The sequence below is a fragment of the Nicotiana sylvestris genome, chromosome 4 (genome assembly GCF_000393655.2).
Source record: "Nicotiana sylvestris chromosome 4, ASM39365v2, whole genome shotgun sequence".
NCBI classification, from domain to species: Eukaryota; Viridiplantae; Streptophyta; class Magnoliopsida; order Solanales; family Solanaceae; genus Nicotiana; species Nicotiana sylvestris.
Window position 1 is genome coordinate 5883891 of NC_091060.1, and position 72089 is coordinate 5955979.

Consider the following 72089-nt stretch of genomic DNA (forward strand, 5'->3'; position numbering starts at 1 on the left):
TTCCTAGGCCTTCAAAACCTCATTTTATCCCTCCTCGATTTGCATGCACAGTCCGGGCGTGTTTCCGAAAAGCTTTTATGTTGAAAGTTGATGAAAATAATAATTATTGCCCAAAAAGTTTATTTTAGTTGACTTCAATCAACATTTTTGGTAAACGGACACGGACTCATGTTTTGACAGTCCCGGTGGGTCCGTATCAAAATATGGAACTTGGGCGTATACCCGAAATCGAATTCTGAGGTCCCTAGCTCAAGATATGAATTTTTATTGAAAATTAAAAGACTAAAAAATCTAATGGTATTAAGAATTTGGTTAATATTTTATCTTGATGGTATCGGGTCCGTATTCTAGTTCCGGAGCCCGGTACAGGTTCATTATGATACTTAAGACTTGTATGTGAAATTTGGTGAGAAACAGAGTTGGTTTGACGTGATTCGGATGTCCAGTTGTGAAGTTAGAAGCTTTAAAACTTTCTTGAAAATTTCATTTAATTTGGTGCTAAATTCATAGTTCTAGGTGTTATTTTGGTAATTTGATCGCGCGAGCAAGTTCGTATGATGTTTTAAGACTTGTGTGCATGTTTAGTTTGGAGACCCTAGGGCTGGGGTGAGTTTCGGATAGGCTTCGGGATCTTTTAGACTTAGGATAATCTGGTTTTCCTTCAGCTTCAGTCCTTCTGATTTCCTTCTTCGCGTTCGTGAAGCTACTCTTGCGAATGTGAAGAGTGAACTAGAGCTGGGTGATTTTTTTTCCACGCGAACGCGAAGGGCTATTTGCGAACGCGGAGCATTGGGACCTGGGAGAGGGAAGATATACTCTTCGCGAACGCGACACATGGCTCTCAAACGCGAAGGCTAGTAGGACTAAGCTTTCACGAACGTGAAGAGTATCTCGTGAACGCGATAACTATTAGAGTCGCTGTTCTGCGATCGCGTTAGACCCTTCGCGAACGCGAAGAAGGTCTGGCGCATGTGTATTAAAACAGACCTGAAATGGGATTGTTCAAAAATTTCACAACTCTTTCATTAGAACTTGACCTAGGACGCTTTTTGAAGGGGAGATTCAACACCAAATCATAGGTTTGCATTCTTTAACTCATTTTCTTCCATTTCTAACATCACCCATTGAATTCTTAGCACTAATCTTTGTTCTTCCATGGTAGAAAACTAGAGATTTAGAAAGAATTGGCGATTTTTGCAAATTGGGGATTTAGACCTCGATTTGAGGTCGGATTTCAAAATCAATTGTATATCCGGGCACGGGGGTGTTTGGGTAAATAAATTTTGGTCCGAACCTCGAGTTTTGACCAAGCGGGTCTTGGGTCAATTTTTGACTTTTTGGGGGAGTCTTTGGGAAAATCTAAATTTATGCATTGTAGTTAATTCCTTTGGATATAATTGATTTTATTGAGTTAATTGTGGCTAGATACGAGTGGTTCGGAGGTGAATACTAGAGGGAAAACGGTAATTAGGCATTGAGTGGCCCGCGGAGCGAGGTATGTATTATGTCAAACCTTGGCTTCAGGGATTAGGTATTTATTGCCTATTTGTTATGTGTTTGGATGTTGAGTATAACGTATAGGTGAGGTGATGAGTACCTATGCGTTATTGTCGAATCATAGCATGCGAGTGAGTCTTATTCTTGTAATCGTTGTATTCTTTGATTATATTGTTCATGCTTAGACTAATTATTCTTTATGTTGAGCAACTATTATCATGTTTTACGGAATTTGATATTGACTCAAAGATGAGGTTTATATTGTGAAACTAAATATTGAAGTGAGACTTGTTATTGATAATTCTATTTCCTTGTTGTTATTGTTCTTTGTTTTGGTGAGGGAGAGTGTTAATGCACGAAGGGTGATGTCGTGCCATATTATATTCATTATCATGTGAGGAAGAGCCGACGGTCTATCGGAAACAGCCTCTCTGCCCTATTGGGGCAGGAGTAAGGTCTGCGTACACATTACCCTCCCCAGACCCCACTATGTGGGATTTTACTGGGTTGTTGTTGTTGTTGTATCATGTGAGGAAGAGTGTAAAGCACGAATGGTGATGCCATGCCATTTCATATTCATTATCACTGTTTCTTTTATTTATTATGGTAAGGATGAGAGTAAAAGCATGAAGGATGATGTCGTGCACTTGTCTTTATTATGTTTAATACTTCCATTGGTGCAGAGCATATTTTTTGATGTGTTTCTTTACTGTTACTATTTTCATGATCTTGTACTTCCCTCAGTATGTTTCCCCTCCCGTATTATCTGTTTAGCTTCTATTAGTTGTTATTATTCGTATATCGTTTAACCGCACAGGTTTATGTTGTTGTCTTGTCCTTGCCTCGTCACTACTTCGCCGAGGTTAGGCTCGGCACTTACTAGTACATGGGATCGGTTGTATTGATACTATATTGCACATTGTAAAGATTTTGGTACTGGATCGTGTTGATTCTGAGTTAGCTGCTTGCTTCGTCTGATCGGAGACCCAAGGTAGTCCTTTTGGCGTCCGTAAGCTCTGGCGTCTCCTTCCATAACTCATACTTTACTATTTTCTTTATTTCGCAAACAGTTTTATTTTCTTTCGGGCCAATACTTGTAGTAAAAATCTTAGATTGTTCGTGAATTGTGACTTCGGATTCTGGCTAGTGATAGTATATAATAAAAGTTGTTATTTATTTACTTCTGTGTTTATTTAACTTGTATAGCTTTCTTATGGTTAATCACTGAAATGTAAAAGGTTTGGCTAATAAATCTCTAACGTTGGCTTACCTAACAAGTGTGATGTTAGGTGTCATCACGATCCCGACGCTGGGAATTTCGGATCGTGGCATGAATGAAGATATTCGGGTGAAGGTGGACGTGGCTCTATGGAAAATAAAATATGGGAAGCGAGGCTTAGATGGTTCGGGCACGTGCAACGAAGAAGCTTGGATACCCCGGTAAGTAAGTGTGAGCGGTTGGCTTTGGAGGGTATGGGAAGAGGTAGAGGGCGTCCTAAGAAGTATATGGGAGAGGTGATCAGGCAGGACATGATGCGGCTTGAGCTTACCGAGGACATGACCCTAGGAAGGTATGGAGGTCGAGCATTAGGGTTGAAGGTTAATAGCCAATTGAGCATTTTTTTACTCCGTACTAGGTGTAAGGATCATCTGATGGTGTCCTGTCTTAGAATGCTAGAGGTACATATTTTGTTACTATTTTTTTGGCTCTGATTTCCTAGTACATTGCTATTTTTACCGATTATTGATATTATTTTTCTATTTATTTTTCTAATTCTTAGGTTGCTGATATTATCTTTCTGGCCTCTGTTGTTGTAACTGTTCTATTGTCTTCTTGAGTTTCATCTTCGGAAACAACCTCTCTACCCCCAGGATAGAGGTAAGGTCTATGTATACACTACCTATCTAGACCCTACTTATGGAATTATACTGTGTTGTTATTATTGCTGCTCCTTTTCACAAATGCTTTTTTTTTTTTCTTCGATTACTTATCCACAATTTAGTTGTTATGGGCCTGTCGGGTTATGAGTAGACAAAATGGATTCAGAAATATATGTGTATTATATATAAGTTTTATAGAAGTCTCAAATGGATTCAGAAATATATGTCTATTCTTTTTCAATCATGATAGGTCTTCTTTTTCGTTCAGACAATATGAAATGAAATAGAATCTCTAACAAGATTTAAACTACAAATTACAGAAAGAGAAGGCCTGAAAATATACTTCCATTGAGAAATGTGACAAGAAATAAATTTGTTTGCTTTTCATAGAGCTGTATAGAAGGAAGTTAAGCTTGGGGCAAACTCTTTTTGTTCAAATAAGCCTAGAGTTACTTTCTTTGAACTATAAATAAATATATAAAATATGTCACACTAAATAGTTATTTTACACATAATTTTATAAAGATTCATCTATGGTGTTAAACTTCCCATTTATGAAAATCTTAAATATAAAATTATACTACTAGTCTATATTTAAACTTGACATAAGAGACTGTCCAACTATTTCTTTTATAAAGCAAAAGAGAAAAATAAAACCGATGTGATTCATTGTCCCAACTGACAAGTAAAGAAGAAAATAATCAAAAATATTGAAATTTGAAGCAAGAAATTATAGAAATAATAAAAAAATTACTTATTTTGTAGCTGGCATTGTTAGCACCTAATTTTTGACCATACTCAAAATTTTCACCACTTTTAACATTAAAATAATTTTTAAGTTTAATTTTGATATTTTTAGCTTTGTTTCACTTTTTATAAGTTTGTATTTAGAATATTAATTTTGTTTCCATTTCTGTAAGAAAGAGAAAATATACAAAAAAATATTTATTATTAAGCTGATGATTTTATAATTCTTTTAGTATTTGTATCTTGGTATTTTTAATATAGGTAGAGTAGTATTTTATTATCCTTTTAAAAGAAAGTCAAAAACAAGAATGATCACATGTTAAAGATTCCAATTTATCCAAAAAATAACTAACTTTGAACTCACATGCACTAATCTTACTTCACTCACCAATACTAATTTATTTTTTATTATTTGTATTTCTTCCAATCACAACACAATCTACACACAATAGCATAATTCTAGAATATTCCCAACAATGCACTTTCCTGGAAGCTTACCCATAACACCTGTCCTTATCACTCTGGTCGCAATTCTTCTTTGCCAAGAAAATTTCTTTACTATATTTATATATTTGGATCCCTTCCCTTTTAAAAAAAAAATCCTAGTGCTAAAAGAAGAAAAAGTTGCGCAGCAGCGTGAAAAAGGAAAAAACAGAAAAAAACACACACGATAACAGAAAGGGCAACATTTTTCCAATAACAAGCATAGCTCCTCCCTTTCCTCCATGGAAACAAACCAGCTTCACCTCTGTAAAAGACCATTTTCGTCACCTTAAAAGCTTCCAAAATCGTTCTTCCCCAAAGTACCTTGTTCCAGATCTGAAAACACTCTCAATCACCATAAACACACCTGAAAATGCTACCCTAAGCTGCCCAAATCCCAGCTGAAAAACCTCTCAAATATCAGCTGAAAAACCTCTCAAATATCAGCTTCTTTCTCCTCCAAAAACACGACGAAATTAATGCCTAAATTCCAGCAGTTTTCTCCATTTAAACCCAGCTATAAAACAACACAAAAACAGTCCAAAAGAGCTCCAAAAGTCATGAAAACCAGTTGAGATCATCTTAAAAATGCAGCCAAAAATTCAGTCCAAAAAAGCTGCGAAACTGGTGAAAAACAGCCACCTTTTCGCCATGAAAATGCAGCCATGAACTCTCCAAACTACCCTGAAAGTGCTGCCTTGCAAACTTGAACAAAACCAACTGCGAAATAGCTCGAAATCTAGCCACAAACCTCCAGTGAAACGACCTCTTTTACACCTGAAACGGTCGTCCAAATCTGGTCGACTTGGTACCCTCTCCTACCTACCACGAGAAAAGAGGTTGAAGCAACGAATTCTTTTTTTTTATTTTAACCGCCATGTCCGTTTTGCCTGGATTTTGATTCGTGGTCGCAGTCGAGGTCATGGTCAATTAGTTCTGTTCTATTCCGTTCGGGGTCCGCATTTTGGTTCGTTGTTGAGTTTCAAAGCTACAAAGCCACGCTCTTGTATTGAAGGTCGGCTTTTCTATTTTTCGCTTTGTTATGGTGTTTTGTTTATGAATACATGATTCTTGGGTTTTGAGTTATGGAATTCGAGTATTTTTAATGCCTTATTCATTTCGCCTCATTTGTTTGTTCATGAGAGAAACCTTTTCTGTTTGTGTTTTTTGTTAGCTTATATTATTCCATAATCGTTTCATTTCTGGTGAGACACTTTAGTGCTCTTTTATTAACTCATTTTCTAATAATGGGGCATTTGAAGATTTTAGAATTTGCAATGCGTTCATCTTTTTCTTACTCTTGTGCACAGGGTTCTGCCAAAAACTCAACCAAGAGTGTAAATAGAGAGACAACTTTTTAGGTATTGTTCATGTTTGTTATCTCCTAAGCATTTGGTTTTTCAAATTGCTATATTGGCTAATTATGATTTATAACCATATATATACGTGTAATTCGTTTTATATGAGGTTTTATAATTGTTGATTTTGACTTGTTGAAATTGGTTATTGGTGGATTCCTTCTGAGAATAGTGAGATCGCGTTTTAAATCGTCGTGATTGTGTACACGTTCGCGTGACATAATTACGATTTTCAAAAAAAATCGAAGTACGCATTCACGCGACTTTGGCCAAGATTTTCTTAATAATAATAAAGTGTTATTAATTGTGTAGACGTATGCGTGACATGATTCTTGATGCGCCAAACGAAATGAGTACACGTACGCGTGACTCGTTTCGAGATAATTCCATAATAACGAGTAATCAAGTTTTTTTTTAAAACGGTAAAAGAAAAAATACACATAGGTTCTAAAATACGTAATTAAATAATTTAATTAAGCCAGGTATGATTAAAAGTCACCATACTAAAATCACGAAACTCGAAAATACCTAATACCTTCTCCCAGGTTAACAGAATTTCTTACATGGTCTTCTATGTTCGCGGACTTTAAAATAGAGTCAAATTTCCTCGATTTGGGATTTAAAATAAACCAATGACTTGGGACACCATAATTATCACAAGTGGCGACTCTGAAATTAATTAAATAATCTCATTTCGAATAATGTCACTTTAATTAAAAAAACTTCCTATCCCCTCGGGAAAAAGGAAGTATGACAGCTAGGGGTGTTCGTCGGTCGGTATGGTACGATATTTAGACATTTCGGTTCAGTATTTTTTGTATTCGATTTCTCAAAATCCTATACCAATATCGTACCTAATTAAATTCAGTATGGTTCGGTTTTTCTCCTTTCGGTTTTGGTTTATTTGGTTCGGTAACTTCGGTTTATTCTGTTTGAATACTAACTAATACATAGAGTCATACACTCTAATATTCTTAATTAAAGTAGTCAAAAATATAAAACTAAAAATGTTTGTTGACAAAAAATTTGTCCAAAATTAGCAAATATCGACCCAAATAGAGAAAAATGTACATAAAAGAATATTTTATCATTAGAAATGTCTTGTTACTTGTTTAGAGTTAATTGATGAACTTTGAGAATAAAGAAAAGTAAAATTTTAGATTTTTTTTATTTATGTTATAATTGATAATATGTGTTTTGTATAATATAATATATATTTTGGTACGGTATCAGTATTTCGGTATTTTATCTTAAAATACCAAATACCATACCTAATACCAATTTTTTTTAAAACTTAAACTAAATACCATACCAACAACAACAACAACATCCTAGTATAATCCCACAAGTAGGATCTGGGGAGGGCAATATGTACGCAGACCTTACCCCTACCCTGAGGGGCAGAGAGGCTGTTTCCAAGAGACCCTCGGCTCAAGAAAGAAATACCATACCAAATACCAAAATACCGTATACCAAATACCAAAATTTTCGGTTTCGGTATGGTAATTCGGTATTTACCAAATTATGCCCAACCCTAGTGACAGCTTTGGCGACTCTGTTGGGGACAAGAATTCAGAATCTCTGGTTTAGGGTTCAGAATTCGAGCTTGTAATGTATTATGTACTTGGCTTTATTGTTTGTTGATATTATTGTGTTTATCGGCTGAATGTGCTAATTGCCGCTTATTTACCGCTTTGATATTATTTGAAGTGTATTAAACTGTCTTCTTACGCTTCCCTTCTGTGTCTTCTAAAAAATGGTGCACCCATATGCATGGCCCACTTTTCTGTTAGAGTTCGTTTCAAATAGAACTAGGATAGATCAGCCACTAGGCTGGGTAGACTTCCGTGCTCTCGATACGTCGCTCCCATCTCGATTCAAGTTGTTCGCTTGGGTAAGCCATGTCTAATACACACACCCAGGTTTAAACCTAGAATAACATAGCCTCATGTCGGATCCCTAGTAGGAACGTTTGTTTGGATCATGTGCATTTGACTTTGGGGACTCAACACATGATTTGGGTCTGTCTAGGACAGGTGTACCCGAAATAAAAGACCATCCTGATGCATCTTACATGCTATTTGTACCTTTATTTGCTTCGGCTTGCATGTTGTTCGGCTAGGAAAAGAAAATCAAGAGAAAAACCAAGAGTGAGGTAGGAGAGAAATTAAGCCTGGTTCGAAAATCCCGGTATTTGAGAATATCCTGAAACTCTGCCGAAATTTTTCAAAAAAAGAAGAAGAGAAAAATGTTAAAAATTGAAAATGAAAAGAGTCATTTCAAAATGAGTCAATACCACATTTTTCGAGTTATGTCAAAATTGGCCGAATTATGCGGGTCCGATTCACACCGGATGTGAGATACGTAGGCAAACCTCATCGGTTCTGGCCCCCAATTTTCAAAAATCCAAAAAGAAAATCATTTAATTCCTTCTTTAGAAAATCCCGAATAAAAAAATTTTAAAACCAAAAATATTTTCTTTCATTTTAGAAGTCTTTCATTTGAAAAGAAAATCAAATCAAAATCCAAAAAATATTTTCTACCTTTTTAGAAGTCTTTTTCCCAAAAATTTAAAAAAATCAAAAATCCAAAAAAATATTTTCTTTCTTCTTTAGAAGTATTTATTTCAAATATTTTGAAAAAAAAACTAAAATAAAAAATCCAAAAATATTTTCTTTCTTCTTTATAAGTCTTTCTTTCAAAAATTAGAAAAGACAAAGAAAACGCAAAATTAAAAAAAGGTTATTTACTTATTTCTGATCTTTCCGAGCTACGCAAGATCTGATTCATATTCCCACATGATACGTAGGAAACCTACATCAGATTCGATCGTATCATTTAAAAGAGAGAGAGAGAGAGAGAGAAGGAAGAGAAGTGCTTAAAAAAATAAGAGAGTGACCATTCTAAAATGTTGTTTGTTTTGAATTATGAAGAAAGTTTGAGGTGGTCGGTTTGTGGTAAGCTGCAACACATCCATAATTCACAAGGTCTAAGAGAAAAATGTCAATGACAACTGACATTGAAGCTGTTACGAGCGGTCAAGAGATTCGGGGTCAGAGGGTTCAACAAGAGTCAACTGTGGTTGAGGAAAATAGAGTACTGAAGCAGCAAATGACTGAAATGTGTCAAGCATGGGCCAATGGTCAAAGACTACCCCTTTCTATTCATGATTTTCCAGAGTTCACACCTATTTCAACTACTACTGCTCCGGTTTCCTTGTCTGATCAATCCTATCCATCTGGGTTCAGTCTTTATCCAAACTATGCGACTATAGTTGGAACTTCTATTGCGCGCTCCCAAAGTATGCCATTGACAACCAGTCAGACAACCACTGTTGTTATGCCCGTCTTCACCATCCCACAGCCGATAGTTGTGTAGAGGAAAGCACATGAGTCACAATTTGCTACCCAGCAAGAATAGTGCCACTCTCCTGAGTACCACTCCTGCCTATTTGATCTTCCTGCAAAGATTGAGAAGTCTGCCGAAATATGGTATAGGAAGAAATGACCCAAAGAGTAAAAAGCTTAGAACAATAGTTGAAAAACATGCAAGGGTTAGCAGGTCAGAAGAGTATTGCCTTCAAGGATCTATGTATGTTCCCCGATGTTCGTTCGCCATTTGATTTCAAGAATCCCAAATTTGAAAAGTATGATGGACATGGAGACCCCATAGCCTATTTGAAAAGTATTGCAATCAACTAAGAGGTGCGGGAGGAAATGAAGAATTACTAATGGCTTATTTTGAGGAAAGCCTTACGGGGTTAGTCTCTGAATGGTTTATTGATCAAGACACCTCACTGGCATGTCTGGGATGACATGGCCCGGGCCTTTGCCAAGCAATTCCAATATAACATCGACATTGACCTAGATCGCAATTCCCTTTCAAACCTTAAGAAGAAACCAACTGAAAGTTTTAGGGAATATGTCATTAGATGGAGAGAGTAAGCAGCTAGAGTTAAGCCACCCATGGATGAACACGAGCTAATCATTGTCTTCCTTCAGGCTCAAAAGCCAGATTATTTTTAAAATATGATGCCCACAGTGGGCAAATCCTTCTCGGAAGCTATCAAAATTAGGGAAATGGTTGAGATGGCCTTAAGACAGGCAGAATTATAAGTCAAATAGTTCTCAAAGTCGCAACTCAAACTGTCCAAATTGAATCTGATAATTTTAGTGACACGAATGAGAAGGATGAAGAAAGCATGATGATATCAGGGTCGAGAAGAGGTCCCAGGAGAACATCTCGAAGGTATGAGCAGCCTCATTAGGTTTCCGATGATTCCCCTGAGCACTACTATCCACCTCAAAAAGTACAATACTCTGTTGCTCCACCTTAGTATATTGTCCAACCACCAAAACACCCTAGAAGGCGAGCACGAGCATCACAAAATCTCCACCAGCCTCCACAAAATTTTTAAGTGCCCTATAACTTACATCCAAGCCAGGGGTATAAAGGGGAACAAAGGTTGAAAGATAATTTTATACCAATAGGAGAGTCCTATGCAAGCTTGTTTGAGAAATTAAAGCATTATGACATGATTGCACCTATTCCTCCAAATTATATGGACCCAGTGCAAGAAGCTTTATGTTACGCTCCGCAATATTATGTCGATATTACGTCCCACGGTATTAAATTACGATGATGTTGCACCTTGTAATATTGTACGTTGAATTTGTCGTAAGGTAATTAACATCAGTCCAAGGAAAAGATTATTTGAAAATTATAAGGATTATGCTATTTCAAATAAGTGGTGAGTAAATTTGTGAATATGAAAGGGGAAGCAAGTCAAAGAAAATAAATTTTTGTCCAAGTTTGGCATATTGGGATAAAATTTGGGCCAAGCGCTAATACCCAATATTTATGGATTAGTACCATACAAGGTACCATATGACCATGATAGTAGGATATATAAAGTGTATTAAAAATAAGTAGAATTTTAAGTAATTTGAGCCAATTCTTAATTATGCGGGTAATTGGTTAATTATCAGGTAGCGGGATATTATCTAGTAAATTAATTAATTGTTGGATAAAGATCAAAATCCTCCTACCCCCAAAACGTGGCAGCTAACCACCTTATAAAGTAATGACTAAGAGTCATTCCTTGATTAGGTGGCATAATGATTTAATGTGTTAGTTACACATTCCCTTCATTCCCTATATCTTGTAAATAATCACTACAATCTGAATACTATCTATTCTTACAATTAGAATGTCCGCCATGAATTGATAAGTAAAAGGCACTATAAATCAGAAGTTAGCCATTCTTCAAGCTTTCAATAAAACGTCTTTCAACCAAAATCCAACAATTCAAATCAAAGTGGGATTTTGTAATTATAACAGAGTATGGTGCAATCTTTTTCAAGGATATCATACGGATTTTTTCCTACTCCGATCTTGTTGTTACGTGTTGTCGCAATTGACGTGTGTTAGAGGGATTGTCAAGAGAATCAACTCGGGTATGTTAAGGCTATCCCTTCTTTCTTTTGGCATGATCCATACGATGCAAACGAAAAGTGCAAATGCACAACTTCTATAAATGACTCTATTCATAGAAATGTTAGAGATGCTTATGTTCTTGATTCTCCATATGTCTTGCTATTCTATCATATGTTCATGTGTCTCAGAAAAATATGTAAGTTGAAAAAGTTTACTTCATGATATTATTCAAAGGCATAATGGTCTTATGACACTCCAAGAGATTTTATTGACGTACTTCTCATGCATTGCATTCATGTACATTTACCCATGACCAGATGGCGTTATATACATGTGTGTGTGTATATATATTATATGTATATGGAATATAGGAAAAGGTTACGGCGTTATATACGCACCACCACCTGATCAGCTGGTATACGTTGATGATTTGCCCACAGTGGCCGAGATGATATGATGGGATGCCCTCAGAGGCTTGATGATGTTATGAACACATATACCCATGCACGGTACGACATTCATATGCATATTCATGACATTATAAAAATGAAATGATTTACAAAGCTATGCAAACGTACATGTCGAGTCTTTTACTTCATGTCTATTATTTACTGATTTCATTCCTTACATACTCGGAACATTATTTGTACTGACGTCCTTTTTTCCTGGGGACACTGCGTTTCATGCCTGCAGGTCCCGATTGACAGGTCGAGAGCCCTCCAAGTAGGCTATCAGCTCAGTGGAAGATGTTGGTGCGCTACATTTGCTTCAGAGTTGCTTGTTTGGTTAGTATGATTTAGATGTGTTTTCTTAGAGGCTTGTAGACAAATGGTATGTACGCAAAATTTTGTATGGCCTTGTCGGTCTATGTTCAGTGTACGAGTGGTTATGTTAGCCTTATAGGCCCGTATCTTATGTATAAGTTGGTTTCATATGTTGTATTCTACTTATCTCATGGCAGCCTTCCGGCTCAATTATTTATAATAGTATGAAATGAAAATATATGTTATGTTGGTACTCGGTTGAGTAAGGTATCGGGTGCCCGTAATGGCCTATCGGTTTGGGTCGTGACACTTTGACTCTTCTAAAAGTTGCGAATACCATTCCAATGCCCAGGGGCACAATGTTGAAAGTTGTCGGGATTTGAAAAGAGAAATAGAACGGATGATCCAGGAAAAACTGATTGAAATTGGAGAAGGCCCTAGTGATTCTGATGAGCAAATTGGTGGCTAAATGTCAAGCTTTAGCAATTGAAAAGTTATTCCATCCTCTCTAGTAAAGAATCTTGGTATCTTGTTTTGATGTTTTTTTTGTTATCTGGTTGATTTCAGGGTTGTGATCCAGATTTTATCTGTTTTATTAAGTCAAACTCTTCTATCCCTTTATTTTGTTTGTGTGAGTTTTGTCTGTTTGTTCTGTTTCTATTTTCAGTTTCTGGGTTATTTCAAGGTTGTAATTCGGATTTTTAGGTTGTTTTTCTTATTGCCAAACCCTTCCATCCTTTACTCAATGAAATACAATTTGTTCTTTGGTGTCATTCCATACTTAGTTCTTTCGCCGCTATTTCTAGTTACATGACATGCATGCGGAATTTTTGACCAGCTCCTAGAAAACTGATTTAGTTTTGAACTGGATAACTGAGAACAAGACACTTTTGAGGATGAATAAAGAATCGAAACACTTTGGAATTAAGCTCAAGTAAAATTTAAGTGGAACTAGAATAGTCATACCCGTGGAGGTTAAGGATCTTTACCTTTAAAATCATTGTGAAAATCAGATTTGAGAATGTTGAATCATTTGAAGTTCGGTGGAAAGTTCGACATTAAAATATGAAAAGTGTCTTTCGACCACGACACACCAAGAAGATAGACATGTTCATCAATGTTGTGATCGCGAAAGGATACTATGTTTGGCGTTCTCGAGGCTGGGAGGCCCTTTTTCTGCTACCCAAATACTTTATATCCTTTGTTATCCCTTTTGAGCCTGTGTTATTTTCTTTGACCACCCTCTTTTGGAATCAAGTTTAGAATTAAAAGTCCAAAAAAATAAAAAAAATAAAAACAAAAAGAAAAGTCCATACCCCAAGGGTACAAACTAGGGCAACTCTTAGAAAGTTCAAGTGAAAAAAAATAGTCAAAGGTTCATGCCCACAGAAAATAAAGCCTAGGGCAACTTGTTTTGAAAACAAAAGAAAAAAAAAAGAGAAAGAAAAAGAATAAACAAAAAAGAAGAAAGAAAGATGGAAAAAAATAGTTAGGTCAGATGTTTGAACTACGTTTGACCTGATTCCTTAAAAAATGGATATGTAGTCAGCCTTACACGGTTTGGTCCAACCAAATAAGAGACAAAAAACAAAAGAGAAAAAATCCCCAGTATCTGAAACTGGGGCAAAGATTTTATTTCACTTTTGAAAGAGTCGATTCCAAGAGTTGTAAGTCTACAACCCCTCATTTTGAGTCTACTTTGAGCCTTCATGCCGACCCTTCTTTCCAACCCTGTCAAAAAAACCTTCCAAATAAAGACCTCCCGTTATGCCTTCAAAAATGCCAAGAGACGCATGCAATGAGCAGCAGTTGTCATGCATCATAGAACATTGTCAGGTTGCTCACAAAAGAAAAAAGAAGGGCAAAGAAAAAGAAAAAAAAAAGAAAAATGAGAAATAGTGAAAACCCTCACGGGCACTGTAAGGTAACGGTAAGTAGAGATAAATAAATGAGAGAGACTTTTTGGTGAAAATCTCTCGGGGCACCACTAGTCGAAAGTGAGCCGTGAAGCTGATACAAAGAATTGGCATAAACAAGCCTGACTTCAAAGTCATAAGAATGGTAAAAGGGAAGATTCGGTCAGTTTGATAGATCAGGCCGTTAAGTCCAAAATGCATGTCATGATCATTAAGGCTAGTTACCGCAAAGAAAATATCTTCCTTTTTTCCTTCCCGACAAAGGCATTCCTTTTTGTATTGTTTCTTTGCATCATTGTGTCCTTCACTCTAAGTCTGTCCTTATCAAAACAAGCAAGAAAAGATTTCAAAATATGCTACCAGCTTTTCAGTTGCATAAAGTAAACTTGGCTGATACACTCAGTTATTACAGTCAACATGCTTTGAGGATTCATGAAAATGGTTTCCCCTCAAAAGACTCTTGTCAGCCTACTTGGCGCAAGCAAAGATAACTTGTGATTCTCTCTGACAGACAAATTGCTCAAAAAACAAGAAGCCATTCAAGATATCAGAAAAGGTCACCTAAGCAAATATCTCCAGTTGGGATAAGGCTGATTGAGCCACAAATACAAATGGTACTAGGTGTGAAACAATCAGGATTGATGCAGAGCAAAAATCTCTTGAAACCGACTCAAGTTGATTGAGCAAAAGCCAAGTTGCCCAAGACTAAAGACCACAAACCGACCACCACTTTCAAAACTGACAAAATTTCCTTAGTTTGAAACAGGAACAAAGCAGTGTAAGGAAAGTGGTTAAAAAAACAAAAAAAAAAGAAAAAAAAAGAAGATAAGAGAAGAGTCGACAAAGGGAAGTTTTTGAAATCTTTACCTTTATCTGTCTTGCTAGTGTGCATAAATTTTTCCATTGCTCTTCACATTTTTTCCTCCTAGGATAAAAGTCTCAGTCTGATGGATTTTTCTCCCAATAAAAATCTTAGTCTGATGAATCTTTCTCCTAAGATAAAAAACCTAGTCTAATGAACTTTCTCCTAGGATAGACATCTTAGTCTGATGAATCTTTCTCCTAAGATAGAAAACCTAGTATGATGAATTTTCTCCTAGGATAAACGTCTTACTCTGATGAATCTTTCTCCTAAGATAAAATACCCTAGTCTGATAAATTTTCTCCTAGGATAAATAATCTTAGTCTGATGAATCTTTCTCCTAAGATAAGAAACCTAGTCTGATAAATCTTTCTCCTAGGATAAACGTCTTAGTCTGATGAATTTTTCTTCTAAGATAACCAAAAAAACTAGTCTGATGAATTTTTCTCCTAGGATAAACAATCTTAGTCTGATGAATCCTTCTCCTAAGATAAGGAATCTAGTCTAATGAATCTTTCTCCTAGGATAAACATCTTAGTCTGATGAATCTTTCTCCTAAGATAACAAAAAAAAAAGAAAAAAAAACCTAGTCTGATGAGTTTTTCTCCTAGGATAAAAAATCTTAGTCTGATGAATCTTTCTCCTAAGATAACCAAAAAAAAACCTAGTCTGATGAATCTTTCTCCTAGTATAAACGTCTTAGTCTGATGAATCTTTCTCCTAAGATAATAAAATAAGAAGCCCTAGTCTGATGAATTTTTCTCCTAGGATAGAAATCTTAGTCTGATGAATCTTTCTCCTAAGATAAAAAATCTAGTCTGATGAATTTTCTCCTAGGATAGAAGTCTTAGTCTGATGAATCTTTCTCCTAAGATAACAACAAAAAAAATCTAGTCTGATGAATCTTTCTCCTAGGATAAACATCTTAATCTGATGAATCTTTCTCCTAAGATAAGAAAACCTAGTTTGATGAATTGAAAAAAGAAGTCTGGTTTGAAAAAAAAGAATCGTTTGTTCATGTATTCAAAAAATAAGCGTTGGGAAATTTATTTTTATTTTTTTAAAAACAATCAGTCACATGTTAGCGTATGATACATCTTTCCCTAGCTGCTCTCCTAGGATAATTGAAAAAAAAAAAAGAAGTCTGGTTTGAAAAAAAAGAATCGTTTGTTCATGTATTCAAAAAATAAGCGTTGGGAAATTTATTTTTATTTTTTTAAAAACAATCAGTCACATGTTAGCGTATGATACATCTTTCCCTAGCTGCATTTTCCCAACATAAGGTACACCAATCCTTAGTTAAGACATCTTTTTGACAATAAAGGAACACCATAAAAAAGCATCACGATCTTTTTGGGGTACACCACTCCCGGCTTTTATTGCTTTCGATAATGAAGTAGTTTAGAGTTTTTTGTTACAAATAACTCACAAAATTTTTCTAGTGAAAACTAGGGTAGAAAAATTTCGTTCGTTTGTTTGTTTTGGTATCTAAGCAGGTTTTATCTCGAGACACAAGGTTCGAGATGACCAGAAAGAAGTATCAATCCGAAATAATGAGAAGAAAAAGAAAAGAAGTGAATCCAAAATGCAGAAGCAGATGAAAGATGTGAACTGCTCAAGTCATGACTGAAGTCACGAGCACTGCATTCCCCGTTCTTATCAGAAGAAGTCGTAGAAGAATGAACTAGCACCTACAGCTTGCAAGCATCAAGGTTCAAATTAAAAGTCTGCATGAAGAACTATTCAAGACTCAAGATCAAGCTTGAGAAGACTTATAGATAGGAATCTTGTAATTCATAGCTAATAGACTTGTTTAGTTCTTTTAGATTTTGATTTTTGATGTAATAACAGGGTCACGGACCGGAGCCTTGACGAAACCTCACTCGACTCCCCAATTCATCATTCCATCATTCTTCTCGAACTACAGGTGACCTGATACCCTTATAACCAGAGATATATAGGTTGTCTAAAACCAGGACTCGGTTGCAACTTCTTCTTTTATTTTCTTCCTCCTTTGAATAACGATATGGTAAAAAGTTAGTCACACGACTCACTTTGTCTTTTCTTCAAAACTCTTCATGTTTTCAAGCAAAGAGAGGCATACTGTGAGCACCTAATTTTTTACCATACTCAAAAATTTACCACTTTTAACATTTAAATAGTTTTTAAGTTTAATTTTGATATTTTTAGCTTTGCTTCACTTTTTATAAGTTTATATTTTAGAATATTAATTTTGTTTCCATTTGCATAAGAAAGAGAAAATATACAAAAAATATTTATTATTAAGCTGATGATTTTATAATTCTTTTATATTTTTATCTTGGTATTTTTAATATAGGTAGAGTAGTATTTTATTATCCTTTTAAAAGAAAAGTCAAAAACAAGAATGACCACATGTCAAAGATTCCAATTTATCCAAAACAATAGTTAACTTTGGACTCACATGCACTAGTCTTACGTCATTCACCAATACTAATTTATTTTTTATTATTTGCATTTCTTCCAATCACAATATAATCTACACACAATAGCATAATTCTAGAATATTCTGTAACGACCCGACTGGTCGTTTCATGAGTACCGCGTTGTTTCCCCCATTTCTGCTTCTTATTACCCTGTTCAGCGGTATTATTTGTTATCGGGTTGGTTGACTCGGGTTCGGAGAGGTTTTGGTAAGGTTTGAGAGACTTAGTCTCTTTTGAGTAAGCTTAAGTTAGAAAAGTCAACCGAATGTTGACTTATGTCATAAAGGGATCGGATGTGAGTTCAGATGATTCGGATAGCTTCGGGAGGTGTTTTGGGATTTATGAGAATGATCGGAATGTGTTTTGGAGGTCCAGAGTAGATTTAGGCTTTAATTGATGAAATTAGAATTTTGGCGTTTTCCGGTTGGTAGGTGAGATTTTGATATAGGGGTCGGAATGGAATTTCGGGAGTTGTAAGAGGTCCGTTGTGTCATTTGGGATGTGTGTGCAAAATTTCAGGTCATTCGGGTGTTGTTTGGTAGACTTTTTGATCGAAAGCGGAATTTGGGAGTTTTTGAAATTCTTAAGCTTGAATCCGATGCAAATTTGGTGTTTTGATGTTGTTTTGAGCGTTCCCAAGGTTGGAAAAAGTTTGAATGATGTTATGGGATAGGTTGGCATGTTTGGTTGAGGTCCCGAGGGCCTCGGGTGATTTCGGGTGGTTGAACGGATCATTTCAAGATGAAAAAGATTGCATAAAATCTGTTGTGAGTGTTGCACACTTTTGGCCTTCGCGTTCGCGAGTGGGCCCTCGTGTTCGCGAACGGTTAGGATGAGAGGCAGGAGGTTTGGCCTTCTCATTCACGAAGGGTTGAGGTCAGTGAGCTTCGCGTTCGCGGGGTGTGGGGTCACGTTCGCGATGAGTGGGAAGGCCGAGGTTTCGCGTTCGCGTACGGGGTGTCGCATTCGCGATGAAGGAAAAGTGGTCAATGCCAGGTTGTGCTTCGCGAACGCAAGGCGTTGACCGCGTTCGCGAAGAAGAGGTTTTAAGTGTTGGGCAGAATGTTTTAAAAGACCAATTCCGCGATTTTTAGCCTAGGTTCTACCATTTTTGGGCTATTTTAGAGCTTTTTGAAGAGGATTGAAGAGAGAATCAAAGGGGAACACTTGGAGACAAGATTTATGGAATTAATACTCAATCCTAATGTATTTTATACCTAATTAATCATGGAATTTGTAGAATTTAAGCCAAAATATTGAAAAACTAGGGCTTGTAATTGGGGATCAAAAATTAGGGATTTGAGGGGTTATTTGTGATTGGATTTTGGTACTTTTGATACGAATAAACTCGGGGAGTGATAAGGAGTTTATTGATATAATTTTTATTGGATTTCGAGATGTGGGTTCAGGGGCCGGGTTTGGCCAATTTTGGGATTTGTGTTGTAATTTGATTAATTTCAAGTGGGCTTTGTTCCCTTAGTATATTTTGATGGTTGTGTACTGATTTTGGTTAGATTTGGAGCATTCGGAGGCTGATTCGAGAGGCAAAGGCATCGCGGGCTAGAGTTTGGACCGGATAAAAGTGAGTAATGATTGTAAATGTTGTTCTGAGGGTATGAAACCCCGAATTTCACATCGTTGTGTTATTTTGAGGTGACGCACACGCTAGAAGACGGGCGTGGGGTCGTGCACCGTTGGAGATTGTGACTTAGTCCATCCCATATGATTGTTTAACTGCGTATTTGATTGAAAATTATTTGCTATCATCATGTTTTGGGATGAATGCCATATTTGGGCCTCGTGTCAACCGTTTGAACCCTTAGGGGATTTTTACTAATATTCCTCATTGTTTTGACTTCGTAGTTATACTCGGTCATGCTATATTCTACTATTTTCACAATCAGCCATCTTTACTTGTTTTTGTATTTTAAATGATATTTGGGGCTGAGCATCATGTTTTACTGTTGCCCGAGTGGCTTGTGAGATTCTGACTGAGTAAGGCCGAGGGCCTCTGTTGTGAGGATACTTTTGGATTGGGCTGTACGCCGCAACACTGATATACTGATTCATGATTATGAGGTCGAGGGCCTGATTTGTTACACCAAGTGGTGGCTTGTTATAAGACTGAGTGCATGTTTGATTATACCACGAGATGACTTGATATTGCGGTTGGGCCATAAAAGGACCCCTCCCGGAGTCTGTACACCCCCGGTGAGCATGGGTACCCAGTGTGAGATGTGATATAGCCCTAGGGGCTGATGTTGTTCCATGTTATTGCCCGAGGGGCTGGTTCTGTTGGTATTTTGCCCGATGGGCTGATTCATATGTCTATCTTTTCTCCCTGTTTTCATTTACTCGTTTGAACTATTAAAAGACCTTTTTAAGAGGTTTTTGCTGAACTAAGGTGTTTTTATAAGTTTTCACTATTTTATTGCATTGTATTGGCTTTATACCGCCTCTTTGTAGCATGTTGCTGTATTTTATGTGTTTTCTTATCGCTCAGCTTCCTTTACTTTTATTACTCACTGAGTTGGCGTACTAACATTACTCCCTGCACCCTGTGTGCAGATTCAGGAACCTTGGGTCTTGCTAGCAAGGGTTGATTGCTTCCGACAGCCTGTTCAGAGTCCACTAGGTAGCTGCTCAGCGTGCACAGCCCACTGCTTCTCATTCCTTTCTTTATTTTCATTTGTACTGGATTTGTAATAGACTATGTAGACTTTTTCTACTCTTACAAGGATATTTAAATGTTCATGACTGATGATACCCCGATGTCGAGCTGTGTTTATTTCCTCATTTGTTTTGCTTCACTCTATTTTTGGTATTTATCACTTATTAATGACTTAAATTGAATTATTATAACTGTTTAAATGGATTGGGAATTTGTCTCAGCTGGCCTTGTTTCACGATAGGTGCCATCACGACCGGGTCCAGGTTTAGGGTCGTGACAAGTTGGTATCAGAGCCTAGGTTACATAGCTCTCACGAGTCATGAGCGGGTTTAGTAGAGTCTCACGGATCGATACAGAGATGTCTGTATTTATCCTCGGGAGGCTGCAGGACCTTTAGGAAAAACTTCATATTCTTGAAATTCTTGTCGTGCGAATCTGTTGATCTTAGTACTGAACTTCTGTTATTCTATTCTCTCACAGATGGTGAGGACACGAGAGATCGGTCAGGATGGACAACCATCAGTACCACCAGCTGTGGCCACCAGAGGTCGAGGACGCGGTCGAAGCTGTGGTAGGGGCAGGGATTTAGCTCGCACAGCAGCTAGGGCAGTACCTGCAGATCCACCAGCCGCCCCAGTTCAGGATCAGGTCCCAGTTATAGACACTCCAGCAGCACCCGCTCAGGCACCAGTTGTGCCCATTGTGATTCCGGGTCTTTAGGAAGCCTTGGTTCAGATTCTATCAATATGCATTGGCCTAACTCAGGCGGTCTCAGTTATTACAGCCGCAGCTACTTCTCAGGTCGGAGGAGGCACTCAGACTCCCGCCGCTCGCACACCTGAGCAAGTCATGCAGGGACTTCAGACACTGGGGGCACCTCCAGCCTAGCCGGTTGCAGCTGTTCAGGACTATGTAGCTCCTGCTATGCCAAAGGACGAGCAGTGCAAGTTGGAGAGGTTTGGTAGACTTCAGCCTCCGACTTTCAGTGGTGCAAAGTGGTCGGAGCCAACCCTACACCACTACAAAGTGGCAAGAGCGGTCGAAGCAGCTTTTACCCGAGATGGTCGGGATCGAATCTACAGGGAGCTAGAATTGGGAATTGGATTCCTATCTGAACTAGAAATGCGTAGTGCTCTTAATTACACTTCCAATCATAATTGTTGTTTGTTACTTCTACTTTTATACTAAAGAGATACTAAATTAAACTAGGAGTAAATGCTTGTAAGGTTTTCTAAATAGTTAAATAGGCACTAGGGAAGTGACTTTCTCCTGGGTGATACTTGACGGGATCTAAAGCCTAAGGCAAAGCTATTATGTTGGGGATTGTGGTATAGCCAATGCACGGAACTACTCACTGTATACCTCTCGGTAGCTTGAGTGACTTTGCCCTAATTGACTTTCTCAAGACCAATTGGGTGTCGAAATTGTGCAAGCAATATAGGCTCAAGTCAGGTATACTATCTCTAGGTTTAGCCCTTTAATTGGGGCTATCAATCTCTTGAGTACACCCCAATTCCTTGTTGGACTATTTTCCTAGACTCAATCTCTCTTTCTCAAGAAGAACCCAAGTCAAATAGGCACAAATTAGTTTTTGCAACCACCAATTCAACATGGAAAACATAAATTAGTACAAATATCAACTACCCATAAACATCTAAGCCTTAGAACAAAAGACACATTAAATACCCACACTACAGATGAACCTGGTTCATTTATTGAGGAAACCTTAGCAGATTTTCTAATGAAGGTGGGTGCAAGATATAACCCTAAGAAAAGGAGAACTCCGACACCAAAAGTTCCTAGCACTGCAAGAACCTCCAAGAAAAGGAAGGCTGCTTCTCCAACAACTACTGATATTCCTCTACCAAAAGGAAGGGCCACAAGAAGTAAGTTGAAGCAAAGTGAGGATGAGTTGCAAAAAGCTATGGAAGAAAGTAAGAAGAAAAGAATGGACAAAGGGAAAGCTAAGGTGGCAGAGCCTGTTGATGCTATTGATGTGAATGAGATGGACCCGGTCCATCAAGGTGAACATATGATTGTGGATGTGGAGGTTCAGACCCCTAAGCCCAAGAAGACCAAGACTTCCTCAAAGAAGTCTTCATCTGTATCCAAGTCTGTTGAACCCTCCTCTTTGGCTAAACAAACAAGGTCTGCTGTGAAAGCCAAGCAAGTCAAGATCACTGAGGAAGAAGATTGGAGTGGTGAAGAAGAGGGTGAATCTGACAATGAACAAGATAAGCTGGCCAAGTTGGGTAAATAAAGAATCGTGAAGGGTAGACTTTTGAAGGATTTGGAGGAACCAGGGATGGTTCGACTAGTTGATGCTCTAGCTGTTCAGGGCTGGAAAGACATGGTCCTTTAGTTGGATGGCAGGCCGGTGAGAAATGAGATTATTGAGTTCATGGCGAATGCAGAATTCAAGGATGGCAGAGTTACCAGCGAGGTGAAAGGGGTTAAAGTGTCTTTTGATGCAAAAAGACTGGGTGAAATCCTTGGCATTCCTTCTGAAGGATATGGTGACTACGCAAGGCAAGAATGGTCGAGTCTGGACTCCCTTCCTACTGCCTTTGCCATTACTATGAAGTTTTGTGATGTCACAGAAGTGAATGAGGCCAAGGTTGTGTATAAGAGTGAAATAAAGCCATGCCACAAAGTCCTGTTTGAATTTGTCAACAGGTGTTTGTTGCCTAGGCAGGAAAGAAGACACATCGCTAACTGCATGGATCTGGTTTTGATGGAGTGTCTTGAAAGTGGGCGGCAGATCAACTGGCCTGGATTTATGATCAAGACACTTGATAGGGTTATCAATGGTTCCAAGGCCCATGCCACTCCTTATGGTTTTATTATCACTACTGTTCTTGCTTGTTGTAAGGTGCCACTGAAGAAGTGGGAGATGACCACAAACAAAGACCATTTTGGAATCAATACTCTGATTGCTTGTGATTATGAGGTCAATGTCATTCCCAATGAACCTGGTTTATCTAAAAAGACATCTGTCAACAGCAAGGTCAGAGCCTTAGTGAAGCAGAGTGGGGTAAAGGACGCTGAGATAGGTAGGCTGAAGGCTCGCTTGGCAGAGGTGGAATCTGAGAGAGATGCCCTCAGAACTGAGCTCGCTAATGAAAGGGAGAAGAATGATGGAATCCCTAAAGATATGTTGCACCTTATCCAAGCCAATAACCAAGCCCCTAGCTCTTCTAAGCCTTAGTTTTCTAGCCTTTGCCCAGACCTTTCAGTGACCTAGATAAGGGATTTCTTTTGTTTTGATCATGTTTTAACTGTTTTGGTTTCTTTTTGAGGATTGTGGTAGAATCATATTCTCTATCAATGAAGTTTGCTGCTTTTGCTCTTGTTGATATTTTTCCTTAATATTGAATATGTGTAGTTGATTACTGATGATTAATCCATGAATGCATTTGCAGTTGCCCCAGTGGCCATGAGTAATTTTTAATATCTAGGAATCATACTTTGTTTATGCAACTTTTTGATGATTCCAAAAGGGGAAAGAGATATTGTGCCTTATATTCTGAATAGTGATGTTTATAACCTAATGCACCCGGTCCTTGATGATAAGTGAAAAAATTTTAACTTTGCATTGATGTTAAGCTGAGTTCTGACAGGGCCTAAGTGGATGAAAAGCACAGAGTTTGTCATCATCAAAAAGGGGGAATTTGTTGTCTCAAGTAAAGGTTAAGTTTTGAAGATTGACAAAGGAACTCAGACATGAACCAGGTTCATCCTAGTGCACAGATATGGACAGACATAAGCATGTGAGATGCACGTGAAAGAGATAGACTTATCTTGAATGAAGTAATATCTCTTGATCCTGATCGAAATAATTTCATATGGGATAAGGAGAAGGACTCCTTACTCAAAGAGAACACAGTTTAAGAGAAGGATGGAGTTAGAGGTTGAGATCAACTAGAACTCTTCCACCAAGGAAGAGTAGCATCAGAATTCTAGTCAATCTCTATTTTCTAACTCTATAAATATCAGTGTTGTTCTCTTTTACAGGTAACGCACATAAGCAAAAGTTAAACGTGAATTGAGAGCAAAATAGCAAGGCAATTTTGTAAGCAATTTGTGTGTGATTCAAGCGTGCAAACCTGAAGCTACTTGAACCAGATAGAAGAACCAGTTCTAAGTGTCGGTCTTTTATTCTAGTTCAATTGTAGTAGGTGTTTTCATATTGTATCTTTCAGCTTTATCTAGAAGCAATTGTATTAGGTACTCAATGTTTTCAAGTTAGAGTTAACTTGAAGTTGTCACCAGTTGAGGCTGCATGCTACAACGCGATTAGAGTTAGTCCTAGGTTTACAAAAGAGTTTTTGTAAATGCAGTTTTTGGCTCAGTGATTTTAGTGGAGAGTTTGGGAAAATCCTACAGGAAAGTAGGTCGTGATATTTTCACCTTTTGAGCCAGGTATTTTTCACGTAAAATTTCTGTGTTCTTTAATTTCTGTACTTATTATTCCGCAACAGTAGTAGTTGGAACACATAGAAGAACCAGGTCCTTCTATAATCAGGTTAAGTGAAAAATTGGACACCACATAAATCACCCCTCCCCCCACCCCTTGTGTGGTATTGAAGTATAAAACATCATTTTTAAAATAAGATTTAGAGCTCGATTCATTATCGGAGCTTGATAAAATTGGTATGGTTTAACCCGTATCGGAATGAGTGTTCGAATTTCGTGAAAATTTTGCTGTGTTCCGAAAGGCCGGCCCCACGTTGACTTTTGGTTGGTTTTTTAATCTAAAATTTTAAGTCGACATTTTATTATCCGACATTATTTCCGATGAATTTTAGTGAAGTTATACAATTAATTTGGATAGATTTGAGCTGTCCGAAGGTCAATTCAAACAAGGAAACTATTTTGGAATATCGACCTAACTTCAAAAAGATAAATATCTTGGCTAACCTTGTGTGGGGGAATTTTCCCTTAGTCATCGAGTCTTATGTGGAAATTATGTGAATGAAAATCATGTACGCGAGGTGACGAGTACGTACTTGGTTTATATGTGCAAATTATATCTGTTAAAATTTGTATACATCCTTAAGTATTAAATTAAAAAATTGTTGGAACTTATTAAATCCCTTATTTGTCATGCCTCTTTCCTTGTTTGCCAAGGTTGTTTTTATATGATAATTTGGTGTGATTGCCACTTGACGTTTATGTGAATTCTGTGTTTGTTGAGTTGTCATTTAGTGAAAATAATTTTATTATGGATTTTTTATCTGCAAATAATTTATTAAATAATTTTAAAAGGAGGCATTAATCTATTTGCCAAAAAATTAGATTAAAGAAGGCGTTATTTCTTAATGAATTACTTTTCAGTTCTTATTGTTGAAATTGGTATTGAGTTATAAAGGCCGTAAATTATATTGAGGCAAAGTGTTAAATTGTGAATATTATTTTGTTGAGTTTTTCACTCCCGGATATTTTATTAAGATTTTTGTGTGCATTATGGTCGAGCCGTGAGCTTCTTATTGTGGAAAAATAATGTATTGTTGATTTCTGTGGCAAGTTGTAATAATTGAGCACCTGATGTGCAATTTGTGATATGTTGTAATACTTGAGCACTTGATGTGCAATTTGTGATATGTTTTAATATTTGAGCACTTGATGTGCAATTTGTGATATGTTGTGATATGTGAGCACTTGAGGTACAAATTGTATTATGCTATAATATTTGGGCATTTGAGGTGCAATTTGTGAAATATTGTGATATTAATACGCATGTGGTGATATAAGGTCAGGGTGTTGAAACGCATGAGGGTGGCTTGAAACGCGTGGCTAGTGGGGGAACTACTAGAAGTCATGCGCGTGATAAGGGTGGCTAAAATGCGGGATGTTATTTTGGAAAAAATGATTTCTTTAAAATTAAATGTGAAGGCTCCCGCGGTGATATAAAGAAATGAGATATTGTGAACTTATTTATGATTTGGGACTACGAGGCAGTATCTCAGGAGTGCCCCATTAAGATTTCTTTATTTATGTTCTTGTCTTTGGTGATTTGGTTTTATTTAATATGTAAATTCTTGTCTTCTTCCGTGATGTACTAGTTGACTTTATTATTATGTGTTTTGTGCTCCTTGTTACATTGTGTTGGCTTTGACTTTTTAGTACGAGGCTTTGAAGATTATATTTTTGGTTTTTACTGATTTCGATGATTGAGTTGTTTTAAATAAAAGAAATTACTATTATATTTTAAATTAAAAAAGTTTTACATCCAAATCAGCAGCTATCAGGTGCTTCATTTTAATTGAAATGTTATTTTCTTCACCCAAACGATTTCTAAAATAAATTCACTTCTTTGTTAATTTCTTGCTTGATTTAAAAACTGTAAACTTACTTTGTTGGAAATAAATTGATCATGTGGATCTTAGATACATTGATATTATTGGCACGCAAGTTATCCGTATAGTTGTGATAGAAATATGGGCACGAGGTACCGTGAAAATATGAAAGTGGGTTGAGGCCCGTATTTTTATGATTATGAAATGAGGTGTCCCAAGGTGACTTTAATTTGAAGGAATTATATTCCAAAAACTTATATTTGAAAGATTTATACTTGAAGTACTTACATTTGAAAGATGTATATTTGAGGGACTTGATTGATTGGTTGTAATTGTGATCCTTATTCGCTTGAGCAATATATATGGTGTTCTTGTTGCCTTGTTGTTTATATCATTGAATAATTTTTGTTTCCATCATTGCTATTTTTTTCTAATATTATATACTACTACACCGTACAGGTTAATTAATTAGTGAGTGTCTTGGTTGTACCTCGTCACTACTCCACTGAGGTTAGTCTTGATATTTACTGGGTAACGACTGTGATGTACTCATACTACACTTCTGTACATTTTTGTACAGAGCCAGGTATTGGAGATATCGGACTCGAACAGAGTTACAGTGGGATCGCAAAGATTCAAGATAGAGCTGCTTGGTCGTCGCAGTCCCTTGGAGTCTTTACATTTTATCGTACTGTCAATTATTATTCGAGCAGTATTGTATATTTGATTTCCTTGAGATCATTTGATGTATTCAGTTAGAGTTCGTGACTCAGTATTACCAGTTTTGGGAGGTTGTATCATTATTTCCGATTATTTTAAAAAAAATGGCTTGAATTGTTATTATGACCGGCTTACTTAGTCTTAGAGACTAAGTGTCATCACGACGGCTGAGGTGGGATTTTGGTTCGTGACATATAAGGAGAAAACATAGTACTATGAGATTATACTTGACAAGTGATACTATTAATGTTGATTATGTTAAATCTTGTGATAATCTTGCAGATCCACTGACTAAGGCCTTGGCAAGAGAAATGGTCTGGAACATATCGAGGCGGATGGGATTGAAACTCATAAACTCATAAGTCATATATGAGGAAACTCAACCTGGGGACTAGAGATCCTATAACCCGGTTCAATGAGAAGAACGAATCATATGATGGCCTGGTTTGAAATGTACTATTATATTTGTTATTGTTCCATCCCTATAATGTGAATGCATTTATCCTGTAATGATATGCGAGGTTGAGTTTTGTTAACTCTTAATGAAAATTTGTAGTTCATATGAGTGGGGTGTTAGAGTTACATGAGCACCCTTGACAAATTTTACATATGTGAGTGTGGAAGTAAGTCGCTTCCTATGAGAATTGGGCTTATTCTCAAAAACACTCATGAAAATCGGGATAGCACAAGGACATAATGTGCTCGCTAATAAAGCTCATGTTAATATCTTGATTATTATGTGTAAGCAGTGATACTTTATTTCCCTAAAGCAGTCATAGTTCAAATGTGAGACCACTACTGACTCTGGAATAGAGGTTGTTGTTTTACTAAGTGGAGGTTCAATGGAGAGCACACCTTCATTATGCATAATAGTCTCCCTTCATCTGATAAACTCTCTTATTTTAATATTAAAATAAGTGGAGGAATGTTGGTGTTAGTGTATTTTAATATTAAAATTATAATATTAAAGTGCATTATTTTACTACTAAAAAAATCAGGTTTTAGCGATTCACAAAATCTGTAGCTAAACAAAAAAATCCGTCGCTAATCTCATTTAGCGACGGATTAGCGATGGATTATCAAAAGATTCTGCTAGCTACGAGCATTTTAGCGACAGATTAGCGACGACGTTCGTAGCTTATTCCAACTTTTTTTTGTAGTGCTTCTTGTGAGATAATGGTTATAAATTGGCAAGAAAGTGATCATTAATTTGGTGTAACTCATGAAATCACTAATGCCATGATCTACCACTAATTACCCACTAAAGATTAAATTTGGTAACCACCAACCATGTTCTACAATTTTATTATCCAACTACTTTGTTATTTATTCTATGGAAGAAATTTTACACCTATAAATGGTGGTGTTTCTTCCTTGTGTTGAAGGTGTGAAAATATTGTAACGTGCATGAAAAAAGTGAAATTGGTATAGTGAAAAAGAGAATTAAGAGAAAGAGAAAAATCTAAGTCTCCAACTTATTCTCTACAAAAGAGAATATTATTTTAATATTATTTTTGTTGAAGGAAGGTGTTCATCTTGGTGAAACTTTAGACTCAACAACTTGTCCAGAGTTTGTTCGAGTCATACGACATTGCCGGATTGTTGTATCCTGGAGGGGACAAGTCAAGAGTATTACTGCTGGAGCGGTGAAAAATGCTACCACATGAAGAATCTACAGAAACCGAAGGGTTGTAACAAAGATGCAGCGTATTGTCTATTTCACTGCCTCTATTCTCCAACTTTGTCTCTATTTATACACATAGCTAATCTGTTGAATTATACTTAATTACTAACTCTATAACTATACAACTTCTACCTTCTACACAGATTAGGACTTTAACTCCGCGTTTCCAAACTCCTTCATGGACATGGATTGGGATTCCTTTCTCAACTCACTTTCATCCCCCTCAAGCTGGAGGTTGGTAGCGAGACAACTCCAAGCTTGCTCCTCAGAAACTGATATTGTTGCTTCGTCAAAGCTTTTGTAAAGATGTCAGCGACTTGATTTAGTGAAGGCACATATTTTGTAACCATGGCACCTGATGTAACCTTTTCCCTTATAAAGTGGTAGTCTAATTCGACATGTTTTGTTCGAGCGTAGAGAATTGGATTACTTGACAAATGCAACGCACTGATGTTATCCGAGTAAAGAACTGGTGGAGAAGCAAGTAAAACACCAACATGATGCAAAAGATGAACTATCCAAGTGACGTCAGCAGCAAGAGCGGCTAGCGCGCGATACTCAGCTTCGGCACTCGATTTTGCTACTGTGTGTTGCTTCTTCGATGACCAGGAAATGCAATTTGCGCCTAATTAAGAAGACACAAAGACCAGTTGTGGACCTGCGAGTGATGGCACAACCTGCCCAGTCGACATCTGAGAAGCCGACAACTTGTAGGGATGATCTGGACGTAATGCGAAGGCCAAAATTTACAGTCCCAGCTTGATAACGAAGGATGCGCTTTACTCCCTGCCAGTGTACAGTAGTAGGAGCTTGCATAAATTGACAAACTTGATTTACTGCGTGGGTGAGTTCAGGTCATGTTAACGTCAGGTATTGAAGAGCTCCCACAGTACTTTGATAGGGAAACGGATCAACTGTTGTACCTATTGTTGTGTGGAGATCATTCTTTTGGGATAGTGGAGTATGAAGCGCTCGAGAACAATGCATCATTGTTTAACGAAGAACATCCTGAGCATACTTGGTTTGGCTAAGATAAAGACCTTCTCTATATGGGATGACTTCAATGCCTAAGAAGAAATGACGGTTACCCATGTTTTTTAAAGCAAACTGACTACTCAATTGAGAGATCAATGAATGTAGAAGTACTGGATTATTTCCAGTTATTACGATATCATCAACGTACAACAACAATATAATGATGGTAGTGTTGTTGCGAAGAACAAATAGAGACGAGTCAGCATGACTTCCTTTAAAACCCAGCTGAAGTAGAGCTTCACTGAACCACTGAAACCATGCTTTTGGAGCTTGTTTTAATCCGTAGATGGCTCGTTGAAGCAAACAAACATGGTTGGGAGAGGTTGGATCTTGGAATCCAGGGGTTGTTCCATATAGACCGTTTCTTTAAGTCATCCATGAAGAAAAGCATTTTTCACATCTAGTTGTCGAAGAGGCCACTTCCGAACTGTTGCTAAGGTTAGAACAACGTGAATAGTGGTGGCTTTAACGACGGGACTAAATGTATCTTCAAAGTCGAGTCCTTCAATTTGGTTGTATCCTTTTGCAATTAGACGAGCTTTGAACCTGTCTATTGTACCATCTGCCTTCAACTTAGTCTTGAAAACCTATTTTGAGCCAACTACATTCATACAAGAATCACGAGGTACAAGTTGCCAAGTTCTATTACGAGATAAAGCCTCCATTTCCTCTTCCATAGCACGAAGGACCCCATAGATCACAATGAACTTTGATAAGAGGTTCAATCTCAATTTTATTTGAATTCTCAAAAGGTTGCTTACAACTTTTTCCCATTTGACATGCAGTGCAAATAGAAAAGTTCTTGTTCCAACTACTAAATCTAACTAATCTGTTGGAATGTAAAAATTTCATTGTCCTAGAATTAGGATGCTCTAGTCTTTGATGCCAGACTTCATGTGATGCTTTATTTGAACGTATAGCAGCTAAAGTGCGATGCACCTCTCCATCTGCTTTATTTGAATCCAAGGCATATAGGTCTCCTTTCCTACTCCCCTTTGGTAGTAGGTTCCTTGTTTTCTTGTCCTTAAGAACAAAATCACAGTCAGTAAATTCCAAAAGACATGCATTGTCACTTGCAAGCTTGCTTACAGACAATAAGTTTTTCTTTAACTTAGGTACAACTAGGACATCTTTTAGTTTTAGATTTGTACCTATCTCCTTATTTCCAACATGGGTAATTTTGAGTAGTTTTCCATCACCTACCATAACTAAATCTGAACCTTTGAACAAAGTTGAGTTGTTTAGATTACCTGTTGTATGTACCATATGGTGAGTTGCTCCAGAATCCATATAGAGATTGTTGTCTGATGGTTCATTGATTGTTAAGGCTGAAAGTCCTTGTGGTGTTTCTTGTTGGGATTGATAGGAATAATCCCACCTATAAAAACAAGAGACCGCTGTGTGATTGTTTCTTCCACAGATTTGGCATGGATTTGTTTGTGACGAAAAGCTTTTCTGATTATTTGTCGGAAAACTAGATTGTCTTCCAGGTCTGTAGTTATTGAACTTAGGCCCGTACTGACCTCTTCCTCTTGATTGTCCTCTTCCTCTAAAGGAGTTTCCTCTGCCTTGACCAAATGATCCTTGTGTCTTTTGAGCTTGAAAAGCCATGGCATGATCGACATGATCTTTCTCGCTATCTTCTTCTCTCATATCATATCCTCTTAGTGCATTGACAAACTGTGGAAAGGTTGGATATGGAGGCTTCCCCAACATAACTGTCCTCAAAGTTTTGCATTTGTTTCCAAGACCCTTAGCAAAGTTTATAACTTTACTATCTTCATCCAAAGGTTTGTGTATAGCAGTGAGGCTATCACAAATTCCCTTGAATTCTTTTATATACTCATCCACAGTTTTTGACCCCATTTTAATACTCTGAATTTGTTGCTTCAATTGAAATTCCTTATCTTTGCTAGCTTGTAGGTAATTATCCTCAAAACTTTGCCAAATTTGCTTGGCCGAAGTGCATCCAATAATGAGGAACATTGATTCTTCCGTCATAGTTCCAGTTAGCCAACTTCTAATCAAGACATCTCTTTCTTCCCGTTCTAGAAACTTTGAGTTGGGGTTTTCTTCCTCCCTTTCGTTCATCACAACTGCGGGTGGTGGATCTTTCACTCTAATGTCGCCAACTTTCAGCGTCTGCATCAATTGTATTATTTGGATTTTCCAAACTAGGTAGTTTGGGGATTTCAATTTTATGGGACATATGGCAATGAGTTGATGAAGAGAGGCTGCTGAGAGAGAGAGAGTGTGTGGAGGTTGATGTACTAGCCATTGAAGCGTGGATTAGGGTTCAGGATTTATTTTGGTTAACCAAAGTTCTGCTACCATGAAGAATTTACAGAAATTGAAGGGCTATAACAAAGATGCAACGTATTGTCTATTTCACTGTCCTATTCTCCAACTTTGTCTCTATTTATACACATAGCTAATCTGTTGAATTATACTTAATTACTAACTCTATAACTATACAACTTCTACCTTCTACACAGATTAGGACTTTAACTCCACGTTTCCAAACTCCTTCATAGACATGGATTGGGACTCCTTGCTCAACTCACTTTTATCGTAGTGGGCTTGAATCTCCTTAAAGAGAGCGAGATATCAAAGAAAAAGAAAACTAGCTCTAAATTTCGTAATCATGGAATAAATGGTTGGTTGACTTACAAATCATCCAAGGAGTGAGTTTTGTTTTCTACCATGTTGGATAAATTCTAACAACAATTTACATTCTTGTCAGCGACTCTAAAGTGAAAATGGTTGATTTACTGAAAGGTTTTGATGAAGTTTATAAACTGACAGACATGAAAATTATGATTTTGCATAGATCGAGAAATTTTCAACTAGCTTTTATGTGAAAATTGTTTACATCTAAAGCTTCCAGTTGAAATTAATGCGAACACTTGAAATGGTTGAAAATTTTATAGGCAATAGGCCAAATACGAAAATTTTTATTTTGTCTCTCATACAACTAGTATGAGGCAATTTTTTTGTCTCACAGTTTTGTGGACCCAGATTTTTGTGGATCCAGAAGTGTAAGAATGTGATCCACAAATTTGTGAGACAGAAAGGAGTCTCATAACTAGTGTAAATTGTATGAGACACAAAATAAAACTTATCGCCAAATATATAGGCAGGCCCTTAAACTTGGCTTCAATTTTCATTTGGACACTTAAACTAAAACTAGTTCCTATTAGACACTTCAACTCCAACAAAAGCGTGTCTATTAAACAAGTTTTTTACATTTCCAAATAAAGTGAAGTGCGTGAGTTTCAAATGCATCTCACGTGTAAGAATTTAAAAAATTGTTCTGAGACAAGAAAACTTAGTGTGAAGAATTTCTTGTTTTTTGGGGATATGGTGAACCTTAATTCCAGACCCCCATACCTCACCGAGACCCTAAAATTGGTTAGTGAGTAAATACTTGGACATGACGATAGTGAAGGGAAGTCTATGGTTGTTTAAAAGGAGTAAATGACTAGATTATTTATGCTATAATCTTGATTCAATCACGACCTAGGTGAAAACTCCATAAACAGTCATATATTTGGCCTAGGGAATAATTATAGCCTATATATGCACCGATTTTTTGTTGGAAATAACTCTTCGGAAAGTTCATTTTCGACTCCTTTCGAGTTTCGTGGACAATGACGGAGCTGTTAAATTTTTTATTTAGTAATTCAAATTTATTTTTCATGAAGAAAGTTATAACAACAACAACAACAACAACCCAGTATAATCCCACTTAGTGGGGTCTGGGGAGGGTAGTGTGTACGCAGACCTTACCCCTACCCTAGGGTAGAGAGACTGTTTCCAAATAGACCCCCGACATCCTTCCCTCCAAGAACTTCCCACCTTGCTCTTGGAGAGACTCGAACTCACAACCTCTCGGTTGGAAGTGGGGGTTGCTTACCATCAGAGCAACCCCTCTTGTCTGATAATGTTTTTCATAAATAATGTCAAGTTTGAAAATAGTAAGGTCTACATATTGAGTAAAAATGGCGTGTAGTAGCCACTAAATAAGGGTGTATTTAATTTTTATCCACTATTTAAAATGCTTATCAAAAATAGCCACTACTAAGGGGGAAACGACACAATTACCCTTCCTCTATTTCTTGTATAATCCCAAAATCGACGAAAACCCTTATTTCATTCGTTCAGAGTTCTGCGCTTCTTCATCTTCCTCGTATGCAAATTGCAATCTCAGTTAAACTTCTGCTTCTTCATCTTCTCCGTCATCTTCTGTCAATCGCGACTGGTAATATGTTTTTTTTATGCATTTTCGTTTTTCTTTATTTGTAAGTTGGTTCAATGTCATGTGAAGTATGTGTGAAATTTCAAAAATTAGCATTATATGTTGATTCAGTGTAGTATATTTTGTGTGATTCTGTTTTTGATAAATTTTTAGTGTGTGAAATTTGAAATGTGTTTGTGGTTGATTCAATATATTTGATTATGTAGGTATATTTCATAAAAATAGTCGTAGAAATTCATAAGCTTACTGATTATGAATTTTCAGTTAACTGTGTTCATTAAATGTAAAGAAGAAACGACATTAAATTTTGTAGTTGGAATTCAAAGTTAAGGACTGATTGTCCTTAACTTTTGCACATGAAACTTGAAATTAAGGACAAAGTGTCCTTAACTTTGGATGTTGAAAGTATAAGTTAAGGACTGTATTTCCTTAACCTTTGCATTTACAATTTAAAGTTAAGGACTGATTGTCCTTAACTTTTGCACATGAAACTTGAAGTTAAGGACTAAGTGTCCTTAACTTTGGATGTTGAAAGTATAAGTTAAGGACTGTATTTCCTTAACCTTTGCATTTACAATTTAAAGTTAAGGACTTATTGTCCTTAACTTTTGCACATGAAACTTGAAGTTAAGGACTAAGTGTCCTTAACTTTGGAAGTTGAAAGTATAAGTTAAGGACTGTATTTCTTTAACGTTTGCACTTAAAATTTAAAGTTAAGGATTGTATTTGCTTAACATTTAAACTTGAAATTTTAAGTTAAGTCCTAATCTTTGATTGTTTTTCCTTCTTTTCTAGTGTTATAATGGAAGGCGATCATTTGTTTGATTTTGACGATTGGCGTAATTTTCTGGTATATTGGAAAGGAGATTTTCAATATAAGGAAACAATTAAAAGTTTCTGTCGAATAGCCAATGGAAGAAATTGAGGGAAAGTATTTTTGGCAACTTCTTCAGATTACAAAGTGTGAAGTTCTCGGGTAAACTTATGCACTGTGTATTGCTTTCTGAAATTGTTAGTAATGAACCTGATTCGATGACCTTCAAGGTATTTGACCGCGATATTAAGTTTACTCGTGATGCATTCCATATTATTACTGGTTTGAAGTCTTATTCGTCGCTTGACATGAAAGGTTTAAATGAGAAAGAGAATAGGCTTTTAAGAGTCTATTTCCCTGGAAAGGACAAAATTGAGTTGGCTGATTTGTATAGTTTTATTTCTAGTCGCCCACATGGTACAACTTCATCATTTGCTGGCAGTGATGATGATGCTTTGAAGTTGGCAACACTCTATTTTGTTGAGTCGGTTTTGATGGGCAAGAGGAAAAATAGGAATGTGTCGGAGCAAATAATGAAAATTGTTGACGATGATGCACTTTGCGCTTCCTTCAACTGGGGCTCTCTTGCTTATGAGACGCTATTAAAATCATTGAAGAGTTGCTTGAAATCAAATGAGAATGATGTTCAGAAGGAGAAAGAGAAAGAAAAAGATATTGATAGCTACACTTTAGTTGGCTTTCCTTTTGCGTTTTGTGTCTGGATTATGGAAGTACTTCCTATTTTCCAAGAGAAACAATTTGTGAACTTCAAAGAAGTTGGTTATCCTCGAATGTTATGTTATTCTGAAATGAAGTCTCCACAATTTGATGCTCTTTGTAGAAAATATTTCCATAATGAAAAAGTAAGTTAATGTAATTACTATCTCTTTTTTTGTTTATTTGTTTTAGTTATGTATACTTATGTTTAGTTTTTCTTATATAATAGGTGTTTAAGTTGATTGAGGTGTCACCCTTTATTCCCGTGGAAGAAGAAGATACAGAGCCTCTTTGTGTGGAGGAACCAGTTTCACAAGATCGAGGCTCAAGGTCTTCTTCCACACAATTTGACGAAGGCATACTTAAGGAAATTGTTAGAGTATATGTTTCTGCCTTTGAATAGTATTAGTTTCTTATTTGATTATTTCTTGCTTACGAACACCTTTTTTTTATATTATATTTTTTGATTCAGAGATTATCAGAGAGTTTTAAGAAGGATTTGCAAGTAGAAGTTACCAGAGTTAATCAGAAAATTGTTGTATCAGAAAAAAAGATTGAGAACGAAATCAAGGTAATTTCAGTTAGTCCAACTTTAGGATTTTGTGTCCTTAAATTTTGAACTTGGAATTGAAAGATAAGGACTTCTTGTCCTTAACCTTTGAACTTTGAAATGAAACTTAAGGATATCATGTCCTTAAGTTTTGAACTTGGAATTCAAAGTTAAGGACTTCTTGTCCTTAACTTTTGAACTTGGAGTTCAAACTTAAGGATTGCATTTCCTTAAATTTTGAACTTTAAGTTCAAACTTAAGGACTGCATGTCCTTAAGTTTTAAACATGTCCTTCTCTTTGTAATTTAGTTGCTTTATCAGGATTTATAGAAAACTCTAGGATCAAAGCTTAATACTTTGATGAACATGTTTGGGAAAGCTGATCAGATGAACACAGATAGAGAATCTAGTGTTCCAATTAGAAAATATGGAGTTGATGATCATTGTCGTGCTACTGAGCGTACTGGCATATTCAACCAAGATGCAGGTGGTGTTGAACGTGATGATATGGATGTGCATGCAGAGGGTCAGTATGAAAGAGAATTTAGAGATGCACATCTAGATGATGAAACTGAAAATGTTACTGATATTGGGAAAGGTTAGATATAGATTTTGATTTTTATTTTCGTTGAAATGTATATTCAATAGATTAATACATATAAACTATGCATGTGCATGCAGAAGTTTGTGGAGTGCCAGAGAAAATTTGTAGAGTTTGTGGATTGCAATCACATGAGGATTTAACAAGTTCATTGGGGACAAGTGTCAGCGAGATTGTATGCAAATGCTTAGAAGGAACGTATGATCTCTCTACACCGTTGTCATACAAAGAAAAATTTGGAGTTCAAACTTGTGCCAGTCAAGGTTAAATAAAATTTTCATTATATATTGTATCTTTATTTCATTATATATTGTATCTATTGAAGCAGCAAGCGAAGAAGCTGGAGTGCAGTATCAAGAGAAAACTGGACTACAATCTCAAGACATAAGCAGAAGTGAGATTGGTTCCAAATCTATAGATGCAACATGTGATGATGATGATGTAGCTGGAATGATCTTGGATATTGCAAATGGTTAGGCAGTGCTTTTTAATTTTATATATGTTTGTTTTAATTAAAGATTATTAACATGTTAGCTGTTGTAAATATTTTTGCAGAATCTTGTCAACAAGCATCTAAAGATCATGGTGAACAACTGCAAGATAAAGAAAATGTGGAATTGCAAGAAAAAGAAAATGTTGCACGCAATATTTTAGCTGAGTTGTCTCTTGAAAAAACACAAGAAGGTACTGCGGAGAAGGCAGGTACTGATTGTTCCCTAATTATTATATGTACAATTGAAATTTTGTCTCTTCATTTGACCTGTTGCAGAAAACTAATATGAATATGTATATGTATATATATATATATATATATATATATATATATATAGTGTCGCCAGCAGAGGAAAACAAAGAGGACACCAATGATGACAATCTTAACCAATATACAAGGAAAAGAAAGAGAGACAGTATTGGTTATGATGGTCCGTCATTTTCTCTTCTTACTCCTATCCTTCAAGTATACAAATGGACATTGATGCGACTTTGACTATAGAGGGTGAAGGAAATGTTGAAGAAGAACTTGGTCGAGGTAAAAGGAACAAGAAGTTAAGCTGGCAGTTGAAATCTCCTTTTGATAAGGAAGGAAAAGCAGTAAGTTCCAAGGCAGACAATCAAAATACTCTGAAGAGTTCAGGTTGGATAAAATCAACCTATACTCGTAGGTGTATTTTTCATTATGCCAAAGAAGATGAAAAATTAGTGAAGAAATTCATTGTGTGGTTGGGCAAGGAGAAAAGGAGAGGTCGCAAAAAAGAGTAAGTCTCTTAATGTGTTTCACTACATCCTTAACTTCTGTGATTGTAAGACTAATTTTAGGACTAACTGTCCTTAACTTATAGATTCAAGTTTAAAACTTAAGGACTTCTTGTCCTTAAGTTTGAATTCAAAATTCATAAGCTAAGGACATGCAGTCCTTAAGTTTGAGTATCAAATTCAAAAGCTAAGGACACTTGGTCCTTAAGTTATAGATTAAAGTTTTTAAAATTCTAACTTGACATTTTCAAAATTTTCAGGGGACAAATTGATTTATATGCTGATGATAATAGTGTGAGGAAAAAACCATACAAATTGTATCATCAAAAAATCAGTAGCAAAATATTTTTCCTTGAGCTTTCAGATAGCAAATTTGTTCTTGATAATAAGGTTAGATAATTCATAAGGCATTTATTTTTTCTATTATTAATTTATTATTTTTTCATTATTTTATGACTGATTTGTTATTGATTTGTTTTATTTTTTGCCTTTTTATGAAGCATATTGACATTGCTCTCTATTATCTAAGAAAGAAGGAATGCTACCACCCTCGCGATCATCCTTTTCGATGCACAACTACTGATGTTCTTTTTGATAATTATATGGCACTTGTGTATAAAGATTTCAGTGAAGATGCTAGTGATGAGTTTTGGTGTGCTGGTGATAATCAGTTACTTCTGACACCATATGTGTGGGGGGACAGCTGTAGATGTGGAATTGCATGGACTGAGGTTGACAAAATCTTTTTTCCATGTCGGCTTCCTTCAGAAGATGATGAAGCTGTGACACACTTTTTGTTGGGAGTATTGGACTTGAATCAAAAAAAGATTGATGTATATGATTCCATATACAGTGAGCCATATGAAGCAGGAATGAACTACATGCAAATGTATGCACGCATGATCCCCCATTTGCTAAAGTTCTCACAGTTTGACAAAAATCACAAGTCTTTTGGGAATGTCTTCAACAAATTTGATATACAGTGGCAAAGATCACCACACCAAACTGGATCGTACGTGTTATTATTTGTTATATTATTTATATGTACTTAAGATTTATTGTTTAATTCACTGCATATCTTACATTTATCTTAGGACTGATTGTGGTGCATTCCTGATCAAATTTGCCGAGTTGCTGATGATTGGAAAGGACGTGCAACAATTCCAACCCGAAGACATAAAAGACTTTCGAAAAGAACTTGCTGCAAATCTTTGGGCACATGGTGAATGGAAAAGAAATTCTGGTTATGATACTCCACCAGAAAATGTTGGTGATGATTATGAGAGTGAAAATGAAACATTCTGTCCAAAGGAGTTGTAAAGAAATTGTGGTGTTATTTTTGTATAAAATTGCTGTAAAGGTGACATCTGAATTATGCCAGTTTAGGATAGTTCTGAAATATTCTGTAAATTTGTGAAAAGGCACTTATATTTTGTTTTGTTGGCATAGCGTAATTTTTTGTAACAGCTATGCAAAATTACAATTTCAAAAGTTATGTCAAGGCATTTTGTTATTTATTTCGTTGTTTCTCTCAACTGTTGATTTGTCCATTGAGTTTGTTAGTATTTGTTCATGACTAAGTGTAAGTGAACTTCAAATTCAAAGTTAAGGACCAAATGTCCTTAACTTTTGAACTTGAAATTCAAAGTTAAGGACCGACAGTCCTTAAGTTTTGAACATGGGACTATAACTTAAGGACCTCATGTCCTTAACTTTTGAACTTGTATTTCAAACTTAAGGACTCCTATAGTTAATGACAAACAGTCCTCAAGTTTTTAACATGGGACTATAACTTAAGGACCTCATGTCCTTAACGTTTGAACTTAAAATTCAAAGTTAAGGACAGACAGTCCTCAAGTTTTTAACATGGGACTATAACTTAAGGACCTCATGTCCTTAACGTTTGAACTTAAAATTTAAAGTTAAGGACAGACAGTCCTTAAGTTTTTAACTTGTATTTCAAACTTAAGGACTCCTGTAGTTAATGACAAACAGTCCTCAAGTTTTTAACATGGGACTATAACTTAAGGACCTATGTCCTTAACGTTTGAACTTAAAATTCAAAGTTAAGGACAGACAGTCCTCAAGTTTTTAACAATGGGACTATAACTTAAGGACCTCATGTCCTTAACTTTTGAACTTGAAATTCAAAGTTAAGGACAGACAGTCATTACATTTTTAATATGGGACTATAACTTAAGGACCTCACGTCCTTAACGTTTGAACTTAAAATTCAAAGTTAAGGACAGACGGTCCTTAAGTTTTTAACATGAGACTATAACTTAAGGACCTCATGTTCTTAACTTTTGAACTTGAAATTCAAAGTTAAGGACAGACAGTCATTACGTTTTCAAAATTGCAAGTTGAACTTACTGACTCCTGTTAATAACTTTTAATTGTTGAACTCAAAAGAAATTAAAAGAACATAACAAGATATAAATAGTGAAAATCTAGGCATCAACTCAAATTAGAATAATAATGAATACAATCTATAGCAAAAACTTAAAAGAGTCGATAAACATGAGTGTATATTTCTACTCTTCTGTATGCTTTCTTGAAAATGGATGGAGTGCTGGAGAATATATACAAGTTGTTCTATTATGACCAATTCTTCTACAACGACCACATTTGAATGTTATTTTTGATGGCTCGGTAGCAGGAATATGCCTTTTCTTTTGCCTTCTACCTGGTGGCACTTTGAAATCTGGAGGTTTAACAATTTGTGACTTAACACTCTCTGGTACAATCCAAGAATCAGTATGTCCTACATGATGTATTTGTCTTTCATATGTTTTCAGCCAAGATTCCTTTAAGTACCAGTGCGAACAAAAGTCGGACTTCTTGATGTTTCTCTTCTCGATAGCTGCAATTGCATGTATGCATGGTAATTCATCAAGTTGAAATTGAAAACAATCACATGTTCTTTTGTTTAAGTCCACCAAGAAAGTTATTCCTTCTTCTTCAACTCTAGAACGCCATGAATCAACAGGGAAGACCTTCAATGTTGAAAAATTATAAGTGAGTACATTATGTTAAAAAATGTCAAAATCATAATATAAACATAAAACATAATACTTACGTTCAAAGTAAATGCTAAATCTATTCTGTTCTTCAATTCCTCCTCTACCCAACAAGAAACATCATAAAATGTTCCTTCTGCTTTATTTCTTCTTTCATAAAACCAATGTTGTAGCTTCACTTGAATGAAATCCATCATTCTTAGTATAGGCAGCTCCCTTGCTTCTAATAGCACTGAATTCATCGACTCAACTATGTTTGTTGTGAGCATGTCATATCTTCGTTGTGGACTACAAGAACGTGCCCATCTTTCCGGTGGTTCTTCCATCAAGTAGTCATAAGTTTTCTTATCTACATTTGCAATATCTGACATGTATATGTCAAATTCTTTACGCTTGTATACTCTTGCAGCACTTTGGAAAAGTTTTATGACCTCACTTTTCACCTTTCTTCGCTTTAGGTTCTGCTCCAAATGATAGATGCAAATCCCATGATGGCTTTCAGGATATACCTTTACAATGCCATTTGCAATAGCTTGATGCCTGTCTGATAAAAAAATCAAATTCTCACGGCTCCCAATTGCATTGCGAAGCTGACTAAAGTACCACTCATAGGAATTGTTGTTTTCAGATTCTGCTATTCCAAAGGCTAATGGGAAAATTTGGTTATTTGCATCTTTTGAAACTGAAATCATTAAAACACCACGATATTTTGACTTCAAAAAAGTCGCATCAATAGCAATCACTGGTCTACAATGATTCCAACCAGCTATCGATGATCCATATGCGTAAAACATATAAAGAAACCTGAAAATACAATATAAAACAAGGTTAAAATACCCGAAGTTTAGGACAGTCAGTCCTTAACTTACATTTACAAGTTATAAAGTTAAGGACATGTTGTCCTTAACTTTTATTTCAAAGTTCAAAACTTAAGGACTGGAAGTCCTTAACTTTTAATTACAAGTTCAAAACTTAAGGATAGGCAGTCTTCAACTTCTGGTTATAACTCAAAAGTTAACAAGGCTAAAGACAGCATGTCCTAAATTGTTTACCTGTTGTTGTCGTCTATCTTTATGTTAGTATAAGTTCCCGGGTTTTAACTTGTCATCATATACAAGTATGAACACAATAATTCATAATTTTCTTCGGGACTTCCTCTTATTAAAGCGGAAGCATGTTGAATAGCACGCCACGCCTTGTGATATCCAATGTCTAGTCCATGCAATTTTTGCATCTCTGCCATGACAAAAGCTGGTGTAACTTCAAATCTTGGGTCCCGAAGATTATCGATAATGTAACCACTAATCAACTTTGAAGTAGCATGCCTTTGATCTGCTTTCCTAGTGTTAACAGAGCAGTCATGCTTTTTCTCAAGCTTTACTATCTTGAATAATGTTGAGTCTTTAATTCTGAAAGCACGCATACACCAACGACACTTATCATCATTGCATGTCAACGAATATCTTGTTGAGCTTGATCTAACAACTTTGAATTCAAAATGTCATTTGATTGCTATATTGGAAAAACAATTAATTATGCTCTTCTTCTTGTCAAATACTGATCCGACTTTTATTTGATCCAAAGAAGCATTTTCTCTTAATATCGTAGTTGGGGATTCTTTTTGTTTCAAATTTGATCTTCGTCTAGTTATTTGAGTGCAGGTTTTGTCAGCAACTACTTCGATTACCGGTGCACTCTCTAAGACTTGAATACCCAAAGCTTGTTCGTTGTCAATCTCTATAATGCTTTGTCCTTCTACTTGAATAGAATCAAATGTTTGATGCACCTCTTCATTTAATGGTTGAGCTTCAACCATATCTACTTCAACTATCTGTTGGCATCGCTCTTGATTGTCATGTTGAGTTTTTGTGTTGGCATGTTCATTGCTTGTTGATGCAAAAACTCTTTCCGAAATATCAACTATGAAACGACAGCTCTTGAAGAGTGAATGAGTTTTTAGCAACTCTATACATGTGTGAAGATCTAAATCTTTGGATACAAGCATTCCTTTGCTTGTTCCAAGGTTGATATCAAACCATATCACTATTTCAAACTTTTCTCTATCCAATTCAATAAGCTCAAAAATCTGTTTAACGAAATCTTCAAACTGAATTGACTCAGGTGCTAGGAAAAGCTTTGTTTGATGATCAAGATATTTATAGTCTTCAGTCCATCTACCATTAAAAGCAACTATTATGCATATTGTTTCCATCCTACAAGTCAAGAGAATGGGAAACAAAGGACATACGTTATAAAGCAATCCTTGTAGAATTAAGAACATGTGTAGTGTAAGTGCAAGACCAAGATAAGGACTGCATGTCCTTAACATTTAAACATGTAATTAAAGTTAAGAACTGCCAGTCCTTTAACATTTAAACATGTAATTAAAGTTAAGAACTGTCAGTCCTTAACATTTAAACATGGAATTAAATGTTAAGGACTGCCAGTCCTTAAGTTTTAAACATGGAATTAAAAGTTAAGGACTGTCAGTCCTTAACTTTTGAACAAGAAATTAAAAGCTAAGGACTGTCAGTCCTTAATATTTAAACATGGAATTAAAAGTTAAGGACTGCAGTCCTTAACTTTTAAAGATGGAATTAAAAGTTAAGGACTGTCAGTCCTTAACTTTTGAACCAGAAATTGAAAGCTAAGGACTGCATGTCCTTTAACATTTAAACATGGAATTAAAATTAAAAGTTAAGGAATGTCAGTCCTTAAGTTTTAAACATGGAATTAAAAGTTAAGGACTGTCAGTCCTTAACTTTTGAACCAGAAATTAAAAGCTAAGGACTGTCTGTCCTTTAACATTTAAACATGGAATTAAAAGTTAAAGACTGTTAGTCCTTAACTTTTGAACAAGAAATTAAAAGCTAAGGACTGTCTGTCCTTTAATATTTAAATATGTAATTAAAGTTAAGGACTGTCAGTCCTTAATATTTAAACATGGAATTAAAAGTTAAGGACTGCTAGTCCTTAACTTTTGAACCAGAAATTAAAAGCTTAGGACTGCTTGTCCTTTAACATTTAAACATGGAATTAAATAGTTAAGGACTGCTAGTCCTTAACATTTAAACATGTATTTAAAAGTTAAGGACTGTCAGTCCTTAACATTTGAACCAGAAATTAAAACATACAATTTGAAACTCAAGCTACAGGACTTTGTATACAGAAGAACAACAACAAAGTGAAGGACATTTTGTCCTTAAGTTTTTTTATTCAATTTGCAAAATGAGGCCAGTAGAATCAAAGTTAAGGACATAGTGTTCTTATTTTTTTGAATTCAATTTCCAAAATGAAGACACTATGTCCGGAATACAGAATTATCATAGGAGGCGGTGTCTATAAATTTATCAATCCAGAAATTCAAAAAAATCAAATTCTTATCTAATATATAATCAAATCAATACAGATCTAAAAAAGTATAACTATAGCGAAATAAAAATTGATAGAAACACATGAAATTACAACTTACTGTTTATCTATGTCGTTTTTTTGGATTAGATTGCTGAATTTTTGAAATCGGGAAGAGAAATGGTGGTTCGTCCTCAGTTGATCGCCGATGTGGTAACTGCTGTTGTTGCTCGCTTCTTCTCTTTGTGTAACTGCTGCTTGTGTTGATAGCGTAGGTATAAGTTATACCAGAAGGGTATTTTCGTCCAGTCAGGTATAAATGTTTTAAAAGAAATGGCTAAAGTCTAAATACATTGAAAACAGTGGCTTTAAAATAAAAGCCGCAGCTTTTAGTGGCTATTTGTGCCGTTCGCCCACATATTGAACTGAAAATTGTGTATTGTGAAGTGGATCTCATATAACTAGCTTAAATGACAAAGTGGGAATGAACTTTATGAGACAGGAGTAATAAAATAAGTCGAATAGTTATATCACCTTCAAATAATCAGCAGATGTTCCGAAAAAATAATTTGCTAGAAGCCTATTTCATTATTCAGTTTGTTGACGTTTCAACTTAAACTAATTAATAAAAATCTAGAAATTTAATTCAACAACCATTAACTGGAGGAAGGTTATTATTTAAAGATCTTAAATTTTCATAAAGCATTATCTTTTAGTAGTAATTAATCATCTATAGATACTATTTGCTATATTACGGATTATAGATACCTTTTCTGTGGTTATAAGATGTATTTGATGTATTTAAGCTATTGTATTCATGAATACAGTAGCAAAAATAGGCGTGAATCAGGGAAGTCCAACTAATCAGTTGTTGTATTCGAGTGTATTCGACTGTATTCATGGAGTGAAACATGGGATTACAGCTGGACAGATTATTGTATTCGACTGTATTCACGGCGTGAAATAGGGGATTATACTGTTTTTAAAACGGAAAGTGAATCAATTAACATAATAGACTCCTAATATAACTCAACAAACTCAATTATAACACACAAAAATTGTATTTTCAGTTATAAAAAAGATTCCTAACAGAAAAATACCCCAAAAACATAGCAATCTTCAGAGAAATTATATAATACATCTAAATACATAAATTATATTAATTAAAAAAATATATGAATACATTCATGGCATATAGCGAGACAGTGAATACAATAAAATACATAGAATACAGCAGGATACATTGAAATACAATGAAAAAAAGATAGTGAATACAATGAAATACAACAAGATACATTAAATTACAATGGAAAAAAAGACAATGAACACCATGAAATACATGAAAATACATTGAAATATATTAACTGAAAATCAAGTTACTCAGCCCCAAAACTCCGTCGTCTTTGTTAAAAAACAAACCCTAATTTCAAGTGAATCCGCCGTAGCAACGTTTGAAGGTACAACATGCGACACCTTTGAGATTTGAAGGTACAACACGCGACACCTTTTTTCATTACCTGCTACCCAACGTTGCTTGAATTATACAAGGGAATAGCTGGTGTATCATAGCCAAACAAGTGAAAGCTCTCTTAGTATTGACCAGTTATCATTAAGAGACATGAATGCTACCTTCCAAGAAGGATTTTCAAGGGATGGGGGTGGTCAGATTGAATTCCCTCCGATGAAATCCCAAAGACTCCATCACCAACGGATAAGACTGATTTGATGAGATCCCCTGAAATTCCATGGTTACCTAACTCAAAGCACCCAATCGTTGCAACCGAATCTAGAATTTTCAAAATTGATTCATTGCTTAACGACACTAAAGACTCATAATTGAGTTTTGATGGATTGCGAATGGATTTTTTCCTGGGAAGAGTCGATCAGGAAGCCTGAGGTCCGCTGCTACCCAACATATTCAATTCGGTGCAAGAATTGATCGGAATGAAAAGAAAATAGTGTGGGTGAGAGGAATTTTGAGATTGAGCATCATGTTTTCAGGGAAGGGGGGAAGAGAATGGGATGTATCAAAGTAGAGAGAGAAAGAAAATAGTGTAACTGAATAGCATAAAAGAAAATAGTGTAACTGAATAGCGTATTTAGTGGCTTAGGGTTAGGAGGTAACCAAAATTAAATATTTTGCTATAAACATTAAAAGGTATCTATAAAATATAATTTTTTTAAATGGTATTTATTTAAAATAAATAAGGTGTTAACCTTTGCTACAGAAAGTAAAAATTCCTTTAAAGAAAAGAAACAAGGTAACTTTTACCCCTTCATGAGCAATTAAATCAATATCATCATAAAAGAGGGTTTTTCTTTTAAGGACTTTTAACTAACTAACCATATGGAATAAAAAATTACTCCATCCGTTCCAATTTATGTTAACTTATTTGATTGGGTACGGAGTTTAAGAAAAAATAAAGATTTTTGGAATTTGTGATCTTAAACAAGTCAAAAATGGGTCTAGAGTATTTGTGTGGTTATAAAAGCTTCTCATTAAAGGTTAGAATTGTAAGTTTAAGCTAAATTGTTTCTAAATTTAGAAAGGGATCATTTTTCTTTTTGAAAAGACCAAAAAAGAAATAGGTTCATATAAACTGAAACAGAGGGAGTACCATTTAAAAATTTACGCATTAACAAATTACAAAGAATAGTTTTGTACGTTATTACCGTCAGGATATACAATTCACATAATTATATATCATGACGGTATACAACACATATAATAGTTGAATCACACTGTTGTATACTATTAAGGTATACAACATGTGAATTGTATACCTCAAAGGTATACTATGTACATATCTACATGGGTATTTTTGTAAAAAAAAAAAAAATCTTAAATATGTATATGTTGATAGTTTTCAAAATGAACATTTTCGGGTTATTAATTTTAATTGCATGAGATTTTGTTAATTTTCCCCTTTTTTTAGGGGTTTTTATCTAGCTATACTATAATAGAAATTTATTTACTACTTTTATTTAGGTTTCTTATTAATTACTTTGTATATCTATATTTACTAGCTATATGCAAAACCATAAAAAAGAAGAAATTTAAGATTCCTTAAATCTAGCCTATCAATTACATGACACTCAACCTCAATTTCCAAGAATTACTCCTACATTTAAGATTCTTTCTTTTTTCCAAAGGATTACAAAATCATCTTCTCTCTCTTAACAATTAGCCAAAATTATTCTTACCTATAGTAAGAATTCTCGCTTACAAAAATCTTGCTTGCCCAAAGTTCCCCCTCCCCTTCCCCCCCCCCAATTGCAGATTCTTTTCCTCTTCCAAAGCGTTTGAAATTCAATTTCGCTTTCTTACTATTCACCCAAAATCTCTATTTCTTATTGATATAATACGACGAAATTCGAAATATTGCTCTAGAATCAAGTTGTAGGTAAGTTTTGAATCTTGTTTTCTTTAAAATCTTTATTGTATGTGACTTGTATATGATGCATCAATACCCAAAATAATACTCGCTACAATACTAATACAATTATAATACGATTCTATTAAATATTTAGTGTAGAGTTGTGATTGAAACTTGAATAAGATGAAGATTATAATTGTGTCACAATTTTTTAGAAATGTATCGCGATTGTATTATAATTGTATATGTATCATAATTGTTGTAGGAATTGTATTACAAATGTATGATAATTGTATATTTATTGTATATTGTTACGAGCAGTTGTGCATTCGTGACGAATTTCACAGTTTGTATCACAAGTATAATAATTGTATATTAATTTATTAGTATTGTATAAGGTATTAGTTTGGGTATTAATATACTAGATACAAGTTAGATACAATAGTGATATAAGTATGATATATTTATGTTTTAGGCATTGATGTATTTGATACAATTCATATACAATTATGATATAGCTATCATACAATTATCATAAAATTTTAAATTATTTTTTAATAATATAAAGTTGTAGGTAATGGTAGAAAGAGAGAAGATGGAGATTCTGAGCATAGATTAAGTGATTTTGATGTTAAAAAAAAAAAAAGAGAAGAGGAGAGGGAAAAAAGGGAAGGATATAATTGAATCCCTTAATTGAAAGCATTAATAATGGAGTGAGAGTCTTTTAAGAAGTAATATATATAATTTGTAATAAAAACCTAGATACTTATTAAAAACTTCAAAACATAGAGAACATAGTTAAATAAGTTTCTAATATAGTATAGCTAGGTAAAAATTCTTTTTTTTAACATATAGGCCCGTCAATTTGGAGTTTGGAAGAATAATGGGTAGACTGGGTTAGGAACAAATTAGGGAATTCGGCACAGTATTCACTCGGCCTGCTAAATGGGTGAAAATAGCACGTTTTCAGACTAGTAATAAAAAAATAGTCAGCATTTGTATAATCATTGAAAAAATGCCAATGTTTGTTGAAACACGAAAAGTTCCAACATAATATGCGAGATTATGAAGCTCTTGCATAAACTTCCAACATATTATGTTGAAACTCTAGCACACGGAAAGTTCGAGCACAATATGAGGGATTATGGAGCTCCTGCATATAAACTTCCCGCATATTATGTTGGAACTCCAGTACATTATGAAATTCCAGCACATTATGTTGGAAGCTCATATATAAAAAATTCGAACTCCAGCATATTATGCTGAAATATTTCCGATTTTTTAAGAGTGTTTTTGTTCGGATTTTATCTTTACATGAAAAAATGACTATATTTCGGTTATTTTTGAAATTGTAGCTATTTTTCAATAACCAATTGTAAATTTAGCTATTTTTTATATTTTTTCTACTAAATGGCTATAATTAATTGAATTTCTATTTATTGGCATCGGGTAGCCAAATCAGCTTCTACAGCTCCTTTATCATTCTTAAAAATAAGAAAAAATATTTAGTACCTTTAGGGTTTCGATATTATGTGCGTCTCTTCAAGTTTTTGGATAGAAAATTTGTTAGCCGAAAAGAACTAGTGAAGATTACTTGGGTGTATCTGTTTTCTTAAGAAAAAAATGGCTCACATGGTAAAAAGTTTAAACTCGAAAAAACGCTAAGGGTTTAATAATTAAAATTTCGAAAAAATATTATTAAATTCAATGAATTTTATTGCAATTTCGTGGAAACATATATGGGAACCTAAATCTGAAATTTGAACTCGTTTGGAGAAGATTTGATGTGGTTTAGATCGGACTTTGGTGGCTATGGTTGTTTTATATATGTGTATATCTCCATGTATAACATGTATATCCTTGTAAATTCATGTATATCTTTGCATATTCATGAAAATCTTTGTGATATATATACACACACGTCGTAGGTTTTCTATATTATACGTGTAACAGTGATATACATAGATATATAATAGTATACACTAGATATAATATTGACTGAACTCACGAGACTGAATATTGGGTGAATATTTTCACTTTTTTTGGGACGAATTTGAATTTTGGAAGGGAACAAATGTGAAATTAGGAGTTGAATATTCAAATTATCCTCTCTTTTTATAGTTCGTTTCGTAGGATTTGGCTATCCATTATCAATTTTTACGCTCACAGCTTGTTTGGACGGTTGTTATACACTGTTTCATAATATAGCGTATTGTATTGTATTGTATTGTACTGTATTGTACTGTACTGTATCGTTTGATGAATACAATATTTAGATAGATACTATTGTTTGCTGTTGTTTTATGATATGACGCACCAAAAATATGAAGAATAAACTTGCAATATTATAAAGAAAAATTATGATATGGGATAAATTTATTATATAAAAAGGTAGGGTAAATGATAAAATAAAATTATTTAATAATAATGAAGGGTGAGATGAGAGAAAAAGACAAGATAACAACGCAACCACACCAAATTGGTCGTTACATAAAGTGATACATTTTGTTATTACGTAACGACAGATTTAATGATACAATACAATAAAATTTAAGTAACAACCAAAACAAATATCGTATTTAAAGTAACAATAAAATACAATACAATAGGTAACAACCATCCAAACAAGTTGTTAGTTGCTAAGCCTAATTTTTGGCTAAAATCTTGCCAATAGTTATTGAGTAGTATGTATATTCAATTTCCAAACAAATAATTCTTAAGATGTCAGCCTGGCCCAATAACATTTAGAGTGTGTTTGGCATATAGGGAAACATTTCAGGTAAGTTAATTTTGACAACCAAAGATTTAAAAATATATATATTTTTGTTAAGTGTGTGATCACTTGTTTTAGAAATAATTTTGTATTTCGAGGCCTTAAAAACCTCTCTGTCTCACCTCGATTTGAGTGCGCAGTCCGGACGCGTAGCCGGAAAGCCATTATGTGAAAATATGTGAAAAATGATAAATTTTGCCTTTAAAATGAATTTAAGTTGACTTCGGTCAAAATTTTGGGTAAACGGACCCGGACACGTGATTTGATGGTCCCGGAGGGTCCGTAAGAAAATATGAGACTTAGGCATATGCTCGGAATCGAATTCCGAGGTTCCAAGCCCGAGAAATGAGTTTTTAAAGAAAATTGTTTTCTGGAATATTTATGAGTTTTTGGAAATGAAACGTGTTTGAAATTTGATGGTATCAGGCTCGTATTCTGGTTCCGGAGCCCGGTACAGGTCTTATATGTGATTTAAGTTGAGTCGGTAAAATTTGGTAAGAAACGGACTTGAAATGACGTGAATCGGACCTTATATGAGAAAATTGGAAAATTTGAGGTTCTTAAGTGATTTCATGATTTTGATCCTAAATTCATAGTTGTTGATGTTATTTTGGTGATTTGAATGCACAAGCAAGTTCGTATGATGTTTTTAGGTTGATGTGCATGTTTGGTTTGGAGCCCCGAAGGCTCGGGCGAGTTTTGAATAGGCCACGGAGTGAAATTTGCACTTAGGAAATTGCTGGTATGTTGCAGGCCTGCAGGCTTCGCATTTGCTCGCAAATGTGAGAAGTCCATCGCAAATGCGAACAAAGGCCTGGGCAGGCCTGATCGCAAATGCGACCATTTGGGTCGCAAATGCGGAAGGGCCCAGTCGCAAATGCGACGCCTGAGTCGCAAATGCGAACCCCTCAGAAATAAGAGGTGGTCGCAAATGCGGTAATTTTCTTCGCAAATGCGAAAATTGCAGTCCTCTGAAGAGTTCGCAATTGCGAACCCTGGTCGCAATTGCGACATCAGAGACCAGTTAATTAACACTTAGATGCATTTTCAGTCATTTTTCATATCTTCTGAAAACATAAACTCTCTTGGGCGATTTTCCAAAGAAAATTTCTTCTCCAAATCGATTATAAGTTGTTTCTAACTCGTTTTCTTCAATCTTTAACATCTTTTCACATGATTTCAACTCAAAATCAACGGTTTTCATAAGGGAAATTGGGTGTTTTGGGTAGAACCTAGGTTTTTTAAATTTTGGGGATTTGGACCTCGATTTGAGGTCCGATTTCAAAACAAATTATATATTTGGGTTCGTGGGGGAATGGGTAATTGGGTTTTCGTTCGAACCTCGGGTTTTGACCATGTGGACCAGGGGCGATTTTTGACTTTTTGGGAAAAACTTTAGAAAACCTATTTTCATGCATTGGAATTGATTCATTTAGTATTTATTGATATAGTTAAGTAACTTGTGGCTAGATACGAGTGAATTGGGGGTGGAACCAAGAGGTAAAGCGATAGTTGAGGCTTGAATTGTGTTCGTAGCATCGAGGTAAGTTGGTCTAACCTTAGCTTGAGGGAATAAGAGTTGTGTCCTATTTGCTATGTGGTATTTGTTGAGTACGACGTATAGGCATGGTGACGAGTATCTATACGTTGGTGTCAAACATGCCCGTTAGTCTTAAATTAAAATCATTGTGTTCTTAATAAGTACTACAAATGCCTAAGTTGTTGATTCTCTGTGTTGGGAAAGGATTATGATTATTCTCGTGAAAATTGCCTATGGTTGAGTATTGGTGCTAGTTGAGGTTTCTTTGTGAAGTTAAATGTTGGAACAAGTTTGGTTATAGCTGATTTCCTTGCCGGGACGTATTTACTTACACTGTCGATTCCCTTGCCGGGATGTTGTTGTTCCCTTATTGTCCCCTTGTCGAGACTCTTTTGTGATTGGTGTTGAATTGTATATTGGGACCGGGTTGTACGCCGCAATAATATTATATTTGGATCGGGTTGCACGCCGCAACAATATTATATTCGGATCGGGTTGCACACCGCAACAATACTATATTTGGATTGGGTTGCACGCCGTAATAATATTATATTTGGATCGGATTGCACGCCGCAACCGTGTTTATTTATGGTTTAGATCGGGTTGCGTACCGCAACAATAAAGGATAAAGGTGGTTATTGATTTTTCACGGTTTCCTTATTCTTTCTGCTGCGAATTTTAAATTGTTCTTTATGTTATTCTCCTGAGTTACTATTGGTAAATGATATTCCCTCGCAGCATGTTTACCCCTCCCATTCTTAACTGTACATTTCTGCTTTATTTTTCTGTTGTATATGATATAATCGTGCAGGTTTATTTGGTAGTCTGGTCCTAGCCTTGTCACTACTTCGTCGGGTTTAGGATAGGCACTTACTAGCATATGGGGTCGGTTGTGCTGATACTACTCTCTGCACTGTGTGCAGATCCTGGAGTAGCAACTTTTGGACCTTAGCTTGGGTGGCTGCCTTCAGATCATACGGAGATCCAAGGTAGTCTTGCAGGCGTCCGCAGGCCCTGGCGTCTCCCACTATCTTTTCTTCCTGTTTCACTTATGTAATTCAGAAACAGTGTTGCATTTATTTTTAGGATCTTGTTTGTAGAATTCCTAGATCGTCTGTGGAGTTGTGACACCAGTCTTGGGTAGTTTTTGATTAAGAAATTATGTTGAAATTATTTAAATGGTTTAATTATTTCTTCCGCTTGTTTTAAATTTACGCTATTTATAAACTGTTGATTCACATATGTTAAAGAATTAAAATGGAAAAAAGGTAATTTATTCAAATGGTCGGCTTGCCTAGCTTTCACTAGTAGGCACCATCACGACACCTAAGGGTGGGAAATCCCGGTCGTGATATTAAGAAGCATTTTACATTAAAAGGGACAAAATAGCTTTGTTTGCTTATATTTTTCTTCAATAACAGTGCAATAAGCTCCTGTTATGCGCGAGAAGGCAGGACCGCAAGGGTTTATTGTACACAGTCTTACCCTATATTGTTGCAAGAGATTATTTTTACGGTTCGAACCAGTGACCTCCTGGTCACATGACAACAACTTCACACACTACCCTCCCTAGACTCACTTTGTGGAATTTTACTGGGTTGTTGTTGTTGTTGTTGTTGTAGTACATTTGAAATAGTTTTAAAATTTTGAGAGAGCATTGAATAGTAAGACAAAAATTCTTTGATAAATGCAAGGTTTCTTCTCTATTTTCTGGCCCTGGGTGGAGGTATTATTACTTAGTATGTAGTTTTTCATCTTAACTCCTTTTATGATTAAAAAAAATAGAGGCCTTGTTAATTTTTTTGTTTAATATGGCAATTTTCCAATATTTTAAAAGTGTAGATCTTGCATTGCTTATAGTACAATGATGATTTATCATACCTTTTTGGTGTTGAAGAAAGGAAGAATGGACTAATCTATTTAATTTTCATCGATTAAATTATGTTTATAGTACTAAATATAGGTATAATTTTATTTGTTTTCTTGATTTTTTTTTTGGATTGTTCTTCGGGATAATACAGACCTCCCTGCGATGTATTTGTTCTCCATGAAAGTCGAGCAATATATTGTATGTTTCTTCTTCTTGAAGTATTTAATTATCAAAAAGTGTTCAGTCTTCCGGCCAACAACATTTTACGTTAATTTTGATAAAGAACGTCTCTTAATCACTTAACCACTCCAGAGCAGATGGCTCCCCAGTTTCAGACTCCAGTAGCTTAACCAGTTGGAGCAGTTCAGTCGAGTGTGGTAGCTCAGACCGGTAATGGAGCAGCTATGTCTGCCGATGCTTTGTGGAGATTGGACAGGTTCACCAAGTTCTTCACTACCACTTTCAGCAATCTTTTGAGGATCCCCAGGATTTTCTAGACAACTATCATGAGGTTCTCAGGAACATGGGGATAGTGGAGACCAATGGGGTCGCCTTTGCTACTTTTCGCCTATCTGGATCTGCCAAGACTTGGTGGAGAGATTATTGTTTGGCTAGACCAGCCGAATCACCAGCTTTGACTTGGGAGCAGTTCACTCAGCTATTTCTGGAGAAGTTTCTCCCTATCACTCAGAGAGAGATCTATTGGAGGCAGTTTGAGCGTCTCCAATAGGGTTCTATGACTGTCACTCAGTAGGTGACCAGGTTCATCGACTTGGCCCATCATGCTCTTATCATGCTTCCCACCGAGAGAGAGAGAGAGAGAGAGATAGAGGGTGAGGAGGTTCATTGAGGGACTCATTCAGCCTATTCAACTTTAGATGGCTAAGGAGATGAGGAGTGAAATTTCTTTTTAGGAGGCGGCCAATGTGACCAGGAGAGTTGAGATGGTTCTATCGCAGGGAGGTGGCCAGGGGTCTCACAAGAGGCCTCGTCATTCAGGCAGATTCAGTGGTGCCTCGTCTGGAGGTAGAGATTCGTATGGTAGAGGCCATCCTCCTAGGCCTTTCCAGTCAGCACTTCAGGTTTCTCACAGTGCTTCAGGTGGTCGTGGTTCTCATAGGCAGTATTCTGATCAGCAGCCCTACAGTGCACCACCAGCTCCTATCAATACACCGCCGCTCCAGAGTTTTCGGGGTGATTATTTAGGTCGCCAGGGTCAGTCTCAGTTTCCTCAGCCGCAACACTCAAGTGGATGCTTTGAGTGCGGTGAGTATGGTCATATCCGGAGGTCTTGTTTGAGATTAGTGGGTATTCAGTCGCGGCAGCAGGGTTCCCATGTTATGGTTCATGCACTGAGTGTTCCACAACCCGCTCAGCCAGTTAGAGGTGGAGGTAGAGGTGCTAGAGGTGGAGGTAGAGGTGCTAGAGGTGGAGGTAGAGGTATTAGAGGTGTAGGTCAGGCCGCTAGAGGTACAGGCCAGCGAGCAGCAGGCCATCTAGAGATATAGTTTAGGATGGTGGGGCCCATCCCCGATGTTATTGTTACACCCCATATTTTCGTACATGAAAATACGCCATAAATAAATTAATGAGAACCCGAAAGTGAGATGTCACGTCCCGCAATATTACATTACAGTGATGTCACGTTTCGCAATATTAAGTTACAACGATATTGCACCCTGAAGTATTGTACGTTAAAGATTTCATTTTCAGTTAACCGACGTAGAATCGGGAATAAGATCGTCTTGACGTTAACGTACTTACGCTATTTATAACAAACGATAAATAAGTGTTATGAAGAATAAGAGGGTACACGGATTAAAGAAAATGAGTTTCGTTGAAAGTGGTCAATTTAGAATAAAATACGGGTCGAGCGATAATAGCCGATAATTATAAACTAGTACCATGTAAGGTACCATATGATTACGGTAGTATAATATATAAAGTATATATGAAGTATTTTAAAAATAAATAGAATTTTAAGTAATTTGTAGTAATTTTTAAATTATGCAGGTAATCGATTAATTACCGGGTAGCGAGATATTATCTGGTTAACTAATAAGTGGATAAAACTTAATTAATTATACTCGAAAAGACATGTGGCAACATATGAGGTGACTAAGCAATTAAAATAGTATTTTTGGCAACCTAGGAAATGATATTATCCAAAAGCAAGATATTTGTTCAAGTCTTAAAATTCCAAAGACTAAAAAAGTGACGTTACTCATTCAGAAAGAAAACAAGAGAGATTTCTTTCTTAAATTTGAAACGTTATCCTTACAAGTCCTCTTTCCAATATTATTTCATTTCAAAAACAAAAGTCTTCATTCTAAGATTATTTCATTTTAACAACAAACTCCATTCAATAATATTTTCGTTCCTAACTTCAAACAGATAACGTTTTCCTCTCAATTTCAAGGAAGCCAAAACTGTTATTTCGTTCCAGAATTTTTAAGAAGTAGAAGTAAGTTTTCGTCCATGAATTTCTAAGGAGTAGAGGCAAATTTCGTTCAATCTACGAAGATTTCCAATGAAATATTATACGGAGTTTTCCCTACTCCAGGTATGTTAAGGTCCTCCCTTCTTTTCTTTTGGCATGATCCATACAATAAATTTAAATAGCATACTTGCAAAGTCGTGATGTCTATTAGTATTACCCAGAAGGGTACTTAGAAATTTAAGTAATAGAAAGGCTCACTCTGTTGCTACACAAAAAAAATACAGAATATGACATACCATAGAGTAATATATTAGATTGGTAAAGAAAGAGGAAAAGGAAAATGCTTTAGTTATGGTTATGCATGACACTGGAGGATAGAGTTTATAAAACAAATATGGATCTTTAGGAAAAAGAAAATGATAGACAAGCTATCAGCACCTTTTTATAACAGTAATCTCCATAATCATAGTAACTTCTTTAAGTATGAAGTAAATGAGCTTCCGTCCCTTTAATTTCAAGACACAACTACTGATGATTAAATGCTAATGAATTTAACCTTTTAGTATGTTAAGGCTAAGCTCTTCTTTCATTTGGCATGATCTCGTCATTACATTCACATCCCGGAATTTACGTATATTTTGCTAGTCTCGCAAATTGCGTATATTTTTCTAGTGTTGTAAGTTATAATATTCTCCTTATCGGGATTTCATATTTAGTTGAGTATTTCCTTCTTCAAGTCAAGAGAGCATAGAAGTTACATATATACAATATTAAAAGTATTTTAATTACCATCGAGCTATAATCGATGGGCAGGCCCCTATTGGGCAACCTCTGATCAGATGGCAAGTTATATGACAATCCTACTGTGGCCGAGCGCATATGAGCGAGCCCAGTTGGTCGAGATACATAGCCTAGTATGGCCGAGCGCTTATGAGCGAGCCTACTACGGCAGAGCAAATATATATATATATATACCGAGCCTTATAGGGCCGGACAACTATTTTACTTACTATATTTAGAGAGTTGAGTCAGTATCAGCAGGTAAGCATATCTTCAGATTATATTTGACTTCTAGCTACTTGCAGTTATTATATTATGAGTTTAGTTTCAGCTTTCAGTATATTGCCTTACATACTCAGTACATTATTTCGTACTGACGTCCCTTTTTCTGGGGGCGCTGCATTTCATGCGTGCAGGTCGGACAGACAGATGAGTAGGCCTCTTCAATAAGTGTTGCCCGAGTTCAGCTTGATCGGTAATCTCCATGCCTTTCGGAGTTTCAGGGTCTAGAGCCTTATGTATATATTCTATATATATATATGTACATATGTCATGAATAGGTCGGAGGGCCATTCCGATCACAGTGTATCCATCAGTAGAGGCTTGTAGATATATCTTGTCAGTTAGTGCAGTATGTTAGGCTTTCAGGCCTTGTATGTATATTTGGTTGGTTTGTCAGCTGTAATAAATATGACGGCCTTGTCGGCCAAGTTTTATATTGATATTTAGTCAGCATTCGCAGTTGTCTTGCAATGTGGCCCATGGCCAAAGTATGAAATCACATGCGCAGAGTTCCTTAGTCGCAAGTTGGTACGCAAGGATAGGTGAGGCATTGAGTGCCGGTCTCGCTTCCAGGTTTGGGGCGTGACAAAAGTGGTATTAGAGCAGTTCTGTCCTAGGGAGTCTACAAGCCGTGTCTAGTAAAGTCTTGTTTATGGGTGTGTCGTGCACCACACTTATAAGCAGGAGGCTACAGAGCATTTAGGATTGTCACTCTTTCTTCTTACTCTAGATCGTTCTATAGATCTCACTTATAATAATCCAAGTTCCGAAAATTTTATTTTATTCGAAATAAGACGATGTCTACATCAAGAAAGAAGGTTGGAAAGAGAGATAGTTGTGGAGGAGCTGAGTCAGAGGAATTGAATTTTTGTATAATGCCTACGATAAGTAAATGTGAGGTCTTTAGCAGATCATGGGTATACTGAAAGGTGTAAGCTTCTTGATAAGAAGCCATAAGGCAAGAATGCTTATCCATCTTTATGGTGAAGGACAATGAGAGATTAAGAAGATAAGTACAAGTTTCAGCAAGTAAAAGGAGTAATGTGAAAAAGGGTACGAGGTACCCAGTTAATGAAGGTTAACAATGGTTATAATTGAGGTAGAGGAACATGAGCTTTTTGAGTTATATTCAATAGTAACAAAGGTATATACAATTGGCCGCACCCATTCTAGATATGCTCTATAGGGGTTAACAGAAGTAGTGTAAAAAGATATGATGGATGAATTGTTTGCGTCAGTTGACATTTTCGAAGGATATTACAAATGTTCTACTAGATTTCTTTATGAGACACCCAAATGGTACACTATAAAATAGTGCAGCCAGATATGAGTACTATAAAGACATGTACTATAAGCCTTGAAGGGATAAATATTACCTTAATGTGGTTCGCGTCCCTAGTAAGTGAGAATGTTAAGAAACTAGAAGAGCCACTGGATGGAGCAAAGGAAAGCTAAAAGCGAAAGAACATCGTATTGAAGTTTTCACAAGAAAAGGGATATGCAAAAATATTAGCAGAGTAATGAGAAGAGAGAGAACGAAGAATTATGAATAAGGTGTGACACGTAGATAAAAACGGTAGAGTGTTACAGAACCTATGGTCAAATGAAGGAAGATACGAAAGGTGATGGGCCTTAAGACAACACAAAAAAGTATAGTCCATAAGGTTATATCCACATTTCGAGAAATAAGTTCGTAACTCCAACGTGACTACCAGAGGAGAAAGTTAATCCCCAGAGTAATGAAAATCTGTATGTGCTGGTAAACAAGATAAACTAAAAATGAATTTGGGACTGAATGATTGGAAAGTGCTCGGCATCATGGTAATTTTAGGTTTCGTTTCGGCGGTAATAGAATGGACCACAGAAGAAGATTCATAAGGAATTCACAGAATGGTCATTCAGGAAGACGCTTCCCTAAAGCAAGCAATGATAGCAAAGTTAAGCTTAAAGGACTATATGTACCAGTTACATTAAGTGTCACCCTCGCGAGTAAGGGAATTTGTCATCCTTGGTACAGAAGGATTGCCGCAAGGCGAGTAAGGATCATTGATGTTGGGAAACAACACTAAAGATGAAGAGGTAAAACATCTATAAGTAGATCCTCGTGGCTTCAGCTCTTAGTACACCCCTAAAGGGGGGAATATGGAGTGATGTGGCATTAAGTCAAATAAAGGGGTCCTAGTGACTATGGAATGGTAAAGGAAGAATGTGATAAATGAAAGAGGAATGAGATGTCACTTATCCAAATCTTACAGATACACAATGATTCAAGAATATTGTGCATGCACGACGTCAAGGAGAGGAAGTAAAGGTTCCTGCCTGAGTGGTTATTAGTAAATAAGGAGCCAGCGCGAGACGTAAGTTAAAACAAAGTAAATAACCCAAGAAATATTACAAGGATGATTGATATGAGAATGGAACAACAAGTAATTAGTAATTGGTCAGGGAGATCCCAGTTACGGCTAAACAGGAGGTTACAAATGAGTCATCAGTTCGTGTAAGATAAACATAGTAGAACCCAACATGGAAAATTCAACCTCGAAGAATGTCGTTATAATACTCGAGATATATTCAAACAAGAGTCGGAGTAGTTAAAGGTACCGTATGAGTGTTACGAGGGTAAAAGAAAATGCCACTAGGAAGGTAGTCAAAATATCAGTTCAGAAGCAACCATACAAGCACAAGGGCATGGAAGTAAGCAACTACAAATGATTATAGGCAAGTAAGGACATCGAAAAGGTCCGTAATAAGCTCACAACTTTACGAGAGTCAAGGGTTCTCCCAAAGTACTACAACGAAAGACTAACTGAGAAGATAAAAAAGAAGGCTTAACCTAAGCACAACGACCTAAAGAGCAAATGGTCGTGTAATAAAAATCTCGCAACGACATTATAATCATTCCAAAGGAAAATGGCATCTACCGTGGGTCATGAACGAGAAGTAAGTATTAAAAGTAATATTCAAAATCATATGAGTTGTATGAAAACTCTGGCCAGTCTGGCACTAAGATAAGCTAAGTATGGACGCAACAAGGGGTAAATAGACAAGGAAAAGTAATAGCTTACATTGAAAGAAAGCTAAGATGGAACGAAAGAATAATTTGATCAATGATCCAGAGTTAGTACGTTATGGACACACTCCAGATTTTGGAGCATTATCCAGGCAGCATATTTGTTGACAATCATACAACCATAGACGACTCTGGTATAAGTTAAAAGAAAGAATTAAGCCCAGGGCATAGACAAATGATTGAATTGTTAGAAGATTATATCATGGATATTCCATAATACCCTTGAAAGGATAAGGTAATGATTGATACCATGAGCCATAGATCGGAAGACGGCTTAAGCCTACGTAAAGGCTGATCAGAAGGAGAGGAGACTAAAGAATTACATCAACTAATTAAATCAGGAGTCTGATTATTGGACCTAGAAAAATTATAGAAGTTGTGCTTGAGAACATGACAGAATCACTCTTAATATCAGGTGTTCAAGAAATAATACAACAACCATAATTTATAATGGCTATACAAGGATGCCAGTTAGAAGAAATACCAGCCTTATAAGAAGTCAGTACCAAGCTCCCACCAGATTGTGTATGTACTTGAGGTGCGAGTATTATAATAGAGCTTCAATTTATGAACTTGAATTACACCTAGGTGGAAGGGAGGTCAGGAAAGAGATAGAAGATACGATGAAGGATTTTAAGGTAAGTAAGGTAAAGGGGAACAACGTACGAGATACTCAAAAATAGAAGATCATGAATAGTCCTTACTTCGGATAGAAGGCTAGAAGCACAGGAATCCAATAACCGGGAATGATAGTGGCATCGTCGGTGGCATGTCTTCTAACCTATGGTTTCTATGTACTGAGAGATCTAGTTAAGAGAATAGAGAAAAGTTGGAGATATCGCTTGACATTCTAGAATAACATAAGGAAATCTATGGTGCAAGCAAGTTGAAGGAAAGTTGCGAGTATTATAAATAGATATTTATAGGTCGCAAGTTAAAGTATGGTAGAGCGACAAAATTAATAAAACATGAGTAAGATTGAGGAAAGACAAGTAAAAAAAAGAAAAACCAACGAGAATGGATAAGTCCTCAGGATTAAGTCTATGAAAACAAGAGAGATAATGGTTTCTCTAAGTTATTGAAAGTTCAGTATAGCCTGAATGAACTTAAAGGAATCTAAAATTAATAGCATTCAGAAAGAATGAAATGCTGACCTAGTAATAAAATGAGGGGATAATTGTGGCAGATAAATGATGACGTTTGGGCCTTCGTTTGAATAATGATTTGAAAAAAAAGAAGAGAAAATAGAAGAAGAGAAAGAGAAAAAGATTTCGCTGGAGGCACAAAATCAAGATACCCCATAAGGTGAATCGCATTGAGACACTATGAAATATGATTATGGAAATCACTTCAAATATTCCTCAATACAACGTAAGCTCTAGCGGTAATGTATTCTGTAAAGAAGTTTCAAGTCTTCAAGTAAAAGATTATAGATCAACGTTGAGGCGAATCAACAGTAGTCAGATATAAGTTACAAAGTATGACATGAGGCTAGGCCATGATTCTTAAGACGAACGGTAATGAAGGGGCAGTGAAGGACTGAGATTTATACCTAAAGTGTAGGCAGCAAAAGTAACTAGGAACTTGGTAAGCATACCTCAGTAAAGGTAGATTGAAGCAAAGATTATGGTATAGTATAACCCATGTAAATGCAGTATAGTCATGTGAATGGGTAACCAGATCTATGAAATAAGATATAGCCATATTCCCAAGTTCTACAAAGTATCGAGCAAAGGACTTCAGTATACCTCTAGAGGCCCAGAGAGGTATCCTATTAAGCCTTGTATATACAAAGTAAGACCTAAAGATTGACTAAAGGATAAGATGAAAAAGGAAAGATGAATTACATAAGTGCACCTATAAAGCCGAGGTCATACAAGCTGCATGACAAGAGGTAACAGAAGTTGCAAGATTAGGAAGATTTCGACCACAGGTCGTGATATGGGCAAAAAGACTAAAGGGGGGAATACCATGGCCTTTAGACTTATTCGCAGAACAGTTGCCTAAATGGAAAGAGGACTACTAAAGTATTCACAAGAGCTATGAGATATGAGAACGATAAGCGCATCAGTCAACATTCGAGGACGAATGTTCAAAAGGGGGGAATGATGTTACATCCCATATTTTCGTACATGAAAATACGCCATAAATAAATTAATGAGAACCCGAAAGTGAGATGTCACGTCCCGCAATATTACATTACGGTGATGTCACGTTTCGCAATATTAAGTTACAACGATATTGCACCCTGAAGTATTGTACGTTAAAGATTTCATTTTCAGTTAACCGACGTAGAATCGGGAATGAGATCGTCTTGACGTTAACGTACTTACGCTATTTATAACAAGCGATAAATAAGTGTTATGAAGAATAAAAGGGTACACGGATTAAAGAAAATGAGTTTCGTTGAAAGTGGTCAATTTAGAATAAAATACGGGTCGAGCGATAATACCCGATAATTATAAACTAGTACCATGTAAGGTACCATATGATTACGGTAGTATAATATATAAAGTATATATGAAGTATTTTAAAAATAAATAGAATTTTAAGTAATTTGTAGTAATTTTTAAATTATGCGGGTAATCGATTAATTACCGGGTAGCGGGATATTATCTGGTTAACTAATAAGTGGATAAAACTTAATTAATTATACTCGAAAAGACATGTGGCAACATATGAGGTGACTAAGCAATTAAAATAGCCTATGTGGCAACCTAGGAAATGATATTATCCAAAAGCAAGATATTTGTTCAAGTCTTAAAATTCCAAAGACTAAAAAAGTGACGTTACTCATTCAGAAAGAAAACAAGAGAGATTTCTTTCTTAAATTTGAAACGTTATCCTTACAAGTCCTCTTTCCAATATTATTTCATTTCAAAAACAAAAGTCTTCATTCCAAGATTATTTCATTTCAACAACAAACTCCATTCAATAATATTTTCGTTCCTAACTTCAAACAGATAACGTTTTCCTCTCAATTTCAAGGAAGCCAAAACTGTTATTTCGTTCCAGAATTTTTAAGAAGTAGAAATAAGTTTTCGTCCATGAATTTCTAAGGAGTAGAGGCGAATTTAGTTCAATCTACGAAAATTTCCAACGAAATATTATACGGAGTTTTCCCTACTCCAGGTATGTTAAGGTCCTCCCTTATTTTCTTTTGGCATGATCCATACAATAAATTTAAATAGCATACTTGCAAAGTCGTGATGTCTATTAGTATTACCCAGAAGGGTACTTAGAAATTTAAGTAATAGAAAGGCTCACTCTGTTGCTACACAAAAAAAATACAGAATATGACATACCATAGAGTAATATATTAGATTGGTAAAGAAAGAGGAAAAGGAAAATGCTTTAGTTATGGTTATGCATGACACTGGAGGATAGAGTTTATAAAACAAATATGGATCTTTAGGAAAAAGAAAATGATAGACAAGCTATCAGCACCTTTTTATAACAGTAATCTCCATAATCATAGTAACTTCTTTAAGTATGAAGTAAATGAGCTTCCGTCCCTTTAATTTCAAGACACAACTACTGATGATTAAATGCTAATGAATTTAACCTTTTAGTATGTTAAGGCTAAGCTCTTCTTTCATTTGGCATGATCTCGTCATTACATTCACATCCCGGAATTTACGTATATTTTGCTAGTCTCGCAAATTGCGTATATTTTTCTAGTGTTGTAAGTTATAATATTCTCCTTATCGGGATTTCATATTTAGTTGAGTATTTCCTTCTTCAAGTCAAGAGAGCATAGAAGTTACATATATACAATATTAAAAGTATTTTAATTACCATCGAGCTATAATCGATGGGCAGGCCCCTATTGGGCAACCTCTGATCAGATGGCAAGTTATATGACGATCCTACTGTGGCCGAGCGCATATGAGCGAGCCCAGTTGGTCGATATACATAGCCTAGTATGGCCGAGCGCTTATGAGCGAGCCTACTACGGCAGAGCAGATATATATATGTATACCGAGACTTATAGGGTCGGACAACTATTTTACTTACTATATTGAGAGAGTTGAGTCAGTATCAGCAGGTAAGCATATCTTCAGATTATCTTTGACTTCTAGCTACCTGCAGTTATTATATTATGAGTTCAGTTTCAGCTTTCAGTATATTGCCTTACATACTCAGTACATTATTTCGTACTGACGTCCCTTTTTCTGGGGGAGATGCATTTCATGCGTGCAGGTCGGACAGACAGATGAGTAGGCCTCTTCAATAAGTGTTGCCCGAGTTCAGCTTGATCGGTAAGATCTATGTCTTTCGGAGTTTCCGGGTCTAGAGCCTTATGTATATATTGTATATATATATGTACATATGTCATGAATAGGTCGGAGGGCCATTCCGATCACAGTGTATCCATTAGTAGAGGCTTGTAGATATATCTTGTCAGTTAGTGCAGTATGTTGGGCTTTCAGGCCTTGTATGTATATTTGGTTGGTTTGTCAGCTGTAATAAATATGACGGCCTTGTCGGCCAAGTTTTATATTGATATTTAGTCAGCATTCGCAGTTGTCTTGCAATGTGGCCCATGTCCAAAGTATGAAATCACATGTGCAGAGTTCCTTAGTCGCAAGTTGGTACGCAAGGATAGGTGAGGCATTGAGTACTTGTCTCGCTTCCAGGTTTGGGGCGTGACAGTTATGCTCTTCCAGCCAGGCCTGAGGCTGTGGCTTCCGATGCAGTTATCACATGTACTGTTCTGGTATGTAGCAGAGATGCTTTAGTTTTATTTGATCCAGGATCTACATACTCCTATGTGTCATCTTATTTTGCACTGTATCTGGTCATGCCTAGTGATTCCTTGAGTGCTCTTATATATGTGTCTACATTGGTGGGTGATTCTATTGTGGTAGATCGAGTCCATCGTTCGTGTATAGTTGTGATTGGGGGTCTTGAGACTCGTGTAGATTTTTACGTTCGTGTATAGTTGTGATTGGGGGTCTTGAGACTTGTGTAGATTTGTTACTTCTGGACATGGTTGATTTCGATGTCATATTGGGGATGGACTGGTTATCACTATACCATGCTATATTGGACTGCCATGAAAATATTGTGGCCTTAGCCTTGCCGGGTTTACCTTGTTTAGAGTGGAGAGGGACTCCTGGTCATTCTACCCGTAGTGTTATCTCATATATGAAGGCTCGGTGTATGGTCAAGAAGGGGTGTTTGACCTATTTGGCATATGTTCTTGATTCTAGTGCCGAGGTTCCTTCTATTGATTTTGTGCCTATTGTTCGTGAGTTCCCTGATGTATTCCCTTCAGACCTGTGGGGCATGCCACCCGATAGGGATATTGACTTCTGCATTGATTTGGTTCCAGGCACTCAGCCCATTTCTATCCCGCCGTATCGTATGGCCCCGCCTAAGTTGAAAGAGTTGAAGGAGCAGTTGCAAGACTTGCTTGAAAAAGGTTTCATTAGACCTAGTGTTTTGCCTTGGGGTGCACCGGTGTTGTTTGTTAAGAAGAAGGACGGATCGATGAGAATGTGTATAGATTATCGATAGTTGAACAAGGTTACAATCAAGAATAAGTATCCATTACCGAGGATTGATGATTTGTTTAATCAGCTTCAGGGTGCCAAGGTATTTTTGAAGATTGATTTGAGATCTGGCTACTATCAGTTGAGGATTAGGGCATCCGATGTCCCTAAGACAGCTTCCCGCACTCAGTACGGGCATTATGAGTTCTTTGTGATGTCATTCGGGTTGACAAATGCCCCAGCAGCTTTTATGGATTTCATGAACCGAGTATTCAGACCTTACTTGGATTCGTTCGTGATAGTTTTCATTGATGATATTTTGATCTATTCCCGCAGCCGGGAGAAGAATGAGCAGCATCTGAGAGTGGTCCTCCAGACTTTGAGAGATAGTCAGTGTATGTGAAGTTTTGGAAGTGTGAGTTCTGGTTGAGTTCAGTTGCATTCTTGGGTCATGTTGTATCAACAGAGGGTATTCAGGTTGATCCGAAGAAGATAGATGCAGTTAAGAACTGGCCTAGACCAGTATCAGCTACAGAGATCCGGAGTTTCTTAGGTTTAGCAGGCTATTATCGTCGATTTGTGGAGAGGTTTTCGTCTATTGCAGCCCCGATGACCAGGTTGACCCAGAAGGGTACCCAGTTCAGGTGGTCAGACGAGTGTGAGGCAAGCTTTCAGAAGCTCAAGACAGCTTTGACTACGATGTCGGTATTGGTTTTGCTTGCAGGTTTAGGGCCATATATAGTTTATTGTGATGCGTCTCATATTGGACTTGGTGCGGTGTTGATGCAGGATGGCAAGGTCATTGCCTATGCTTCATGCTATTTGAAGATTCATGAGAAGAACTATCCAGTTCATGATTTGGAGTTAGTAGCCATTGTTCATGCGTTGAAGATTTTGAGGCATTATCTATAAGGCATATCATATGAGGTGTTCACAGATCACAAGAGTCTGCAAGACTTGTTCAAGAAGAAAGAGCTAAATTTGAGGCAGAGAAGGTGGTTGGAGCTATTAAAGGACTATGATATCACCATCTTATATCATCCGGGAAAGGCCAATGTGGTGGTCGATGCTTTGAGTAAGAAGTCAGCCAGTATGGGCAGTCTTGCTTATATTTCGGTCGGTGAGAGACCACTTGCTTTGGATGTTCAGGCTTTGGCCAATCAATTTGTGAGGTTGGATGTTTCTGAGCCCAGCAGTGTGTGTTAGCTTGCATAGTCGCTCATTCTTCATTATTGGAGTGTATCCGAGATCGGTAGTATGATGATCCTTATCTGTGTATCCTCAGAGACACGGTGCAGCACGGAGGTGTCAAGCATGTTATATTAGGAGATGATGGAGTTTTGAGGCTGCAGGGTCGAGTTTGTGTGTCTAATGTGGATGGGCTCCAGGAGTTGATTTTAGAGGAGGCCCATAGTTCCTGATACTCTATTCATCCGGGCACCGGTAAGATGTATCAGGATTTGCGGCAGCATTATTGGTGGAGGATAATGAAGAAGGACATTGTTGTATATGTGGCTCGGTGTTTGAATTGTCAGCAGGTTAAGTACGAGCATCAGATGCCTGGTGGTTTGTTCCAGAAGATTGAGATTCCTGAGTAGAAGTGGGAGCGTATCACTATGGACTTCGTTGTTGGACTCCCACGGACTTAGAGGAAGTTGGATGCAGTGTGGTTATTATTGATAGGCTGAACAAGTCAGCACATTTCATTCTCATGGCAGTCTCCTATTCTTTTGAGAGGTTAGCTGAGATCTATATCCGGGAGATTGTTCGTCTTCATGGTGTGCCTGTGTCTATCATTTTGGACCGAGGTACGCAATTTACATCACATTTCTGGAGATCAGTTCAGCGGGAGTTGGGCACACGGGTTGAGTTGAGCACAACGTTTCATCCTCAGGCGGACGGGTAGTCCAAGCGGACTATTCAGATTTTGGAGGATATGCTCCGAGCTTGTGCCATTGACTTTGGAGGCTCGTGGGATCAGTTTTTGCTTTTAGCAAAGTTTGCCTACAACAACAGATACCAGTTGAGTATCCAGATGGCTCCTTATGAGGCTTTATATGGTAGGCGGTATCGGTCGCCGATTCGATAGTTTGAGCCGGGAGAGGCTCGGTTGTTGGGTACGGATCTAGTATAGGATGCCTTGGACAAGGTCAGGATTATTCAGGATAGGCTTCGTACAACTTAGTCCAGGCAAAAGAGTTATGCCGACCGTAAGGTTCGTGATTTGGCATTCATGTTCGGTGAGCGGATATTGCTTAGGGTGTCGCCTATGAAGGGCATGATGAGATTTGGAAAGAAAGGCAAACTTAGCCCTAGGTTCATTGGCCCGTATGAGATTCTTGGTCGAGTGGGAGAGGTGGCTTATAGACTTGCGTTGCCGCCGAGCTTATCAGCCGTGCATCCAGTGTTTCATGTGTCCATGCTTCGGAAGTATCACGGCGATCCATCCCACGTGTTAGATTTCAGCACTGTCTAGTTGGACAAGGACTTGTCCTATGAGGAAGAGCCGATAGCTATTCTAGACCGGCAGGTTTGTCAGTTGAGATCGAAGAGTTTCCCTTCTGTTCGTGTTTAGTAGAGAGGTCAGCCTGCTGAGGCATCGACCTGGGAGTCCGAGTCCAATATGTGGAGCCGTTATCCCCATCTTTTCCCCGACTCAGGTACTTCCTTCTTATGTCCGTTCGAGGAAGAACGGTTATTTTTGAGGTGGAGAATGTGATGACCCAGAAGGTCATCACGTGTTTTAGAAATAAATTTTGTGTTCCGAGGCCTTAAAAACCTCTCTCTATCTCACCTCGATTTGCGTGCGTAGTCCGGGCACGTAGCTGGAAAGCCATTATGTGAATATGTTAAAAATGATGAATTTTGCCATTAAAATAAATTTAAGTTAACTTCGGTTAATATTTTGGGTAAACGAACCCGGACCCATGATTTGACGGTCCCGAAGGGTCCATAGGAAAATATGAGACTTGAGCGTATGCCCGGAATCGAATTCCGAGGTCCCAAGCCCGACAAATGAATTTTTAAAGAAAATTATTTTCTGGAATATTTATGAGTTTTTGGAAATGAAACATGTTTGAAATTAGATGGTATCGGGCCCGTATTTTGGTTCCGAAGCTCAATACAGGTCTTATATGTGATTTAAGTTGAGTCTGTGAAATTTGGTAAGAAACGGACTTCAATTGACGTGAATCAGACTTTATTTGAGAAAATTGGAAAATTTGAGGTTCTTAAGTGATTTCATGATTTTGATGCTAAATTCATAGTTGTTGATGTTATTTTGGTGATTTAAATGTACGAGCAAGTATGTATGATATTTTTAGGTTGGTGTGCATGTTTGGTTTGGAGCCCCGGGGGCTAGGGTGAGTTTTGGATAGGCCGCGGAGTGAAATTTGCACTTAGGAAATTGCTGGTATGTTGCAGGCCTGCAGGCTTCGCATTGGCTCGCAAATGCGAGAAGTCCATCGCAAATGCGAACAAAGGCCTGGGTAGGCCTGATCGCAAATGCGACCATTTGGGTCGCAAATGTGACGCCTGGCTTGCAAATGCGAACCCCTCAGAAATAAGGGGTGGTCGCAAATGCGATAATTTTCTTCGCAAATGCGAACCCTGGTCGCAATTGCGACATCGGAAACCAGTTAATTAACACTTAGATGCATTTTCAGTCATTTTTCATATCTTCTCAAAACATAAACTCTCTTGGGCGATTTTTCAAAGAAAATTTCTTCTCCAAATCGATTGTAAGTCGTTTCTAACTAGTTTTATTCAATTTTTAACATCTTTTCACATGATTTCAACTCAAAATCAAAGGTTTTCATAGGAAAAATTGGGTGTTTTGGGTAGAACTTAAGTTTTTCAAATTTTTGGGATTTGGACCTCGATTTGAGGTCCGATTTCAAAACAAATTATATATTTGGGTTCCTGGGGGAATGGGTAATCGAGTTTTCGTTCGAACCTAGCGTTTTGACCATGTGGGCACAGGGCGATTTTTGACTTCTTGGGAAAAAATTGAGAAAACCTATTTTCATGCATTGGAATTGATTCATTTAGTATTTATTGATATAGTTAAGTAACTTGTGGCTAGATACGAGCGAATTGGTGATGGAATCAAGAGGTAAAGCGATAGTTAAGGCTTGAATTGTGTTCGTGGCATCGAGGTAAGTGTTTGGTCTAACCTTAGCTTGAGGGATTAGGAGTTGTGTCCTATTTGGTATGTATTATTTGTTGAGTATGACGTATAGGCATGGTGACGAGTATCTATACGTTGATGTCAAGCATGCCCGTGAGTCTTAAATTGAAATCATTGTGTTCTTATTAAGTACTACAAATGCATACGTTGTTAATTCTCTGTGTTGGGAAAGGATTATGATTATTCTCATGAAAATTACCTATGGTTGAGTATTGGTGCTAATGGAGGTTTCTTTGTGAAGTTAAATGTTGGAACAAGTTTAGTTATAGCTGATTTCCTTGCCGGGACGTATTTACTTACACTGTCGATTCCTTTGCCGGGATGTTGTTGTTCCCTTGTCGGGACTCTTTTGTGATTGGTGTTGAATTGTATATTGGACCGGGTTGCATGCTGCAATAATATTATATTTGGATCGGGTTATATGCCACAACAATATTATATTCGGATTGGGTTGCACGCCGCAACAATACTATATTTGGATCTGTGTTGCACGTCGCAATAATATTATATTTGGATCGGGTTGCACGCCACAATAGTGTTTATTTATGATTTTGATCGGGTTGCGCGCCGCAACAATAAAGGATAAAGGTGGTTATTGATTTGTCATGGTTTCCTTATTCTTTCTACTGCGAATTTTAAATTGTTCTTTATGCTATTCTCCTGAGTTACTGTTGGTAAATGATATTCCCCCGCAGCCTGTTTCCCCCTCCTATTCTTAACTGTACATTTCTGCTTTATTTTTCCGCTGTGTATGATATAATTGCACAGGTTTATTTGGTAGTCTGGTCCTAGCCTCGTCACTACTTCACCGGGGTTAGGCTAGGCACTTACCAGCACATGGGGTCGATTGTACTGATACTACACTCTGCACTGTATGCAGATCCTGGAGCAACAGCTTTTAGACCTTAGTTTGGGTGGCTACCTTCAGTCCATACAGAGATCCAAGGAAGTCCTGCAGGCGTCCACAGGCCCTGACGTCTCCCACTATCTTTTCTTCTTGTTTCACTTATGTAATTCAGAAATAGTGTTGCATTTATTTTTTGGACCTTGTTTGTAGAATTCTTAGACCGTTTGTGGAGTTGTGACAACAGTCTTGGGTAGTTTTTTATTAAGAAATCAAGTTGGAATTATTTAAATGGTTTAATTGCTTCTTCCGCTTGTTTTAAATTTTCGATGTTTATAAACTATTGATTCACATGTGTTAAAGAATTAAAATGGGGAAAAGGTAGTTTGTTCAAATAGTCGGCTTGCCTAGCTTTCACTAGTAGGCGCCATCACGACACCCGACGGTGAAAAATATGGGTCGTGACATTAAGAAACATTTTACATTAAAAGGGACAAAATAGCTTTGTTCGCTTATATTTTTCTTCAATAACAGTGCAATAAGCTCATGTTATGCGCGAGGTTCGGGAAAGGGCAGGACCGCAAGGTTCTATTATACTCAGTTTTACTCTGTATTGTTGCAAGAGGTTATTTTCACGGTTCGAACCAATGACCTCCTGGTCACATGACAAAAACTTCACACACTACCCTCCCTAGACTTCACTTTGTGGGATTTTATTGGATCGTTGTTGTTGTTGTTGTAGTAGTACATTTGAAATAGTTTTAAAATTTTGAGAAAGTATTGAATAGTGAGACAATATTTCTTTGAAAAATGCAAGGTTTCTTCTCTATTTTCTAGCCCTGGGTGGAGGTATTATTACTTGGTATGAAGTTTTTCATCTTAACTCCTTTTATGATTAAACAAAATGGAGGCCTTGTTAATTTTTTTGTTTAATATGGCAATTTTCCAATCTTTTAAAAGTGTAGATCTTGCATTGCTTATAGTACAATACTGATTTATCATATCTTTTTGGTGTTGAAGAAAGGAAGAATGGACTAATCTTT

At 36.5% G+C, this 72089-nt stretch overlaps 3 protein-coding genes and 1 long non-coding RNA gene across 4 annotated transcripts; 3 read left to right on the forward strand and 1 right to left on the reverse strand.

The window, feature by feature from the left end:
• Nucleotides 1-4733: 4733 nt before the first annotated feature.
• LOC104212242 (uncharacterized) lies at nucleotides 4734-12419 on the forward strand. Its single transcript, XR_707310.2, has 3 exons — nucleotides 4734-5623; nucleotides 5919-5969; nucleotides 12096-12419. It is a non-coding gene; the product is annotated as an uncharacterized lncRNA (long non-coding RNA).
• A 16567-nt stretch (nucleotides 12420-28986) lies between these two features.
• On the reverse strand, nucleotides 28987-31966 carry LOC138889206 (uncharacterized). The gene is made up of 4 exons (XM_070172474.1): nucleotides 30468-31966; nucleotides 29789-30182; nucleotides 29461-29569; nucleotides 28987-29408 (listed from the first exon to the last, which is right to left on the reverse strand). The coding sequence occupies exons 1-4, from the start codon at nucleotides 31964-31966 to the stop codon at nucleotides 28987-28989; spliced, it is 2424 nt and encodes an 807-aa protein (XP_070028575.1).
• Nucleotides 31967-35050: 3084 nt separating this feature from the next.
• Nucleotides 35051-37146, forward strand: LOC104233563 (uncharacterized). The gene is made up of 6 exons (XM_070172475.1): nucleotides 35051-35753; nucleotides 35837-35986; nucleotides 36080-36178; nucleotides 36488-36755; nucleotides 36839-36933; nucleotides 37087-37146. Exons 1-6 carry the CDS (start codon nucleotides 35061-35063, stop codon nucleotides 37144-37146), a joined length of 1365 nt encoding a protein of 454 aa, XP_070028576.1. The 5' UTR covers nucleotides 35051-35060.
• Nucleotides 37147-38535: 1389 nt separating this feature from the next.
• On the forward strand, nucleotides 38536-39532 carry LOC104232117 (uncharacterized). The gene is made up of 2 exons (XM_009785214.2): nucleotides 38536-39024; nucleotides 39107-39532. The coding sequence occupies exons 1-2, from the start codon at nucleotides 38615-38617 to the stop codon at nucleotides 39330-39332; spliced, it is 636 nt and encodes a 211-aa protein (XP_009783516.2). The 5' UTR covers nucleotides 38536-38614; the 3' UTR covers nucleotides 39333-39532.
• The last annotated feature ends 32557 nt before the right edge of the window (nucleotides 39533-72089 follow it).

Excerpts from the sequence above, each read along its gene's own strand:
- LOC138889206 (XM_070172474.1), bottom strand. The coding sequence starts at position 31,966 with ATGCAGACGCTGAAAGTTGGCGACATTAGAGTGAAAGATCCACCACCC. Across the intron at positions 30,183-30,467 it reads GGAAATGGAGGCTTTATCTC|AAACGGTCTATATGGAACAA; the intron begins GTAATAGAACTT and ends GATGACTTAAAG. Across the intron at positions 29,409-29,460 it reads CTCAGATGTCGACTGGGCAG|GCGCAAATTGCATTTCCTGG; the intron begins GTTGTGCCATCA and ends CTTCTTAATTAG.
- LOC104233563 (XM_070172475.1), top strand. The coding sequence starts at position 35,061 with ATGCACTGTGTATTGCTTTCTGAAATTGTTAGTAATGAACCTGATTCG. Across the intron at positions 35,987-36,079 it reads TACTTAAGGAAATTGTTAGA|AGATTATCAGAGAGTTTTAA; the intron begins GTATATGTTTCT and ends TTTTTGATTCAG. Across the intron at positions 36,756-36,838 it reads TGTTACTGATATTGGGAAAG|AAGTTTGTGGAGTGCCAGAG; the intron begins GTTAGATATAGA and ends ATGTGCATGCAG.
- LOC104232117 (XM_009785214.2), top strand. The coding sequence starts at position 38,615 with ATGGCACTTGTGTATAAAGATTTCAGTGAAGATGCTAGTGATGAGTTT. Across the intron at positions 39,025-39,106 it reads TCACCACACCAAACTGGATC|GACTGATTGTGGTGCATTCC; the intron begins GTACGTGTTATT and ends CATTTATCTTAG.